Source organism: Lathamus discolor, chromosome 2 (assembly GCF_037157495.1).
Source record: "Lathamus discolor isolate bLatDis1 chromosome 2, bLatDis1.hap1, whole genome shotgun sequence".
Taxonomy (NCBI): Eukaryota; Metazoa; Chordata; class Aves; order Psittaciformes; family Psittacidae; genus Lathamus; species Lathamus discolor.
The window spans coordinates 88,030,291-88,102,379 of record NC_088885.1 but is presented as its reverse complement, the minus strand read 5'-3'; positions in this window follow the sequence as shown (position 1 = coordinate 88,102,379).

Here is a 72,089-nt window from a genome sequence, read left to right as displayed (position 1 = left end):
GGCAAGATATTTTTCTCCATCACCCCAGCCACTGTTCTCTCCATGCCTGTCATACTTTGTTTCCTACGTCCACCACAGGGACAGACGAGAAAGCATAAAGGAGAGATGTCGGCCAGCACATGGGCATCAGTGTCTCTACATGGGCATGGGTTTGAGGGTCTATCATCTCTCCCATGACCTGTTACATGTGCTGTAACGTAGACTGTTATTTCTGCTCAGTTAGATTATTCCAGTACCTTAATTTATTTACTGCTGCAAACCTTGGCAGTCATGAAAGTATGAAGGTATTGCAGAAAATAGAAAATAGGCCATGTTAGCATAACGCCTGTACAAAAGAGGATGAGCCTAGTGGTGCTACTGCTAAAGAGGACTAACACCTTCTTTGGCTTCATCAGTACTTTTTTTTATCACCTTCACAATCTGGTATTCCGTATCCTTTACCATTTTGTGAGGAGCTTTTTGAAGATGGAGTAGATTTCAGAGCCTCAAACTGCACCATATCAGTTATGGTTTAATTTCTGAAAATAAAGTTCCAAAGTGTTTTTTTTTCTTTCTTAATAATTTCAGTTTAATTATAAATCTTGCAATTGGCAATGATGCTTGGTAGTTACACAGGCTTTTACACAGTGATAATTAAGTTCTGGCTGTATAAGGTCATTAGAAAGAAATCATACCTGGAGCTTATCTCCATCAGTCTATATCCTTAGGACATGATCGCATCAAGGCTAACATCCCAATAAAGTAAGATTTTCAAAATTTTCAAAGGTCACGAACAACAAACAGAATTACAGAGAGAACAGGAGCAACTTAAAACAGATGGAGCCCACTTAATACTTATTCAAACACAGGTACAGTGCACAGCTTTCAAACCGTATCTTAAATGTTTATGCAGACATTCCTCAAGTCATTTGCAATACAGAGGAAAGAAAAACTACAAGAATGATTAGTGAAATTAACATATCTTTTCTAATGAGGGAGTGTCCATGAGCAAATAGTTGTTCCTTAGAATATTTGCTGGCACATACATAATATTTATTTTTAATTTTTAATTTCAGATTGTTGACAGTTTTATATAATGTCTGCCAATCAGAATTGCTTAGGTAGACACATAAAGTTGTGTAATATTGCTTCTAGTTCTTGACTGGAAAGTGCATTATATAGCTGATGAAACACTGAATCCTTTAAATGGAGAAAACACATAAATGGTATTAAAAATTAAAAAAAAAAAAAAATTAAAAAGACATTTCCCATTGTCGTCCTTGCTTGAGGTAGGATTCTTTGAAAAATTAGACTACTACAAAATTTATTGACTATGTTAGAAGTTTAAATTTAATTTTGTCTCATCACATTCATATAAAGCAATCCTTCATGTCTGGTCTTAACTGCAACAATGAAACTAGATGCTTGTGTGATTTATTTCATTGTCTGAATTCTGGCATAGTGAACAAGGGCTTTGGAACCCTTGTGACCCACATGGTTTATGTTGTTTAAGTATGTATGTGTTTAAAATAAAATGTCAGCTGCACACGAAAGTTTAAAATTTAACCTCTATAATCACATTTTTATTCAAAAATTATTGAAGAGCACATATAAATTTGGAGAAATTATACTTAAAGCATATGGCTCATTCTTGTGACCACTCTCAGGCAAGTTTTTATTTAAGAACTCAAAACTGATTTATTCTTTCAGGGATACCCTTTCTGACCTGCCAGGTCCCAGCATTCTCTTTCAAACTCCCTCAGGATCTGTTCTACACACTTGACCCAGCTTATTTAGGAAGTCATAATCTTTTATGCTCAGCTTCTAGAGCTCTTTAAGCCAGAAGGGACCTCTCTGGCTGTTTCATCTTTCTGCCTACATAACACAAGCAGAGAAGCCTCCACCTGTAATTTCTGCCTTAAACCCATCACTTTCATCTGAATGGTAGCTTCTCTTTTATAGAAGACACGTAATCCTGAAAGCCAGAAGAGTATGTAAAAGTGGTCATCTGTCAATGATGGTTAAAGTTCCTGGCTCCTTTAAGCCTTGAGCAAATTATTTAATCAAAGGATCCCCGCACTGCAACTGTTCTCTTGGAGCAACCTTATTTTCTGTCATTTACTGCATAACCCAGAATTTGCTGCTCCTTCTCTTACACTGCCTGAACACTACCCACTGGGCACATTTCAATTCACCCTGCAGCAAGGAATAAATGCCTTTGTATCAACTCTCATGGTGGGTTCTGCATAGTGTGGTAGGAAGTAACCTACAAGAACAAACTTCTTTTCACAATGCCTGGCACTTTCTCATAGGGCAAAAAGCTCCTCCTGGTCTTCAGATACTCCCTTAAGTGTCAGGGTGGGAAGGGCTGGATAACTAGCAGGGGTGCTCAATGTATCTATGTTGTGTATCTCCACACAGTATGCTTATGGGGCTACTTTTTGTTTTACTAGCTGACAGGAGCCTTTGTTCTGCCTTATGAACGATCTCAGAATGAGTGGGAGGAGAACTGTCACCAGGGAAAGGGGCTGGAATAGGCAGGAATGCAAGTGTTTCTGGTTCATCTATACTGTCAGTACCTGCTGCAAGAGAGAAGAGAGATTTTACTCTGTTATGTGCTGAGTGCTCTAGTTAATATCCCAGATTACTTTTAGACATGCTAAGCATCATCGTGACCTTCAAAAGGCTAATTATGGTCCTAAATCCTCACCTTCCTTTTTTTTCCCACTCATGAGGTTATTTACATGATTATGGAATTTAGTGTTTGACCCAGTTATAGGCCCAAGGTACAAGTCTTTGCGGTGTAACAGGAACAGAGAGAAAACAGAGTAGTCTAGAGAATGATTTTACACTAGCAAGAACAAAAGCACATGCAGGCCTGGACATGTGAATCTTACTTAACCCACAATATGGGTTTATCTATTAGCTTTTCTACAGTATACCTCAGCCACACCTGTGACTCCGTACACCATCCCTACAGACTTGACAGGTGTCGAAGATGTCAAAGACAATATTTTTTAAGACATTTCCATTTCTTCAGTTTGCATTTCTCATTCACGGAATGCACAATTATCCTTCTAGAAAGGATAATTGCTGTCTATAACCTGCATTATAAATATCACCTATTATGTCATCCACTAATGTCATCTGTAGTTCATAAATCTGTACAAGATTCAACCAGAAAGCAAAGCCTACCTGTATTAAGATCCTTAAAAATTACGTAACAAGCCCAGATCTCCAAATAGGTCATGGATAGAAGGGATTATAAATCTAAAGACAGCATGAATAAGAGCAGCTGCGAAATAAGAAAACATCAGGTAAAACAGGGATGTGTACTTGTAATCTGTTCCCAAGTAGATGTGACATCAGACATTAATTACTGGATTTCAAAATACTTCCAGGTTTTTGGGTGAAATAAGCCTTATCTGTAAAGAGCATGCTCATTGTTAACTGCTGAAAATCTGTAAGCAACAAAAAATAGTGCCATCTACAAGAGAATAAATTTTAACATTAATTAAAGGAAAGGTAGGTAAACCTGTAAGAGTAGAACAGCTGTCTACTTTATACCTTAGAAACATTATTTGATGAGTGATATATCTGGAAAAAAACATATCTTAGTGTTCAGACTGCTTGTTGTAAGTACAGCATTAGTATTAGCATTCTTGCTAACAGTTATTGACATGTTTACACATTTCATTGTGATATTCTGGAAAATCTCAAAAAGCAAATTAAAAGCTTAAACACACACCAGAGTCATGGAAATTATAACAACATTTTGTGGTTGTGTTCTGGAGGCTTGAGGGTTATTTTTCTCCAGGAGAAATTATCTGCCTTTTGTCAGATATGTAATGAGCAAATTCCCAGCAAAAATAAGATAAAAATCTTTCTAATCTAACAACTGAAGGATACTCTTGATAATAACTGAACAACTGTTAATGAATTCATTAGCATAGAACAAAGGAAAATAATAGCCTCATTTAGCAACTTCACACATTATTTCTGTGCATTTTCAGCAACATTTTAAATTTATAAAAATGGAAAGAAACAAATCTTGGATTATAAGCAATGTCTGAATAAGCAGCATGACATTAAAAAGTATTAAAATACAACCTTATTCAAAGATGCATCAAGATTGTCTCTTGGTGTGTTACTGAATAATTCAATAGTGATGGAAAAGTCCCAAAGAGCCCACACTTGGTATTTAAAATATTTTTTTTAAATCCATTTTTATATTTGAAATGTTTTTATTAGGTCATGGCATGGACAGTATCTAAGAGTTTTTTAATGATGTAAGAGTGAGGCCCTCTTGCAACTGAAATATGGAATCTGATAAAGGTGGAGTAGTGTTTCTATGAAGGGAATCAGGCAGTTTTGGCCAAAAAATTCCCACAACACATGGATGCCACCTACTCATACAAGTTTGTCTAAGCAGCGAAATACAGAATCCCGTTTCACCTAATTCACTTGTCAATGAGGCGTGGGTGAAAAAAATTCTCCCTGTTCTATTATACAGCAAACTACATTTCATATCCACTTATTATGTTCATATTTCTTAAATACTAATACACTTCTACTTTATTGTTGTTGCTTATCATGTAGCACTTATGAGAGGTAGTATCCCAGTTATGTTCAGTAACTAATGAAAGTGCTTTTGATCTGATGTATCTTGAGATATGCCATTTTGTTGATGTTATTATGGAAGTTCCAGTTTGTTACTCATGATCTTACAAAAACAGCATCCAATCAGTAGATACAATTACTTGGGATCTTTCCAAAGCATCAATGTCTAGACTTTCTTAAATGCAATAGACAGCCATTATGATCAATAAAGATCAAATAAACTGTTTGTGAATTGCATAACTGAGCAATCCATGCCAAGGATTAGAAGGCAAATAGAAGATAAAGTATCATGATCCTGCCAAAGAATAATATTAAAAAAAAAAAAAATTAACTACCATTTACTCTAATTCATGGGCTATGAAAGGTCAGCAGCCTCTTTGCACATGGGAAGCCCTTCTGGCTTGCAAGTATCTATTAAACATTTCAGGGTCTTAACGTGTCTTTTTCCTAGCAGTAAGCTGGCATTTTTCTTCAATAAAAATTAATGACAAAATATCTGAAATTTCAGATTAAATTATCATTTAAACTCTAGAGAAAAATAGTCTTCTTTCAAGTGTTTTCTAATTAAGGATGACATTTTCAATAGAATTTTCAAATATATTTGCGTATGCACACATGTATACATGTAAATATACACATGCACTCCACACACAATTTTGCACAAATCAAATTATGTTAGAATACAATTATAGGTATATATAGATGTACATGACTATCATTTCCTTTGCCAAAGAATATAAAAGACATAAGGTCGTAAGAAAGAAAGGGTGTGCCTAGTCATCTGGTGGCCAGCATACATCCCTCATTCCAGTGGTTCAAAGAGAAAAAAAAACCCAAACTTCTCCTTCCTTCCAGAAAAAGCAATACAATTGGCTTGCCCTGAATGAAGAAACCTGGCAACACAGGGCAGCTGTAGGGGATGAATTCACTCTTCTGGAGGGCTACAAAGGTCAGAGAGGTAGTAATTTCATCCGAATCAGTCAGTACCTGGGAAATGTGACCTTCGATTTGCCTTAAGGGAAGCAAGCTTTAGTTTTAAAACCCCCTCTCCTCCACTGAGGTGTGGGCATGTGCATAACAAGCAAGGCATAGAATTATGTGGTAAACTTTTTTTTTTCTAATAATGGAGCTTTGTCCCTTTTATGAATCTCTGGTTTTTACCATGTTGGACTTTCACAAAGAAAGCTGACTGAGGAAAAATATTAGTCTTTTGTAACCTTTTATAATCTTAAAATGTGTTTTAGAAAAGATTACTCTGAAAGGTAAGTTTCTATTACCATGCTGAGAAACCTAAGCTTTTACCCCATTTGACCTCAAAATAAGGAACATGAAAGGTGGGAATAAGAAAAACTTACCATGGAATACTGCTCCCACAGAAATGCACAATGGTTTTACTTCCAACAGCACAATTGGAAAGCCAGACTACTTCTGCTGCCTTTGGAAAACCTCACCCAAAATGCAGAATCCTGTAAAACAAAGCAGCAGCCAAATAAGTGAGAAGATACTGATCTTCTTGTACCACTGAATGACTTCAATGCAATGTTGTAGCAAAGCACTACTGGTGAATCAGGCAGATTAATTACGTGTATATGCACACTGAGTTTAATGGCCGGAGAAAAAGAACTAACAAATTACTTGAAATGCATTTTTTTGATTTGTATCTGTGTGAAATTCTAGTCTCCACAAAAGTAAAATTTTGGGTGTAAATTGCTAGAATTCTTCACATAAATTATTCACAGCTGATAATTTCACTGGCTGTGATACCAAGAACAAATGACACACTTTAAATACCCTGTAGTATTATACAAGCCAAAAGAATGATGCTTCCAGCAACAAAATCACTGATGGTCTCGTAAAGACTGTTTGGCTAGCTGCTTAATGCTGTACCCTCCAATGCATCCTCTGAGAGGGGATGCCAGCTTTGACTGGACAGGTCACCTGATTGGTGACAATCACGGCACCTCAGCCCAACTTGAAAAATTTTTTCAACTCTGTATTAAGCAGCCCTGTTCAGAAGGCCAGTACTGTAATTCAACACGTGCAATGAAGCAAATGATAAAAGGATGGTATGATCAGACTGCACTGATGGACGGTATTTGTACAGACACTGGAAGCTTGTCCCTACTCCCCCCACTAAATCAGAAGATATGGTCAGAGAAGCAAGATCTGATTCTCAACGTGAAGATCCTAGAAACAGTAATAAGGTCGGTCTTTTCCTCCACTAGCTACTTTTTTTCTGTTTCCTACAGTCCTTTGGACTTCAGAAGTACCAAACATTTTCCTTGACATTTGTACTTCCTAAAGTTCAGTTTGCTACATTTCTATAAGCAATGATTCTGACTTGATTTCAGCTCTTACTATCATTAACAAGGACAGAAGTGTTTCAGCTAAGAAAAAGACTGCCAGTGCCATATCTTAGCAGAAGCCAAAACAGAGGAGATTTAGGTTAGACATAAGGAAGAAATTATTTACTGTGAGAGTGGTGAGGCATGGGAACAGTCTGCTGTGCACTGCAACAAGAAAATCATAAGGAGCATTTTAGGTTTGTACAGGAAACAGGTTTTCTTTTGACTCAAAGCTGGGTTTACCTTAAGGCAGGGCTATCTGGAGGTAAAGTGTAGTCATTCTGATAAGGCTTCAGTAATACAATGGCTTTTGCACTGCTGAAGAACCTCCTGTGTTTCTGTGTTTAACTTTGAACTGTCAGACTGCAGTTGCAGCGCACCATTGCTGCATTTCATGGATGAAAAGAGAGCATACAGAACTAAACCTGGCAATGCTATAGAGGTGGCATCTTGCTTCCCACTGATCTTACTAGTAAAATTAGCAGATCTCCATCAAATCATCCTGTGCCCTCAGTTGAAGTTAATTGCAAACCCATGTCCAAGAATGCAAATTATACCCCAATGCTATCGTAATGGACTTGTACTGGCATCTAAAATTAATGATAATTTATCATGTTCAGTCCCAGAAAAATTTAATATTGCTATGGTAACAGAAGCCTTCTCAGAACCACTAATTGCTACACCTACTTGGTTTATTGTCCATTCTCTTGAACATTTTTTATTTTTCAGTACCTTGTATGCAGATCCTGAGATCTGAAATGCAAAAAATATTAATTTTCCATGTGAAATCATTGAGAATGTCATGCTTTTACTCCAGATAAAATCTTATCTCTGTATGAATCTGTGCCAAAATTAATGTTAAGTTCATTGCGACTTTGAATTTCAGTGGTGGTCTAATTACGCGAAGAATGCTGGCCTTCCTGAAGTATGGCATAAATTACGGAGCAGAAAGTGGTGACAGATAAGACTTTGTATGGAAAAAAAAAAAATATCAGAAAGCAACCACCATGCTTTGGAAGTTTATTTATTTGTTTTGTCACTATTGCTGAGAATTTATTTCATCATTTTTACTTTCATATTGGTTGTTACGCTAAAAGAATGAAAACTTCTGTCTGCTTCTCAAATAAAGAGGGAATATTCCAGCATTTATTTTCAGCCAATTCGGTTTTGGTCTTTTGGAGGTATAAAAATTATCCAGGACTGTAATATATGCTTGCACTGAAGTGACATTCCTGTTAATGAGAATTAGCTCAATCTGACTGGAGAAAATAAAAATGTGCAGAGTTTGGTACTATGAATCTCAGAAATGGCAAAGTAACACTGAAAACATTTCTTAAGAAAAGCTAGGCTAGATCTCATCAGCAAAGGATAGTGTAAGCACTATATAGTCTGTATTACTAGATGTGAGAACAAACTCAGCTGAAAAAATTACTCTGTAAAATGCTGCCATACAGTTCAGATGTATGAGTGTATTAGAAATTTAAGATCTCTTGGCTTCTAGCCATCTCTTATTTCCAGTAAATTGGATAGAAACAGAAGGCAGTTTCACCTTTCACTAACTTTCTACATTACTTGTCCTCTCTTGCAGCTCCAGACAGCTAGCCTTCTCTGGCTAGGGCAAATCATCCAACTTTCTGCATTCATTTTCAGAACAACTCTTAAAGATCATACCTTTCATCAGCCATTGCATCATCACACATGCTACTTTAGTGATTAAGTACCCTTCTGAACCAGGACATGTTACTAAAAGCCACTAGAGCATTTAAAAAGTGAGTAATTTGATAGAAAGCTATAGTAAAACTGTCACTCAACAAAGGCTTTTCATTTTATCAGAAGATTTCTTTATTTTGCATGTAATTTGGATAGAGAAATAAAATTCAGTTTGAGAACAAGTTAAAATGTAAATAAAATTATAAAGTAGCAACAAAAAGCATTTCAAGTCACAATATGCAATAGCATTTTATCAGCTGGCTAGATAGACCTATGGATTTTATTGTAGGTGATATTCCCAACCATCATTTATCTTTAGAAGTGAGCTGGGCTGGTTTTGTCATTCTATACTCTAGATAAAATGGCTTGCTCTTTTCTTTTTTAATGCATTCTCAATTTTTTATTGACATATACAATGATACAATGGCTCTTGCAAATTCAAAGTTCATACTACTTTTTTTCTAGAGACTTCCAGGACAATCATATGTTGCCTTCTGTGTCCCTGAAACTTCTTAATTAGACTCACATTTAGAAAACACTTCAGGCCTGATTGATTAGGATTTTCACCTTTACAACAGTGTTGTGATTTGATAAAGATAGAATACATTGATGCAGAAATAAGAAATGGAAATTAGCCCATTATATGCTGACATCTGGCAAAGAGAAGTTACCTTTTGTACATATCAAATACTTAGCTTCTCCTCGTATTCTCATTAGATGGTCAACATTTTCTTAAGATAAAATTTTTGTAAGTAAAATGTTAAATAGTAACTTTCATGTTTTATAGCTTTGGATTTCCCACAGATTATAAAAATTATATTATTTAATTAATTAAGTTTTAATTAGAAAAATATTGCTATGAGACTGGTTCACTGGGCAGATGAGATGGAAAGTGAGAGAACATATGAAAGAACTCCATAGGAAGCATCCTTCAATGTACACATGGAATCAAAAAAAGCACGATAAATAAAGCTGCATGAGAAAACTAAACACATTCAAAGTAGTCACCTAAATCTAAGAGCAGACACTGTGTTAGACATATGACACCAAGAAGGAAGTAAACAGAATTAAAGAAACAGTTTCTGAAGGGACTATCTGATGTCTATGTGTTGCTGAGGGACTAGCACTCATCTCTGTTTGAAAATGTTCTGGAAACTACAATTTGACATTGCCCTTTCCACTCCATCTCATATCTTGCTGTCCGTCGGTTCATACACCTGCAGCAGATTTCCTTCTGTCTTTGGAAACACTAATTAATGCAAATGGTTCCAAAAAAGAGTATACAACACTAGACACTTTAATACGATCACCCCTCTACAGAAGTTATTTAATTTCTCCCCATTCACAGTCATACCCAACATCCTGGCCATTCAGCAATCTAGTCTATCTCAGTAGTGAGCACAGAGGTTATGACTCTGTATTTAATTTGACATATAAAAATCACAGAAAGTCATGTCTAAACTGGCTTACATCAGCGCCACTATAATCAGTGAGTTCTGACTATGTTCTCTCCAGTGAAAGGGTAGGTCTTCTACTCTTACCACAGATTAACAGAGTTGAAAGACTCCTATCTTTCTTTCAAATTAAATAGAAACTGCCATAGGTCCCATAGATTTTAGAAAGAGAGGGAAAGTTCATGAAACAAGTGGATGGATGAAGGGGCGTTCAGCCAGCACTACCCCAAGAGATATTACTCCTTTAGGAAATCAGGCTAAAAATACCAAAGGACACATAAAATTTCAGAGGGAGATATCTCCTCAGTGTTTTTCTGCGTGTGATTTAAGGTTGCATTCCTCACTTTGTTAAAGGAATGGGGAATGTGGAGCTGAAGAGAATCACTCCTCACACACAGTGATTGGTCAGAATAACCTTTATGCTGAGTATGGCATTTTTTTCTTTACAGCTGCAATTTCTATTCCCGTTGGGTTAATTTGTTGTTTGGAAATGTTTTTTGCATGAATGAGCATTTTGCTAGTAGAGAATGATTGGGCCCTAGAGCTCTGCCGCTCTGTATTTCATCATATTATGTAACTACTTCATGTCTATAAAAGCTATCTTTCTGTGCAGTGTATACATACCTCTCTCCCCGAGGACACAGCTTCTTTCCATTGCTGACAGCTCTTTAAAATTTGCACCATGTTTCATTCCCTCTTTTCCATTTAGGCTGGGAATAAGACGTGCCTTTTCCTTCTAGCCTGGGAATAAGACGTGCCTTTTCCTTCTAGCCTGGGAATAAGATGTACGTTTTCCTTCTAGCCTGTCATCCCTTCAGAAGGTGAACAGGTCTACTTGCAAAATGTCCTTGAATTCGTTTTGCAGTTCTGTTGCTTCTGCTGCATTACTAAGAGAGAGATTTTCTTGGCAAGGAAAGTGTTTTGAGGACAAGAGTCGAGTCAGGAAGTTAATGAGCAGAGACAGAATTAAGTCCAGCACTTATTATAAGGCATTATAAATAAAATGTCATCCTTCAAAACTTTTAGCAAACATGGGAAAAATTTTATCTTTCCATCTCTTACGTTAGAAGCCATCAAGGGGGAAAAGTGGATATAAGAAGTTAATAAAATCTACCATTCAAAAGCAAGTGGAGATGTATATTCATTAAGAAAACAGAATTGCCTGAAACATTCTATGAACTGAAGTATGATTCATTTGACAGTGCTGTCTCACAAATACGTAAAGACAGTTAATGAATGGATTTAGCTGTCTGGTTTCAGGACATTTTTGACCACTAACTATTTGCTAATAACTCAGTGCTGGAAGAGATTGCATTGCCAGTGGCATAAATCAAAGTCTATTTATGAAGAATATTTCCGATATGCTACCCTTTATGTGAAATCAAAATTATTACTCTGCTTTCCTTAGACTAGACCTTGATGTGCAGCCACAAAATAGAAATAACCTAAAATTAAATTTAATAATTTATTGGGCTGCCAGCTTCATATGTATGAGGAAACTTTGATGGACAGAATGAAGGAGAACACATGAGCAGTATGACACCACCTGGGGCTTTTGCCACAGGTTTCTTTTCAGTCAAGGGGGAAGAACATGGAAGAGAAAACAATATTCATCTGCAAGTTTAATTCAAATGTGCTAGTTTTTCCTTTACAAACACTGGTGGTGTTTGGGTGAGAAAAGTAGCTTGCTATAGAAGACTGTAAATAGATGGCTGATCCAGCCTCTTCTTTGGGATGCTGGAAGCAGCAGTGCAGTTTTAGGAGTTTCTCACTGGTGGAGTTCAAAAGAAAGCTGCTCTCAGCTCCAGGGCTCCGGGCAACCTGAGACACAAATCTGACTCCTCCAATTGAGCTCTTTCCAGGGGACAGAGCAGGGCTACAGACCAATGCTTTTCCATGCCTTTTGTAGTTTCTTATTAAGATGTAAATGTGTTTATTTCCCTCTTTCCCCTCAACAGCCATAGCTGGGTCACAGTCTGAGTGCCAGTGTGTGAAGACAACCACTTACACGAGATCTTTTTTATGTTAGGCAAAAATCTGAGCTTTATATAATCCATACAGGGGATAAAAATCAGATGCTTTATGAATAATGTTTGTGAAGAACTCAAAAATTTGCCAGATGACCTGGAAATTTTGTAACACCATGTCTCAGCAGAAAAACCTTGTCATGAGAACCATGAAGGCACAATCTATGTGAAAACACAAGTTTGGAGGGAAGGGTTGATTGAAATGAAGACAGCCATATCACAGATGTCAAACTAGATTAGGACTGTAGTTAGTCCAATAACATGCCTGCAGGAGCAATCAGTACTGGTGGTCTCCCATAACTCCCCCTACAACAACCCTCAGAAGACAACTCTTGGCAATGTGTAACAGTTAAAATTTGTCCTAGGACCTATCTGTTATTATTTTTGAAGATATTCACTTGCAAATAACCTCTCCAACAAGCTCCTCATGTCACACCAGCGCTACAGCACAAAGGATGCCAGGCCCTCTCCTCTGCTCTCCTTTGGGACCTTTCCATGCTCCAGAGACAGGACTGGGGTTTGGAGAAGGAAGGCCCAGACAACATTTGGAAAACTTCAACTCTTACAGAGTACTGGCAGACCCTGCACAGGCCAGCAGGGTGTCGGAGTGCTTCACCCTTCACAGCCGCTGCAGAGCACAGAGGTCTGTGCCACTTGCAGGATACCCACTTGCTTGGCTGAGTAGAGCATAACTGTTGCCGCCATCTCATCCAGGGTAGCTCAGGCATGGGATGAAGAGGAGACTGGAGCCCAGACCACATGAGGAGAGGTGAAGGGCACATGAGATCAGAGCTGAGGGAACTGCAGCTGTTGCTGCTCCATCCCTGGCAGTGTCCATGGCCATTATGGAAGGGGCTCTGAGCAACCTGGTCTAGTGGAAGCTGTCCCTGCCCATGTTAGTGGGCTTGGAACTGGATGACCTCTAAAGGTCCCTTCCAACCAAAGTCATCCTGTGATTTCATGATTCTTATTTTATATGATTTTTAGATCAGTCTGGCATTATTTTTTTTTTCCAACCCAGTTTATTACAGCAAGAAGTGACTTGTGCTGTAATAGTCCCATAATGCTGATCTGTGCCCTCTTGATACCCCTTCTAGATGGAGCTAAAGCAGGTCATTAGCCCCTTTCCAATGCTCGCCTTTGAAAATAAACTTTCGAGGCACTAGTTTTGGACTGATGCACAATCTAATGCGATTAATGTGCTGCGCTCTGGATGCATTAGTGAATGTGGCACGGGGAAATGCATGCTGAAATCTTGTGAACTATCAGTCAGATTTGCTCAAGTTTCTCACTTCTGTTGCACTGTCTGAAATTGTCATGCTTCACTCAGGCATGGTAAAAGCTAAGGGAGTTGCGCTGTAATGTTTTGAATAGCTGACATGACTAATGGCCTTCAATATAATGGCATTAGGTAAAGAACTCGCAGTACTCTGTGATGTTATGGTATTGCTCGGCATCTCATTTGTCTACAGCTAGCCATGATACTTACAGTGAGTATTACACTGTTGGCTCCTGACAAGAGCATCTCACAAGAACCAATTTGCATGACTATAAGCTTTTGCCACACATTAGCAGAGAATTTGTAAAGTATTGTTCAGAGGTTTGCACACAGAGAGCCTTTTTCTAGAAAGCTGCGGGATTGCATTGCTGTTTCTCTTTTTATTTTATTAAATGGAAAAACTAGAAGCTCCTTTCTATGAATTTAAATGGGCTAAACCTACATTTTTCTTGCCTTACAATAAATAAATAATATCCTAAAATAGATCCTTAAATCTTGCCATGAGATAAACAGTGTTTAGCATCTGATCATTGTACTTAAAAAGCATGATTCAAAATGCAAGAGTCTCGGTAGAAACTCAGATTTTTAATCAACTTTCAGTATAAATCTGAATCTTCTGGGTTAGAGAAAGATTTAATACTGGAGACTAATTAGAGTTCTGCAAAATTAAAATCCAGGTTTGACTATTAAAGGTAAGATGAAACTGGGACCATTATGTTAGAGTTAACAATAATACGGCCTTAGTTTTAGCTGTTACGACTCATACCTGAATTCAATGCCACAGTCCAAGTTGCTCAGCATATTGCTTGTAAACACTATGTTCCTGATATTTTTTTATTGTCTTTTCCTTTCCTTATTTATAACCCACACATTAAATTAGACTCCTCCTATTTTTGCCTATTCCTTTGTAGTTCATAGATGTGATCATAGATGCAGGTCATAGGTGATCATAGATTTCCATACAGTTTACACTTAAAGGTTTTGTTTGATTTGTTTGTCAATCCTCTTTATACATTTAATTAAACAGAATAGAACAAAGCAGAACATATTACAAATGATCTCTTGTATAAATTGTTCATGCTTGCATTACATTACTTTTATTTTTGTATTTCTAAAAGAACCTATAATATAATGAATAAACATCATTTGTGTTCTTATTCATTTCTTAAGCCTTTAAATACTGGCATTCTTTATAAGAGTCATTATATGATTTAAGATAGTGATAACCTCTTTTATCTAACAGTGTCACTGACCCATTGGTACTATGTTAGAATTCTGTAGTTTTAAACAATATATAACAAAATTAAATCAATAACCAGCAATGTTCATGAAATATGAATATAAGAGCTGCTAGAAGTTTAATATGATCAGAAGAATGTGATAAATAAACTGGAGAATACACCTCAAGACTGTTTGGGGGATGGATTCTCTGAAGTTTTATGAAATTTCTTCCTTCTTCATAATAGAACCTGATCAAACCAATACCTTAAAAAATATTTTTAACCCTTTCACTCACCACATACCTAGCTTTTCCCAAAGATTAATGTGTTTCAAAGATTAATACTCACATTCTTAAATATCTAAATTCTTAATAAGGTGTATCTATTTCAACTGTGATACTTACTCAAGATGTAAGAGGCACAGTTTTAATTCCTCCCTCTATCCAGAGCTGATACTAGAGACTCAAACTTAGTTATTCCATATGCCAAGTAAAAATACACGTCATTCTAGTGCTTTTCTTCTTAAATTTTGACCACAGATGGCACCCTAGACCTTAGGAACCTTTCTCTGTCAAATAGTTATATTCTTGTAGAGTAAGATTTATGTGCAATAATTCAGCTTTCAATGAAAAAAACGTTAACATTTCCAAATAGAGGATTTTTAGTACTGCAAGTGGTGAAGGACGGTTTGTTTGGTTGTTTCTTTTTTTTGAAGTCTCTTGATTCAATTCTGTGGTCATATGCATAGTGATCATAGATCAATAATGATCTGAGAAAAAAATATTACCTAACACATAGTTGATCTCACTTTTTGTTGTACCCTAGATCTATTTTGAAAACCTTTCATTCCTGGGAAAAATATGTACATCAGGTACAGGTTTTCAGTTTCTGAAATGCATCAGGACCATAGCTAGAGCAGTCACAGGGATTTTAAATCATTCTTTGAAGATGAAAGGATTTTCCAACTCATGAACAGAGCAGATATCTTAACAAACTTAAAACTGAAGATCACATTCCTTTGACTGGTTTACTACTATCATCAAAGCTTACATCCTGAAATGTAGTATAGCACATGCCTCATGACATGCTTATCATCTGGGTCCAAGAAATTAAAATGAATTATTAACTTTACAAACACACATACGTATCTTTAAAATTATGAAGGCAAAAGATGTTTTCTGAATCTTTATGCAGCTCATAACTGGTAAGATTTATCTGAAGGAAGATTTTTGAAGTAAGTTTTTTTGTTGTTTTGGAAATTACTGTCTCAAAGTGGAAGTTTTTACTGAACTTGCATTGCATTGTTTTCTCTGTTGGCGAGTGAAATTTCTGGTCAAATAAGAGGACAGTATTTGCTGCACCAGTATAGTGCCAGAAAATCCCTCTCAGTTCTCCAAAACCCCAGGAAGAAGTTGTAGTCAATGTGCTGTAGAACTGGCTTTGTACGATGGTCTCTGTTGGAATAAATACTCTTTATGCTAACAATTAAATATGCGTTGATAGGAGTGTCTGTCTTAAATGAAAGACTTCACTTCGTTCTCACTCAACATTCAGAAGTATCTTAATCTCTTGGCACTTAGTTATTCTGCAGTATGGAAGAGACTCTATATGTGGGGTCTGTTTGGCTTTGTATGGCTTTGTAGAGTAGAAAACAATGATAACGGAAAGCAAACAAACAAAACAAACCCCAGCTTTTCCTCCAGCAAAAAGAAAAATAAAATCTAACTTGTGTCCTTGCAAATCCCAGTCCTCCATTTCACATGTTCACATACTAAAGCTACTTTGCACATTATAAAATGCTCCCCTAACAAAAAACTTTCATGGTGTTGTGTTTAAGCTGCTGTTAATACTGTCAAAACAATGTAGACGCAGACAATTTTCTTTCCCTGCAGCTTTATTACTACAGGTCATTTGTTGATGATTTAGTTAACTGAATATTTCTGAGAAAATATAAAACCATCCCAAGAACCATGTAGTGCTTCAACATGTTTTGAGACGTGTTATTTTCAAATGCCACAAAATCTCCCTATAGTCAGTATTCAGACATCCTTGTCTCTATTAACATTCCTTGATGCGCCTTGGCATCTTGACCTTGCAACGTTTTGTCTGCTAATTTTCGACTGTTCTCTCTTTCAATCTTAATTGCCTCTGCTCTGTGAGTTTTCTTGCACACCACTTATAGCACTTGAGGCAGAACTGGCGGAGATGTCACTGCTACACAATGGGGGTTTCAGCTGCTTCTAATTTGCTCCCTCATATACAGAAGTGTTTTCCAGAGGCACTATTTCTTGTGATTATGTAAAAATATGACTTGTCTAATGCTAATAAGCAAATGACAGCATCACTTCCCAACACCAGAAGAGATAATTTTTTATAATGAATTAATGAATCCCTTTATACTATGTAACACTTTACTTCTATATTCCAGCTATAATGTTAAAAGCAATCAAGACTCAGCAGATATTTTATGTTAGAAATGTAATCTTGAAATGATATTTGATGTTCTCTAAAGCCAAGCTTTAGAATACATGGACCCTGTCTGACGACTGTTTAACTCATTGAAATGAAAGAATTGGCCTATTGAACTAAAACCAGACAAAACCTTTTCAGAACATGCAGCATCTGCTGGAAAAAAAAAAAAAATCTTGGAAACTATTAAATCAGAGCCAGGTTCAAATCTGTCCTTCCAACCGTTTGGGATATCACCATGACTTTTAAGAGTGAGTGATTTTTGGTTGCTATTAGAGGTATGCCTTTTTTGTAAATACCTGCAGCAATTTGAAAATCATCAGATGTCATTGATTTTTCCTCTTGTTTGTGTTTACAAGAAAGAAGTGGTTTTATTCCCCCCCCCCCCCGAACAATTATAAATTCTAAAAAAAGAAAACTGGGTTCCTTGTTCTAAAGACATGTATCAAGTGTAGCAATGTGTCCTTCCACAGTTATTATTTCCATGTTTAATATCTAAATTATCACAATCAAAACTACTGTTTCCATCAATAATAACATTATTCTTGACAATCCATTTGATTTAAGAACATTGCCCAAGCATCATAAATAAGTCAGACTGCCAGGAAAACTCCAAAGAGAAAATTAGAACACACCACATAAGAGCAGGTGCTAGTTTAATGTGAATCGGGTATGAAAACCAACTCTCTTCCTCTCTCCATTCATTTATAAAGAAAAAAATGCAAATATTGTCAAATTCCCATATGCTAATATCTTATTCTTTTCTATCCATTTTGTTTCTTTTTTCTGATTTTCATTATTAGCCTGCAAGTTTAGCTATAGTAGCACCTGCATCATTCTCATAAAATCTGTGGCTCTGATCAGGAAATGAGATTTCTGTGCCTTCTCAGTAGTGTTGACCAACCAAAGCTTAGACTTAGGCCAAATAGATGAGATGGGAACAGAACAGGACTCATAACCAGAATACTGGGTATTCCATCCAAAGTGTTTTGTTAGGGATGTAACGAGACCTGGACTCTAGGAAAACTGAGTGAGTCTACATGAACTACTGAAAGGAGTAGATGAAGGCAAATGTTGAGTCAAGCTAAGGATTGGAAAGCCAGAAGAACCAAGCAGAAGGGCATATTTTCAGATGAAAAATAAGCCTGAAGACAAGAACCAGTGCACAGCCCTTGGACAGGTGCAAGGAATTGTAATAAGTTTGGATCTGGCATCCAAGCCAAGACTAAAGCAAAGAAACCACACGGGATCTGACAAAATCACAGCATTTGAAATACATTCATGAAGTTGGTAGAATTCCTGAAGTTCTAGCCAAGAGGGGAAGAGAGCACTCATGGAAACAGACTGGCAAATCATTGCCAAGTTGGGCCTGACAAGGACTGACAATCATGGCTCTAAAGTCTTTCCTTTCAAAAAAACAGGGACAAGACATTGTTTTGTTTTGAAATTATAATCTGCTGCTCAACTTCTTGTAAAGGGATGCAGATATTCCTTTCCACTCAGTGAGCAAATACTCTTCTAATTACTCCCAGATACTAACACAGCTAAATATTTTTCCATGCACAGGCATTCCTTGAGATGAAAATGATCTCTTAGTTTTCGTAGCACTTAGGAGAGCTCCAAATTTCACAAACCATCAGTAAGAGGCACAAACAGGCAAGTAACGCAATGGGTGAGACATACATAGCCTCAATTAACTGCTGTGATTCTTGCCTTTTGGAAGATGGGCGAAGATATTCTTCCTTCTTATTCAGCTACAGTAAGGACATTTGTAGCCCAGGTCCTCGCAAGAAGTTCTGAAAAGCATATTACACCAACAGAAAATAGTGAGAGGCAAAATAATGGAAGTTGGGTTGCCTACTCATTTTGTTTTTTGCTTCATCTATGAGCATTACTGTGGCAATTCCACCTGTCTGAACACCTTCTAAGCCCCTCTGTATTATTAGCACCTTCCTGAAGTGGCACGTGTCTGCGTCATGTATTAACCAGCTGGGGAAGAGGTAGCATGTGCTTTGATCAGCTTGCAGATATGCATGTATACTACGTGTGCCAGTCAGCAGGCCAAGCAGACCAGACAACTTGTTTTCACCATGTTACCATTATCTCAGGTTTGCAGTGAGGCTAGTCTCTCTCCTTTATCCAAAACCAATTTTCAGTGATTTTAAGGAATTCACTGCCTTTGATCCTAGTTGAACTTGGCCAGCAGGCATAAAGGTCCCTGTAGGAGAAAAAGTAGAAGACTGAAAAGCTGGCAGATGGAGAGTACAGTTCCATATGCTATATTTCCTGAGCAAAACAGGCAAAAAAAATATTCCAAAACCACCTCTTGAATTTTAATCTTGCAAACAAAACCTGTTCTTAAGAGACTGAATATAGCTTGTTGTACTGCTGACTAAACAGAGTAAAGTTTAGGGTGCATAGGAGGACTGTATATAAACATGAAAGGAGCAAAGGACAGAAGGAACAGGCTGGAAGGTCGGGGGGGGGGGGGGAGTGTCTTCATTTTTAAAAGAAACCTGTCACCATGGAAAGTGTAGTCACCAATTTATGTAGAGAACATAAAGAAGCTATATGGGTGATAACAATGGGTAAATTGTACAGATTCTTAGGAACAAAATGTGTAGACACAGAACTCATAAGACCTTAACCTCAGCAGCATGCAAAGCTTCTGTCTTGGTTGAAGTACATGTTTTCTATTTCTCCTCTGACCCATCTTCCTTCCAGGCCTACTGCCTAATACCAATACTTTGCTCACAGTACTCCTATGGAACCTACTGTTTCATGGAACCTCAGGGTATTCAGCATTATCTTATCCCCATATATTTTAGATCTTCTGGTGGCTATTAAAACTGAAAGGTGAAATTTTTAAATTTTCGTGAGATGTTGGTATAGTCACACTCAGACACATATCAGAAACTAACACATATTTCCTTATCACTATGTTTAAATAACAATAGGGCATATAGATGTGTTCATATACAGGGTTCAGTGATGGGAAAGGTGAGAAGGAAAAGGAAAAACATCACCTATTACTCCTATACTAGGCAATATTGAAATATGCTATCAGCATCAATACACTGCCCACAATTAAAGCACAATCTTATTTTGTTCTTCTCACGCAGCTATTGTGTTCAGTGTTCTGTGCAATTCCAGCATCTTTTAATGCCTGAGCATCACATAAATATTAAAGCCTAGCTATAAGCAAGAAACACTAAAACTTACTCTGGAAAATATCACTGTTAGCAATACTTTGCTTGTTCCATTTGTTGAATGAAGGCAAGAACTTCACAGAATAGCCATTGAATCCTAACTTCTTGCTCTATTCAAATGAAATGGATACTAAGATTCTTATCCTAAAAAAAGGGATGAATGCCTGAGGTAACCTTCTATACATGGCGAAACTCTTCACAATATGAAGAGGTAGATTTTGCAGGAAATCATGCACTTCCCATTCATTTCATATATCAGTTTTTTGAAGAAACAGAAGACTTACCTAAAGAAAGTAAGGGAGGAAATCTAAGTTCTTTCATTTCTTCTCAGTTCTACCTTATCCTATCATCATCATTACAGCATAAAAGTGAAAAAAGAGACGAGACTCCACAGTATTACTGCCACCATATTCTGCTTCACATTTTAGATGGCTGAAGAGCAGGAAATACCTTTTGGACTCAGATAATTACATGAAAATTTTTAACAGTTTTAAAATTCTTCTAAAACCTTGAATTATGAAAGCTGAGAGTTTCACTGCAGTTACAGCTTGGGCTAGTATCTGTATTACATCTAACTTAACAGTAACTGCACAACAGGAAAACAGCGATCAACTGGAAGGAAATAAGGGCAGCTGTAGAATATTTGTGTACATGTTTTCAACATTTTAGGTAAAACTTGTTCCATATACAGAACCATTCGTATACTTAGCCCTCTCTTTCTAGCTTCCTGATGATCAACTCCTAGACATTCCTTTCAATGTTATATCTGTCCCATTGTTCCTACTCTCTGATTCTTAATGGGACTATGAACATCTTCTTTTAGACAGAGGTGGATATGGGTAGAAAAGTTTTTTCACACTCATGCAAAAAACCCCACTTTGTTGGTTTTTTTTTATAAAATTCAATGGCATAAAATAAAAATTATTTCTCCTATTCATAATGATAGCTTCTTATCTAAATTAAGATAAGAGTGTAAGGGGAAATATTTGAGAGTTCAGCCATCATGTTAACAAAAAGTTCACATTGCTCTGTTAATAATTCTAAGTGGTATTCCAAATGTCTATTTATCTGCAGCACTGGATTGTTTTTCTAACCATCGAAAGAGACCTGTGGTTTCATCCTAAACTGCAGAAACATCATCAGAATCAAACAGACATAATTTGCCCTGATACTGTCCACATCTGTCGTTTGCTCAAATGTTGTTGCAATTGGTGGGATATAGGTTAATCTGACAGATTTCAAGACAACATCATTGCCACAAACAATTTCAAAGATGATAATTTTCACAACTGTCCAGTGTTTTCTTTCGGAGATTGACAATATTTTGCTCATGGTGGAGAAAAAAATTAAATATATAGGCAATGATCATGCTAAAAATTCTGTTTCAAGTGAGTTTGTAAAAAAACAAATTAAAATGTCCCCCTCCTCTAAAAGAATTTTCAGACACACTCATTTGTCCAGTTGGCAGATACATTTTTCTAGAAGTCAGAATCTAAAAACCAGGTAAAGCACTTGCGTTTAGTATGGTAATCTAGAGAAATGCCTGCTGTGATACCATTCCAATATGTTGTTACAAATTGCCTATTTCTAGCCTTATGAGTGCAGTCACAATTACTCTTGTCTTGTTTATGTCTCCCATACTAGCTATGGCCAACTGAACAAGAGCATAAACATACAACATACTGGTTGCTCTCTACTGTCTGGAAGATGAGCCCACACACTCACTGTGCAAGCAGCAGATGTTCTGTGCTAGGTAGCACCAGTGCGCTCTGAAAAGCAGAACCACCGGTGTGCTATAAACTTCCCCTACTTACTTACTGAGTCATAACCTCCTTGGAAAGAAGGATGTAGTACAGGCAGTGCTTTGCAACAAGCACATGGTATAGAGGTTATGCAACGACTTTAACAGGCCATGAGGCAAGTATACCTAAAAGGGTGTAGGCAGTGGGAAGAAAGCTAAAAGAGAAAGTGGGCTACTGTCTCCTATGTGACCCTTAGTAATTCCCATATCTGCAGGTACAAGCTCATAAAACCTTTTTTTAAATATTTTATCATCAAGATTTTTACTTGACACTTGGCACTGGTATCCTAGTCAGACACTACTTTTTCTTAAACTGTGAAGGCAGCAGCAGATTTTAGCGGGTGTTGGGGTGTGTGTAGTCTATATTTTGCACATGAAGAATGGCAGACTGGTTAGAGAACTGGCTGAGATTTGGTCCATGTCAGGGAATGCTCTGTCGGCATGCAAGTAACCCTCCACTGCGGGCTGTGAATTGCCACAGAAAGACGACTTTCTAGCCTGTGACAGCAATTAATTTTCTTCTTTTGGACATAGGCCCAGTTTACTAAGGCTGGGTCTATCCAGAGGTGTATTCTCATCTATTAAACAACAAAAATGGTCAACTTAATGGCCAGTGGCATGCTGGAACTTTCAGAAAAGTTTTAATAAGGGTATTATAATCAGACATGCATTGATAATTTACCGTGAATTCTGATTGGTAAAGATACCAAACCATTGCACACTCATGGACAAAACCTGTTATTTTATCAAATAGTTCTTCATAGGCTTCATGCATTTGTTCCACCTTAGGGCAGATGATCCCATACTCTTTTCTTTTGGAAATATCAGCATCTAGAATATCTGTGATTACTGTTTGCTTAAAATAAAAAAAAAATGAAAACCAAAACCAAACCAAAACAAAAAACCCTATGGGCTAAAGTGATGTATGATAATTTTAAAGACTTCTTTATGATGATTACCTCCCTTCCAGCTTTTCAGGCAGTGACTGGACATTCATCCAAAAGCAAAGAAGCTACCCTGACTTCATCAGGAATTTGCTCTGCTGGAAAAAAATGTAGAGTTAGTCCTTCAATGTCTCTATATTTGTTATATGCCTGGATAGCATTTTACAAGTCACTTTGTTAAATTATCAGTATTACAGTCTCTTATTCAAAGTGATTAAATGTCAATAATGTAGAGACAGAGTGCTATAAGGGAGTAGACTGAAAGGGCTTTTAATAAGATGGGGAATGTCACTGTTATCATACAAATCAGTTGTTCAGTTTAAGCAGTTTTCCATCTAGCAATTGCTTTTGTAATTAGAGAGATGACTTCTGTCAGTTGATGTAAGCCTCATCAACTAAGGAGATGCATGTTTATTTCTTGTTCTGCACATTTTCTCATATCTTACCAAAATTCATCCAGGTTCCAGATAAAATTGATATAATAGGAAACTAAGAATATATATAAGCTGTCCTCCAATTTGAAAATAAACTGTCTCCTCATACTGTCAATGCTTCCACATTTGAATGTTCCCAGCTTTTTCCTCACTCAGCTGTCAAGCGCTTTGCCCACTCTTTCCCTTGCAGTTCCTTGCAGATGCTACCTGCTAACTGATTGATGTTTCATTCCTCTTCCAATAGAAAGACAGGCAAAACAGGAAGCATTAATAAAGAACTGGGCTAAATACACTGCTTTAGCTGTTAAAAAGAAAAAAAACCAACAAACAAACAAAAAACAACAAACAACACATCACAGAAAAAAATCTTCATTGAAGTTTCCTGGAGCTGAGCTGAGAGTTGTTTAAGGCAGTCCCTTAGCTTTTGGAAAACTATTCCCAAAAAAGGTTACAGAGTCACTTTCCCCAAAAACTGTACAAAGTGCTCAAAATGAAATAGACTTATTTACTAATGTCCTAACAAAGCCTTTAAGCAGCATAGAGCAGTGACTGTATTATGTACTTGGTTATCATTTAGCTCACGTATAATGTGCAAATGTAATCTCATAATGCAGATTGATGAAAAGTCTAAATCATGCTAAGAAAACAGTTTTAAGACACCCATCAGTATGTTGTTTGCTTTAATAAGCATATGTTAATGGGGAACTGGAGACACCTGGTTACTTGAAAACAGTTGTATCTATTTGCAAATATCTAAAAAGCATCCACTAAGCTTATGCTTTGGTAACTGGTAGCAATAAATGACATTAACTCATTAACTTCTCAGCTTCCTGCAGCAGTCCTGACATGTTTGCAATCACAGGACTGAGCTTTAAAAAATGCACATTTATAAAGTGCATGCACACTCTTGGACCAAATTGGCTTAGCCATGCAAATACCTCAGTAAAACCCTGGCCCTATACCAGTACAGATCAGCCCAACGATGGTAATTTGACACTTGTTGAATTTACTACTTACCAAACTTTGCAGTTTCCAGGAAATCAAGTATTTGTTGAATCAATCTCTTGACCTTCTATTAGTTCTAACGAGGGGGCTGCTAACAACTAAGCAAAATCTGGTGTTGTAGCCAGTTTTGGTGTTTCTACGACTATCATTCACTCTGAGTGTAAATCACTGATTTCATGATCCCAGAAATTACAAAAAAGAAAAAAATGTAAGAATTAACACAGCATATGCAGGTGACAAGGGCTCCAGTGTTTTAACATTTAACACTGTCATACACACTATAATAGATGACCTTAACATTTTACTTGGTCAAGTCAAAATTGGATGAGCAGTAAATAATAAAATAGGGACTAATAAAGAGCACACACAGGTGATTTCCAATACTGCTTTACAGATCTTTGATCAAGAGTGTGACCCAGAAGGTGTTCTTAAGTTGGAAATCAAGCTGCCAAATAGAAATGGCAAATAAAGGCCTACCAGTTTTATCTTCAACATTTAAAGTAAAGACATTCTATCTGGGACATCACAGCCAAAACTATCCTGCCAATCTATTACCTACCCAATCAGATTCAAGAAACTGTATGACTGTCTTCCTCTGTTCCCTGCACTGCTCATTCCATATTCTACAAAAACACTGTTGAAAAAATGGCAGTTTAATCATAACATTAAACTGGTGGCTAGAACCTGTGTTTTCAACAACCCCTAGCTGAAGAGAGGCTCCATACTTCCTAAAGTCATAGGAATAACATAGATTTTGGGACCCCATGAAAGATAGGAGTGAATATAAATGAAAACCCTTTTTGTTCAAATCCCAAAGCTAACCTTAGCTAAATCCGGAGGATTAAGAGAACAGCCCTCTGCTTCTGCAATATTGTTTTCCTTGTAAGGAGAAATAATACATACCATCTGAAGATTTGAAAATGCTAGGCTGAATAGACATAATAGAAAATCCCATAAGGATGCCAGCTGTGAATTTATGGATGGATGAAAAAAAGTACAGCATGCTAGTTGTGCAGTCATTTTCTTGGAGATATTAAGATCTGCCTCAAAAAATCAGGAAAACACAGTCACAGAGCCTACAGCTGACAAGCTCTCTTGATGAAGGGCTTGGTTTTTTGCAGAGGCTTTTTTTCTAGACATCTGAGGAAGCAGGAAGGAGGTAAGGGACTGATACGATGGGTGAGTTAGATTGGAACAAACTCATATCATGGCTTTGTTTTGAGGGGTGGTGAAAAAATACCCAGTTTTGTGATCTTAAAGAGACCATTAGTCAGGGAAACTGCCTGAGCTCTTTCTGAGTCAGCATGAGAGTAAGCACAGGCTGCACATTAGGAATCACAGGGATTTATGGGGAACTGGGAGCTATAATTGTTTTAAGGTAAAATTGTGATACATGTTTAAGGTGGCACAATGTTGTAATTTTAGTTGTGCTTTGAGCCAAGACAGAGGTAGGGAGGCAAAAATTTCCATGGGAGTGCTGAGGCCCTCCTTCCATTCACACAAGCTCCGTGGGCCAATCACATATAATATTTGCAGCTGGCTGCTGGCACAGCTATTCCCTTCATCAGTTGGGATGCAAGCTGTGCTCCCTTGTGAAAGTATAGCACCATGCTCCCCTATAAATACTGTGGCAAAAATAAAGCCTGGGAGAAATTATGGTAATCTTCACTGGTCTGTTAGATCTATGCTCTTCCTGTCAAAAAAATGTTTTCTTTGATACTTCAAAACCACAGTAGGAGAGTGATACCAGCCGAGTGTACTCCTATACGTGTAGGTGGAGGGACTGGAGGAAACCCAAAACTGGGAGGACATCACATATCCCAGAGAAGTCCCCCTTCCATTCCTCTCCTCCTCAGCACCTGTTAGAAGATTAGAGTCAATTTAGCCCTTAATAGATCAAGAAAGGTTTCAGAATATTTGTAAAACTTTCATTGATTAACCTGAAAACAAAATGTCACACTCTTTAAGACATAACTCTAGGATAGAGCTGTCTGTTACTGGTGTAATTTAAATTTTCATTTAGTGTGACAGCACTTGGTCATGGTCTTGTTTACTTTACCTTCAATTAGGCTGTTACTGTAACTGAATTCCATCAGAATGACTAGGTTATATCTCAGCTGACTATGTTGAGGGATTTGTACAGCCGTATTTTTCCAAAAGCAGAAGGAAAAAATATAATAATTCATTTCTTTGCTTAAAAAAATGTGATTAGATCACTTTGGCACAGGCACGCATCACCTCTTCTTGGGAACTACACATACATACAGGTTCACATAGAAAACATCGTTCTTTGACAAAGGGTGCTGACAGCTCAGAGAGTGCTGGCTTTATCTTGTTTGATATTTTCTCATCCACATTTGCTTCCTCCTCAGGTTTAACCACTTGTGGTAGCTTTTCAGCAGAAAGGTAAACTGAGAAGTTAATATACTACTGGCTGTGATGCCTGTTCTGCCTGAGGAACAATCTGTTGGAAAAGTGAAATATGCCTCAATTGGGTGTCACTCAGGTACAAAATTATTACTTGGTCTTTTACTGTTTCATCTTGATTATGACATTCTTTCTGTGTAAGTTTTTTTATCCGTTAATGGACTGCTAAATGAAATTCTCTTCATTAATATCTAAGAAATACTGAAATGATTATAATCAGGCAGCACTCACAGAGAGAGGTGATCTGATTATCTGGAGAGAATCTCACTGGTGTATAATCATCAGAGATTACAAAATTCTTGTTTAGTACGGATTTTTAATTACTCTCTCACACTGTTAACTACATTTAATGAATACATGTAATTTTCCTACTATGAGATAAAAAACAAGGTGTCTTTAAACCTCAGAATATGCAATTGAAGAAAAGTGAAGCCTGCTTAACAAGGTAAAACTTGTTAAAATGAGAGAAAGAGAAACAAAACTAATTTTAAAGTAAACACCAGAATTTCAGTATGCTGTTCCCTTATGCCCTAGAGAAAGATCCACACTTTAATCTCTTACATCTATCTTCCAGAAATATGAGAGACTGATTTCCAAAAGCATAACTGGAAACTGTGCCCAATTTTTTCTTCTACAACACATAGCCAGGAGAAAATGTAAGTGAATTGCAACTGCAGAATAATGTCTCTAACAAAATAATAGTTTAAACAGAATCAATGAATAACGGAATGCAAAATGTTAAAACAAATTTCTAACTCACTAAAGGATGAAGCACATAAGAACTTTTCAGAAAATCATGTGTTATCTATTGCATCTCTGAATTGATTAATTTGGAAAAAAAAGGGTAAGAAACTGCAAGGTGAGTCACATAGCAACCAGATAGTGTTAATGAATATTGCCTCCTATTAACCTGAATGGCAAGTATTCATGTCCTAGTGGAAACTTTTAGGGTTAGATTTTTATGTGAAAGAAGCAGAAGTGTACTCCCCCTTCAATCTCATTCTGTTATGTTCAATCATTTATTACATTCTGTGAATTTGTCCTGCATTTCTAAGAGGAGATTTAGCTAAACAAAGAGAGTTATGGTGATGTTGAATTTAGACGGGAGTAGAATTTTTTTTTATTTACAGAAATACAAGATGGGAAAAAAATTACTCTTAACAGTTAACTCCTTGTTAAATACAGGTGAATGGAATGGTCGGTCTAATACCATGTGGAAGCTGTTCTATTAAACAGAAAGTTTATATTACTCTTATTTATTGGGTATAAAACAAAGACACAATGTTTTTGTTAAGATAGAATATTCTGGTTGCTTGCTAGAATTACATCATTAGGGATACATCTGTAACACTAAGTTTTAACAAAATTATGGTAAATATGTGCTTGGGTAAATCTGATCTAAATATAAAAACTGATTTTATAGGAAATAAACTCCAGATACTGAAGATCTGGTTAGGAAATTCTTCATGTATGAAAATGTACAGCTGATTAAGTATAAAAGGTGTATTTAAGTTCTGCATGCTATCTGAAAATGCAAACCATTTTCAGAATCATCTAAGCGTCACAGTGCCTCAGACCTCTCTCTCTCACACACACACAAGCTTTGAAATCAGCAGGGCCCAATTTGACAGAAGAAAGAAACAATACTTGGGTCACAAGTGATTTTTTCCAAATTTGAGAGAGCTCACAGTTTTAATATGATTTATCAGAATAGAGTTTTATAAGAATATGTGACATGTAGATTTAGTACATTCATACTAGAGTTTAATGGCCACAAAAGATCACATTTACTATTGACAATCCATATTATATATTCTCATGTTCCTTCTTTGATGTAGAAGAGATAACTATTTTGTTCTACTTTGTAGTATGGGCTTTCCTCTAGAGGCTAGCTCTAAGTGATAGCAGGTCCTTTTCATTACTTATAGAAAAATGTGGATATCTGATCAGATGAAAACACTTCCCTTTCTGTATCCAAAGAATTTGTATTGGGACATACAATGTGCCAAAGATAATTTGATACCATTCATATTTGATTGCTTTGTTAGCTTGAGATTGAAAGGAAAACAACATCTGCCTGTTGCCAAAGTCCATTTCCCTTTGAACCATGCTTGGATAAAACTCACAGCTGAAACAATTTACAGCATGAAAAAAATAAAATATCATAATTGTTTTGCTTATAGAACAGATCTTTTTGTACCTTTCATAGTTTGTTCTGTGCTTAAAATAGTGGGGCAGATATTAAATTTCTGTCTGAATATCAAGCTCTTCCTGGTTTAAAACTTTGTAATTGTAAATTAATATTCAATATCTTTCTATTTCCTTAGCAAGTCTCAACAGAAAAAAATATCATGGGGAGGCAACACTGGTGTCTGAAATATTGTCACAGTTATTTATGCTCCTGTGCAGGCAAGGAAGGACACCAATGAGAGAATGTGCACCTACTCTTCTAGTCATATCCCACACTGTCTATTGGTCTTGTCCTAACTTAGCACAGACACCTTTTCTATAATACTGCTTCTCAAATATTTATCGAACCTGGAGATAAAGGGAAAGACTTAACCTACCGTTGGAAAAGTGCTAATGGTGCCATTTTACCCCCAAAACATATACATGCTGTTCTCATTCGTAAACTGAAAGCACAAAGGCATTCCTATGAGAGATGGAAAAGAAAAAGAAATATCTGTGTTTTCAACTTATTACCTTGGGATCTTTGTCCTTATATGACTTTGGACACAGGGACTGAAGCACAATGTTCTAGATCCTGACACTGGAGTTGCTTTCTCAGATATGGACAAGATAGATGAATTTTATCACCTCCTGCTTTGTATGGAGAAGTGAGGGAACTTCTGATAGTTACTGTTGAGCCTTTGGTGACATGGTGTAGTGTGAAGCTTCCCTGCCCATGGGGAGGGGGGATGGAACTAGATGATCTTAAGGTCTTTTACAACCCAAGCCATTCTTTGATTCCACGATTCTATGATAAATGGTAAAAGCACATTTTGTTTTTATGGGAGGCATTTCCCTATTATTACAGGTCAGGTCTCTTACCCTCTGCTCCTGATGTGGCGTGGGCTTTAAAGTCCCCACACATAAAAAGTCACTTCCTTGAATATTTCATTGCTTTTCCTCCAAAAACACAGAAAGCAGGAGACATTCACTTAAAAGAACAGACAGAAGACTCAGGTGTGTCAGCTGCCTTCTTGCAAGCAAATTAAGAAAGTAAGAGGGGCCTTAACTAGTTGGTAAGTTTATACCTCAAAAAAGTTCTGGCTAATATAAACAAATAAATTTTCCTAGACCTTGCTTGCATTTGGGTGACTCTGCTTGCATTTGGGTTATTTTCCTCATATATAGAGAAGCCATTATCGGTTATCTGTGGTCATATTTTATGTGTTCAGTCAGGAACACTTCATTCCCTGAAGCACTGATAGCACTTACTCATATTAAACTTGATATTGTTTTCATATTGTTTCATCAAATAATGCTTTCAGAGTATGCAATTTTACCTCTTCTCTAATCTCATGTTTTCTTCCATTTTGTTGCCAATAAAGATGGCGACAGACAGCAGCAAAATTATACTGAAGAGAGCAATAGTAAAATATAGAGCTTCTTACCTTTAAATAATGCAGGTACTGGTGGCTGTGACCAAATTTCATTGCCATCTGTCAGTAAGTGGACATGCCAATCCCTTCCTACTAGACAGCCGTCCGCATAAACCACAGCACCCTACATTGAAAAATCTCAGCAGAAGGACCAGTAAGTGAATGAACATAGTTTTATCCTTATCCAGAACCAGTCAAGAGTACATGTATTTCAATTTTTACATATGTATGTATACTAAACAAAAATATTTGCTCATATTTTAAGACCATATGCTTCATGGTGAATATAGTTAAATAAATATGAAATAGTTTTTCTTATACTAATATCCCAAACTACAGATTTTACACATAACTAGATAAATATGAATTTCAAACCCCTACATCCTCCCAAAATTACCAGATCTTCTTCATTTTCTATTTGAAATGGGGCTTGGGGGACCTTCCCAAACCCATCTGCTGGAATTTCAGACACTACAGTACCACATTCAGTTCATGCTCTCTTTTGGTAGTTTAACTTAGCATAAGTAAGGATAACTGTTTTTCTTCAGGAGGATGAATTTGTTAGTCACATGGAGCTGATCAAAACTGTTGGAACCTACATAAGTCTGACTGAATGGAGACAATACAAATATTGACTAAAATTAAAACTTACTGATCCTGCAAATCTTTCAAGATACTCTTCAAATTTATACTGAGTTTGTTATCACTCCTGTGCCTTGAAATCTCAGATCTGCAGAAGCAAAGCAATCCATACAGAGAGCAAAAAAATCTCTTGTTACTGGTAGTTAAGGAGAAGAGAGATTCTTATGTCACTACTGTAAACCACCATGATCACCCAAGCAAGCTCTTCTCTTTAACAATATTAACTTCATTTTTGTAGTAAGAGGTTTGGTAACTACCTATACTTGGTAAAAAAAACAACAAACCAACCAACCAACCAAAGAAACCAAACAAAAAACACAAAACAAAAAAGCTCTTCCTCTAAGAGCTAAAACCCCTGAAGTTCATAAATACATGATCATAATTAAGCTATGCTTCATGCTTGCCCTGCTGAATTTCTGGGTCTCTGCTTTGAAACTAGGGTTAGCCAGAAGGACCACGCATCACCACTGCCAGTTAAAAATATTCTCGTTGACCTCCCTACAAATCATTTCAGCTGCATTCACTGAAGTCTGGAGTTTTCAACATTTGCATGTATTATATATAAGCTTTCTCCTACTAGTAATTTTTCTATACTAGTCATGATTTTTTTTCATGCAGTAACAAAACTTTTTTTCAATTTCCAGCATAGCAATACGCATTCACTGCAGCCAGAAACTATGAGGTGAAAGTTTAAAAATCTTTTGCTCAAACATTAATCAAGATAGTCAGCTAGTTTATATCAAGACTATGCCTACCTTCTAACTTGGCAGCTGCTGCTTCTCTTTTATGAAGTTAATGATATTTTTATTTATATATATATATATTATCCATCATTCTCTGCATGATAAGCAATGTGCAGATCAAAAGAATCAGGTCTCCCATTTGGCTTTACCACTGCTACTGCTCAGGTACATACTCATCCCTACTCTGCTTATTCTTCATAGAATCATAGAATAGTTAGGGTTGGAAAGGACCTCAAGACCATCTAGTTCCAACCCCCCTGCCATGGGCAGGGACACCTCACACTAAACCATCCCACACAAGGCTTCATCCAACCTGGCCTTGAACACCACCAGGGATGGAGCACTCACAACCTCCCTGGGCAACCCATTCCAGTGTCTCACCACCCTAACAGGAAAGAATTTCCTCCTTATATCCAATCTAAATTTCCCCTGATTAAGTTTTAACCCGGTACCCCTTGTCCTGTCACTACAGTCCCTGACGAAGAGTCCCTCCCCAGCATCCCTATAGGCCCCCTTCAGATACTGGAAGGCTGCTATGAGGTCCCCACGCAGCCTTCTCTTCTCCAGGCTGAACAGCCCCAACTTCCTCAGCCTGTCTTCATACAGGAGGTGCTCCAGTCCCCTGATCATCCTCGTGGCCCTCCTCTGCACTTGTTCCAGCAGTTCCATGTCCTTTTTATGTTGAGGACACCAGAACTGCACACAATACTCCAGGTGAGGTCTCACAAGAGCAGAGTAGAGGGGCAGGATCACCTCCTTGGACCTGTTGGTCACGCTCCTTTTGATGCAGCCCAGGGTACGCTTGGCTTTCTGGGCTGCGAGCGCACACTGCCGGCTCATGTTCATTTTCTCATCGACCAGCACCCCCAAGTCCTTCTCTGCAGGGTTGCTCTGAATCTCTTCTCTGCCCAATCTGTAGCTGTGCCTGGGATTGCTCTGACCCAAGTGTAGAACCTTGCACTTGTCATAGTTAAACTTCATAAGGTGGGCATCAGCCCACCTCGCAAGCATGTCAAGGTCCCTCTGGATGGCATCCCTTCCCTCCAGCGTATCAACTGGACCACACAGCTTGGTGTCATCGGCAAACTTGCTGAGGGCGCACTCAATCCCACTGTCCACTTTTATTCCCAAGAGTAAAGTTGAAGTTGCTGTACTCCTTACTTATATAAAACAGGTGGAGAAAATGGCTAGAGAGAAAAATCAATAGTTCAGGTGTAACAAATTATTAGGTCACTGTACAGAACATTTAGACTCAGGAAATGTCCATCTCAGAAAGTGACTTATATCTATAGAAGCCAGAGGCTTATGATGACTTCACTTTAGATTCCTCCGATGTTTAGATCGTAGCTTATTGCAAATCATTCTTAATTAATATGCTTTAATAAATCATTTTTCAACATGTTATTAGAAAATCAGTAGATTTTAAAGATTTAAATACTTAATTAAGGACTATGATTTTAATAATAATTCTGATAATCAGGCAAGGCAGGGAAGATAGAAGCAAAAAGCAAAGTGCACCTTAAAATTTAAAGTTTTGCAACAAAAAACAATGAAATTGGTCTTTCCAAGAAAATGCCATTTTTATTTTGTGCTTATTGGTTTTACTACCAAATTTCAAATTCTTCAAGAAAAGATCTTAACTATTTTCAATATAGAGACATAGCACAAAATATCCAATATGAATTTGGAGTTGGTTTTTGTAACTTGAGATTACTTATTCAAGGCTCTATAATATCCTCCAACTGAAATAGATTACATAGAATTGTGAATCTATTGTTTTTATAACTACTGTCATAATACAGGCCTTGTCAGCTTTATGGTTTATACATGCTATAATTCAGAAATTATAGCTCAGCAATTCTCACGTATATTGATTCTTATTTCAGCGTTTTACTCATCAGAGAATTGAGCTCATTGGCTAACTTTGAAAGTTTAAATAAGAGCCTCTGCTTAGAGAATGCTGGTAAATTAAAATTAATTCTGAACATAAGTCAGCTGGCATATGGATTGCTACTTTTCTCTACACTTTTCACAAAAGCAGGCACAGTCATGGTGTAAATGAAAACATTTTAATTTTATTTTATAAACATATACAACTAATGCAGGTTTAAAATAATAGTACGGAAACAATTTCTGTCGTGGAAATATTGTTCTGTCTGTGTGTGGTAAAATAAAGCATCCTTTACTTCAATGAAATATCAATGACTGAATAAGAGAAAATCATAATCCTAATTTATAAGCCAGTTAGATAATACTCTTTTAAATGTAAATGATCATGTGAATAATCATTTTAATCGCTGCACTGCTATATAGTAGGTTTTTTTTTCCAGTATTACTGGGGGGAAAAAATGTATTCTTTGAACCTATGGAAGCTTAAAATCTTCAAAGAAATCATTGCCCTCAAATCTTACTATTATGCAGGAATGAGATCTTCCATCATGACCAGATCTATAAAGCAAAAGTAGTTATATCCTTGAAATGCATGTTTTAACACAACTTAAGTAACTACATGGTCTATAGAAGTCTTGAAATCTGCTCTTTAGCTGACCCCCAATTCTAGAGACAATGCCTTCGCCTCCTTGCTCTTACTTCTCACTTGTAAATTCTCATAGTGCCCACATTTGGCTTTGGTGTGTATTCAGGACTGCAACAAATACCATCTCTCACCTGCTGGGCAACACACTTTTTTCAGTATCCAGCAACTACATCTGTTATCACCAAAACTCCTGAGGCTTTTGGTCCATGGGGTGCAGTTCGCATATTCTTCATGAAAACCATAGGACTGGCTTTTAAATATAAAATTAGAACTGAATGCGGCTGCCTTTTAGATTATTCACAATACACTTTTCTGGAAAGCAGAGCAAATGTGAAAAAGAAGGGCTCCCATGAAGAGGAAGAAATCTTGGAAAGATGATGGTGCACACCCTGCCTGCAGGAAAGACCCCACAAGAGGAGGAAGATACTGAAGATCAGGCTATTAGGTGGAAATGCATGCCAATGAGCATCCAGGAACATTGACCACTAACACTCGGGACTGATGACTGTAAGCAGTGGCACAGCAGCAACTTGGCATGACTTTCTGCCTGACCTTCCTGGAGTGACCTCCATGCAGGGAAGGAAACTCAAGACCTGGTAATATAGTCCAGGGGTTGTGTGTGATGATCAAGCAGGGTAAACATTCTAATCCCACTGGTTCTTAAATAAACACCAACATCAAGTTCTACTGCTGGTTGTAATTTACTGTTTCATCTGCTAAAGAAGAAAAATAGTTTGTAGAATATAGCTCTGGAAAAGGTTTTATGTTATCCCAATATGGCTTTTTTTTTGTTGTTGTTGTTTTGTTAGGTGTGTTTTGTTTTCATGGGTTTGTTGTGGGGTTTTGTTTGTTTGTTTGTTTGTTTAGGGATCAGAAAAGCAATTGTAAACATAACTTTTTAGAAAATGTGATGCTTCATGAATGACCCTCTACTTCTCTCTTAAAACATAAATTAGTTAAATTAACAGGAAAACACCTAGGAATAGATGTGCAGGAGGTCTAAAAAGAAACTTGCAATGAACTACTTTTTTTCATTGTTACGCACCTTTTTACTTAATTGGAAATTGGTGTAGCTGGCTGTGCTTCAGATGATTGGGGAATAAGACTGATTGCTTAGCAGAAAGAAAACCCAAGTATTGTACCACAGAGTCACTTGGTCGGTAGCAACTAAGATTTGCACTACTTTTAGAGCAACCCCACATGCCCCCATGACCCAGAACATGTCTCTGAGCAGGATAGCTCACTTGCACATAGCCATCTAATTTACAGATCTGAATCATCATTAAGAGATACCTGTTCTCTCCATTTAGTGTATAGATAATTAATTACACCCTAATATAACCAGATGCATAGCTTGGAAATCTCTGTGCTTCCTTCTTGCCCCTTAGAAACAGTAAAACACAGCTTAGGTTTCCTCAGACTTATCCTTACTCTTGTACACCATAACTGAAGTCTCAACCCCAGGTGGTCCAGCTCCAAGGAAAGGGAGCATCTTTTCTCCAGTCTGACTCCCGTTCACAGATGCTGGTTCAAGAAATAACCCCATCCACAGAAAGAGTACATTAAAGGATTTGTTTAGCTATCTCTGCCCATCTGTGCTGATTTTTGAGCTTGCGACACCAGCAGCATGCCTCATATAACATTTTGATTATAGAAATACAGAGTGGATACACTTCGTAACTTCCTCCCAACACACGCAGGGTATAAAGTTATGATCTGTAACCATAACTGCTATATGACCAAAACCAGCAAAATGAAATTAGGAAAGAAATCACATTTTTGTTTCAGCATTTATCCTTCAGAAGGAGATAACATGCTCTGAATTACTTTGTGAAGATACACCATCTTGACAATCAAGCTTTACTGGGGATAATTCCTTATGCTGTTGAAGTAATGGGAGTCCTTTCACAGATAAGTAGGGAAAGAAAATGGTTCTTTTGTTAAATTATTTTAATCAACCTTTTCATTCAATTAATTCCCCATGCTCTGCAAACTTAAGAAGGCAATTGTTACACGTAAGAGTCATAGCTTCAGGAGTAAAAATTGCTGTGTCATTCTGCCAGCTATCAGAGTTGTCTGGGGCAGTCTTACATGTATGAAAAAACAGCTATAGCTGTACTCACCTGCCCATACATTGTAATACCAGGCAGTAGACTTTAGGAGACAAGAAAGGTGATTATGGTTCAAAACACTGAACTTAGAGCATAGTGAACAGAGGAGGTCCAGCTCTCCATGGACATTTCACTAGGATGAGAGTATCACATAAGAAAATACTGGGTGACCTTTAGCATCTCACTGATCTCCTCTCAACACACTACTTTGGGCAATTCAGGGCTGGAGACCTGGCTGTTTGCGGGTAGTGGTTCTGAACCCCTTCCAGCAGAAACAGCATGAGCAAGGAAAACGAGCCAGTGCTCACACAGAGCACTGGCAATCTCTGAAGTGATTACATGGGATAAAAAGGGGCTGGAATAGTGTTTCTCCAATCTTGTTCAAGCATCATAGAACTAAAACATTTTTTTAAAAAAGGGAAAAACAAAAAAGATAAAAATGTACTTATATTTAGCATGCATTCATATCTGAGACCAACTCTTCCTTGCTGTAATGCTTCAATATTCCTATTCAAGCAGTGTGGTTTGTTTTGATTTAACACAGCCAATGCATACCACTTCCACATAAGTCTGCTTGATCTTTTTTCTAAATTAGTAAGGATAAGCTCATAGGACATTAACAGAAAATCAGTGTGTTCAACCTTCAGCTTAAGACAGAAAATATTTTTCACCAATGGCAATATTCCAGCTAAGCTCCCACAGTTTTGCTTAGTTTTTCTTTAGAAGCAAAAGAAACTGTCAAAATATTTATTTAGAAAATCCTCCAAAACATCATTCTAGTGTTTTTAATAAATATTCACTTTTTCTTGAAATAAAGTGACTCTTCCTGTCACCCTTTTATCTTAAGCTCTTTCAGCTCTTAGTATGTATAGCTAGCCATAGACTAGGGAACATAAATTTCAGTGTGTACACAAACTCTCTGTATAAAATGCAGATAAAGTAATACATTATTGTCGCAACTGTATGCCTACGCCTGCTTAAAGAAATCTCCAACTGCTTTAGCATTCACCAAATAGCTCACATATTAATGTAAGCATATATGATTGTGCATATACTTTAAAAAAAGATTATTTGTAATATTGGTACTGACAGAGATAGAAAATCTATATTAGACTGAGGAGACACTAAATTGAGAGTCTTAAATGTGTTTTTCATTTAGCATTAGAGATGGAAAAATTAATTCTAAAAGTTATTGCAGACATATTTTATAATAAGTATGAATGAATTATATCTGTAGGATTGCCTACAAAAAAATTAGTAGTTTTATACAAGACCAAAAACCTCCCCTACATTTTGATTAACATAAGCAGCAAGAAAAGCATTTATGTAGCTGCCTACTTGAACAAACAGAGCTTGTCTGATCTAGGGCTTTAATAAATTTTAATTCCAAAATAGAATGGTTAACTTTTGGTAAAAAATATGGAATGACATCACTTACCCAAAACTGGATGAGTAAGTCTTGCCCACCTTTGCACTGGCCTTTGGAGAAGTGGTCAGCTGGAAAATAACAGAGGTGAGACCTAAATCACACTTTTTTTAGGCTTTCTGAAGCAATTCAGGAAAGTTTCAGGTCGCTGGAAATTGTTGTTGGCTTAAGTTGTAAATAGGAAAATAAATCAGTGGTGATTGAAAACGTCCCTACAGGACAAGAACAAAGAAGACACTCACAAAGCAGAGCATTTAGGAGTTTCAAAGAGATCATGAAGAATGGGCATCAGAGTGAAAGGACCTCAGGCCTTTCTCCTCTAGAGCAACACTGACAATGTTTCCTCATCATGCTATGTTATAAATGAGCAATACATGACTCTCCTACTCCTGACACTGGACTTATGTAGCCAGGCACACCTACCAATTACTTTTGGAAATGAGTTGTGATGTATATATTCTTCATTTTTATATGTCTATCAGAGGTAACTTGCTAAAAGAAAATTATAGAAACATAAAAAACAATGCTCCTTTGCACTGGAATGCAATAATGGTAAGGTGTGCAGCTCTGAGTCAAATCAGGGTGCAGGTCAAGCAATCCAATATACAGCAAAAATCCCCATCCTCAGCACTAGGTATTTCTACTGGGAAAAAAAATATAAATCAATACTTGACTATAGCCCAAGGTTCTACTGTGTGACATGTGATTGGTACTGTAATGTGAGACATTATTATTAAGAAAATGTGGCTATTGCTTTCACAGGTCAAAGATCCCCTGAGAGGAGAAGTGAGATAGAGGCCAAAAAGGGCAGAGAGTTAGAAAAATGAAAAAAGGAGACATCATGCCTTTAGAATTTCATGACTGTGAATGGTAGGTGTCTGAATGGCGTGAATTTACAAAACCCTGCTGGTGATACTGCTCCTGACATAAGCTGAGGCTTTAAGTTTTCAAAAGGAGAGATTTTTTTCCTTATTATGGCCTGCTGAAATAGTATTCCCACTGTGTCTATTGCTCTTGTGACATTGTAATGTACATGTCCTGATGCTGCGGCATAAAAATTGAACGGCTTTTTAACTATAAAGTTAATACGACTTTCATCTCACATAGTACATCCTCATTAATACTAAATAGGATAATTATGATAAAAATATGACCATAAATAATATAGGGATTAATAATTTAACACCTACAAAAGTATAGCAATTTTTCATATAATTTTATGTATAATGCTCACCTAATCATCATTTGGATTGCCCAGAAAATTCTATGCACAGTAGCCCGTGGTTTGCACTGTAAAAGCTCCTGTTATGCTAATTTAGGCCCTATGACTGTGACCACATCTGCCTGGCACAGCCCTGGACCTGGTTATCACAGAAGCATTGGATAGTTCCCAGTCTAGTTTCCTTGCCTTCAAGTAAAATGCCACATCTCCAAGTTAGAATACAGGATTCAATCCTGAATCCTGATTCAATTCAATCTTGAATCCAGACAATCCAAGACTGTCAGAGTTTCTTGAAGCACAAGAAAAGACTTTTTTATATGAATGTCAGTAAAATAATACTGTCAGGCCTTTTGGCCTGCTTCTTGGGCAAGGTCTGAGAGAAATGGTGTCAGCTGTTTGGTTTGGATGCCTGGGTGAAATTGTCCATTATTCCTCATTTTGTCACTGCCCATGAAAAACTAATGGTGATGAATCCTTCTTCCAGTCATCATCTATGTTCTCTATTTAGAATATAAACTGAAAGCCAAGAAGTTAAGGGAAAGGATTGAGGCATGTACTCTTCTCACACTCTTCCTTAAGTACCCTGTTATCTGCTACCACAGGGTAAAGGGTTCTGAGTATGTTTGGACTATGCAGCATAGAGCTGCATGGCTGAAAAAGGTAAAATAAATTTTGTCTTTACATGCAAAGAAAGAACTGAAAAACAAAAAGGATTTTGAAAATGAAGATCTGGGACCTTGTGCTGGCTGAAATAAAATGAAAACTAACCCAAAGGAAATCAGAATCAAATTTTCTTCCTAATTGTACCTATGACATAGAGCTATTACTCATAACAACTGTTTTCCAGAAGTACATTCACACAAAAAACAACAGTACTGGAGCTTGAGATAACACACGCACAAAATCCATTAGTAATTTGTAAGAGCTGAACCATGCTGACAGACTAATTCCTTTCAAAAGCAATTCTGAGCTGAGGTGTACAGCATTCGCCACAGCATTTCACGGAGTGGCAGTGGCAAGCTTGGCACAAACTGTAACGATTACCTCCGGAAATGTCAGCATATAACACTCTTTTTCCTACTGCTGATGACAGAAGTGCCGTGAGCTCAGGTAGGAATAGGTCTTATGCATACTAGATAGGGGTATGTTGACTTTAGGAAGGCATACCCATGCCAAAGGGCGAGGGACATGACAACTAATGCCTGCCTATAACCCAGCAACTACCTCTCTTTTTGCTTTCCTCTGGAGGGATTAACACTATTCATCTGGTGGCTCTACCCACTCTGCAGGGAAGAAGTAAGGCTGGAGTCAGGTGTCCTCCTCATCCCATAGCCTGGGCAGCAGTGCTGCCTTCCCTGCTCTACAGTGTGCTGGAGCAGTTGAAAAAAGCTAGGCTGTGGGGTCAGTTAGTCAAGAAAATAATTATTTTTATGCTTTTCAGAGAAAGTCAACACAAATAACATGCACTCTAGCCAGGTGAAATATACCAGTAATATCAGTAGGCATACATTACAGAAATAGAATAACTCTCCTTTAGGCTTCTGACAAGCAGTTTTGTTGAACTGCACCCGTTCCTGGTAATGAATGTGAATGAAGACACTCAGATCTCAAACACAAGGGAAATTCTGACTTAGTGGTCCTTAGTTTCAAAATAAGGACTTTGCGTGCCTCGCTATCAGGCAATCAAGCTGTGATTGATAAAAGATTTTGACTTTACTATGTGCTGAGTATGTCTGAAAATCAATCTCCTTCATGGTACTTCAAGATGGGTGGTAAGAATCGGAGGACCCTAAAGTCAACCTAACCAGAATTAATGTCGATATTTCACCTTTTTAACATAGCTCTTACCTAATTTATAAAATCGCCATCAGCAGTACATGCACTGAAAAGCAAGAAAATGGTATTTAAAATACAAGAGTATAGTCTTCCTGCTTTATTTTACTAGCCTCATAAAGTAATACTATTTTTTTACTGTTCTCATATAAAAATACAAAGTCTTTCTGTTACAAAGGGAACTGGCTTTTCAAATTATGGCTTATACTCCAAATAATATGAAATTATTATGTTGTGATAAAATATGTGATATGTAATATTATATAAAATAAAAGGGGATTATTTAAAGGATAATAACAATAATACAGGCAATATGTCACAGTATTTTTCATTATTCTAAAGCTGTTGGTTTAGCCATTCAGTGGTTTAAGTAAATCCCCAGAGAGAAGAAAACAGAATGTGACTGCAGTTACCCTGTTCTCATTTGTGCAGACACATGAATTCATTATTGCAGAGCTGTTGGTGACCAATAATTTTGTAGTGTTACCTATTTGCTTTCAATAAAGGAACATTTTGTTTTGGATATTTTTGGACATTCTGGAACATTGTGGAAAATTTTGTTTGTGTCCTATATACACAAATACTTACTCAAACGCTATGACAAGACAGCAGGTATAAAATCTAAGAAAGGAAAGTAAGATTTTAAAGGTAAAGAACTTCCAAACTTTGTCTGTAACCTTGATATCACTATAACACAAAATCTCCAATGAAAGATACAGCTACAGCGTAAGACAAATAGTAAGATAAAAATCTCACTTTTGAGTGCACAACAGAAAAAAATAAAAGAAAAAAAGAAAAAGAGTGCTCACCTACATATCAAAAGCATATCCAAGTCCTTAATAGTATTTCTATCAAGTATCTGAGCATTTTTTTCAAAATCTCAAATGTAGCTATGTTTTGTGCACCTGGGGTCCAAAGCTGGAACAAAAGCTGGAGTTTGGGAGCAGATAAGTAAGATGTTCACTCTATCACATACAACATAGAATTTAGAAGCAAATGTTTCTAACAACACAAATAGAAACAGAACTTTCTGGTTTATATTAGCAGAAAAAGATAGGTTACATTATGCTTCTTATTTTTGAAATTTGTTCAGAAAAAGAGTTGTGATTGTCAAATTACGTGTTTTGAATATTAATAAAATGAACGTGGAGGGTCATAAAGATCTTTCATTCAATGTTTTTTGTTCTTTTACTTTGTTAGAGACCTATACGGAAATTAAATCTTAAAAAAGGTCCCGAATAATTTTTAAACTTAATTGTACATTCACCGTATTCTTTTTTTATTTTTTTATTTCAGCATTGATTTAAATTCTGGTTTGCTTGCTTTCTTTTTTTTTCAGGTTTTTCGGCTTCTCTTTCCCTGTGTCCTGAGTAATATTTTACTTTTATATCTCAAATATTCATCCAGGATAGGAAAAGAGCTTCTCAAGTTTAGTCTATTTGTTATTGAAAATATTTGTCTCACCTTTTATTTCAGAGTTCACAAGCAAAAGTGGGAAATAAGCCCGTATTAGAATGACATTTCTCCCCATTATTTTCTCACTAAATCCTAAAAGAATGTAGTGTAAAAAGAGTACCTGTGCTTAAAAGAGAAATTTTTTAGCCATTTTTTCATTATTTGATAACTTAAACAGCTTTGAGGAAAATTCTGCTGCATATGTGGCAGAGGAGATGAGCTGCAATTCCTCTCTAACAATTCAAGCACATCTTGTTCCACTATCAAGAATGTACATAATATTTTGAAGCCCTAAGAATTCAGAGGGTAACAGTAGATCTGCAAGGAGCAGGCAGGAGTCCACTGCACAGGCTTTGCAGCACAGGGTTAACAAAAACAGATCATGACCATAAACATACATGAGGTTTACCTTCTGAAGTACATGTAGAATGGGGATTTTCTGCAACGGACTGTACTGGGTTTGTGTGACAAGGTTTTGGTGTCAGTAGGGCTACAGGGGTGGCTTCTATGAGAAAATGCCAGAAGCTTCCCTTGTGTCTGATGGAGCCAATGCCAGCCTGCTACAAGACAGACCCACCACTGTATGACAGACACACCCACTGGCCAAGTCCAAGCTCATCAGTGATAGTGGTAGCACCTCTGGGATGTCCAAAAGAGGCTGCGACCCCATGGGAAGCCCATAATGGAGCAGATTTGCTGGCACTTGTGATGAACTAGTGTAGGTGTGAACTTGTGACCCTGTGGGGAACCCACTCTGGAGCAGTTCATGAAGTGCTACAGACCATGGGTGTTGAGGACTCACAATGGAGAAGTTGATGGAGGACTGTCTCCCATGGGAGGGACCCTGTGCTGGAGCCAGGGAAAAATGTGAGACTTTTTATAAGAGCAAGCAGTGATAGAAAAAGAGAAAATGGCTCTAAACTGAAAGAGGGCAGATTTAGGGTAGACATTAGGAACAAATTCTTTACTGTGAGGGTGGTGAGGCACTGGCACAGGTTGCCCAGAGAAGCTGTGGCTGCCCCATCCCTGGAAGTGTTCAAGGCCAGGCTGGATGGGGCTTTGAGCAATCTGGTCTAGTGGAAGGTGTCTCTGCTCATGGCAGGGGGTTGGAACTGGATGATCTGTAAGGTCCCTTCCAACCCAAACCATTCTGTGATTCTACGAGTCTCTCCCTGAGGAGGAAGAAGAGGCAGAGACATATGATGATCTGACCACAATGCCCATTCCCTGTCCCGCTACACCTCTGGTGGGGGAGGAGATAGAGAATTTGAGAGTAAAGTTAAGCCTAGGAAGAAGGGAGGGATGGTGATTTCGTTTTATTTCTCATTATCCTACTCAGGTTTGACTGTTGACAAATTTAACTGATTTCCCCAAGTGGAATCTGTTTTACCCATGATGGTAACTGGTGAATGATGTCTCCCTATCCTTTCTTGACCCATGAGCCTTTAGTTACATTTTTTTCTTCTGTCCAGCTGAGGACAAGAGTGATAAAGCAGCTTTGGTGGGCACCTGGCATCCAGATGGAGTCAACCCAATACATGGACACTGAGACAGTAAGGGCTTGGTCAGCTCAGGAAAACAGGAATGTTCTGGGCTACAAAGCCAGGATGAAGAATGAAGTCATACTGGAAACCTGTGGAAGATTTATTTTCACAGCTTCATTTAGCCTCTCTGTTTCAAGAATTATTTTGTTTCAGTAACATGTTTATGTCCTAATAAACTAACCTTTAATAATTAGCAGCATTTTTTTTGCATTTAGGTTTGGTTAGTTCACTTTAAAAAAAAGAAAAAAGAAAAGAAAAGCTGTAGAGTTACCTCAGGACCAGAGCTGACTCCTGGTCCCTTTAATCAAAGAGACAACAACAGACAACAGTCCACCTCCAGAGACAAAGATATATACTAAAGAGGGACTCACGGGTTTTTTAGAACAAAAGTAGAAATGAATAGAATATGTTACCTAGGCAACAAAACATCTGCAGCGGTGGTAACTGATACAGAAAGCTGGCCAGCAGGGAGTGAGTCTGGTGACAATGTCAGAGAAAGAAACAAGTCTTTCCATGTTGTAGAAAGAGAATGAACCAGAATATTCCAGAATTTAACAAACATTTTAGAAACTAAGTCCAGGCAGTTTTATCTAGAGGTTAAAAGGTATGAAACTGAACTGCACTGCACTGTTGTACAGCTTGGTATATAGTAATATGAGGTTACTTTCAAAGGACATCCTTCCCTGTGTTTGTTTTAATCATTTAGCAGGCCTTTCAGGATACTCATCGGCATTAGGCACAGCTTCCAATACCAGGGGAGGGGTGTGCAGACATAGTATAACTTATATAATTCTTTTTAAACTGTGTTCCCATTAAAATCAACACCAAAGTTCTCATTAAGTTTACTAAGATGAAGATATCAGTACTGTAAGACTAAAATCAAAGTCACTAAGCTCTGGGGAAGGCTTACATTTTGGAAAGCTATGTTGGCTTAGGCCATGGATGAGAATACATTCCTTTCTGTAATACTTTTTTATAATGTCAGGAGGGGTTAATTTAACACTGCTTTCAACTTCTGAATATTTTCTAACTTGGTACATTTCAAATGCATTCAGAAAAGCAGTTTTAAAACAACAACAACAAAACATGTCATTATGGGAAAAAAAAAAAAAGAAAAGAGTTTCTATGACTAAGAAATGAAAAGATTTCATACTTCATGTCACTTACACACATAATGAGACCGGGGAAAATAAAAAGGCAAAATTTATTTTATCTTGTCACTGAAGGTAAAGAACTGTTTGAATAGAGGTGCTATGACACATTCAGTGTCACATCTGTTTATCTGTATATGGTAATGTAAGGGGCCATGTGTCAAGACTGCGTAGGTGCGGGGGGTCGATGTGTGCATATATACAATAAAAATGATAAGTGGAACAAAAGAAGATAATAGAAGGGTTTCAGATCTGTAATATGGATAATGTGATTGACAGAAAAGTAAGATAAACAAAGGACATAGAAATCAAATTGACATCATTTTTCTATTTACCACATTCAAAAATAACCCATTTTCATGTGAGAATGAGATTGTAGAAATGGAGACAGATAAAAAACAACCTGTCAGTTGGTGACATAGCCAGGTAAGTTAAGACCTTATGAATTTTAATAAGTGTTTTGGCCCTGTACAAATTCTTTTTAAGATAGTGACAAACCTTCTGAAAGGAAATAAGAAAACATTTTTCATACTGATTATATTGCTTAGAATTAGGTATACACTAACCCTCCCTTTCTCCCCCACAGTACTCCACTCAAAACAAACTGAAATCTGACATTACCCTGCATATAAAGAATAGTCATTATTCACAGGTACACAGAGCTTACAGATGACTCTTTTGTCTTTACTGTCCACTTATTGCACTTGCCGTTAGTCTACAGAGACAATTTTGAGGTGGTGCAAAATGAGGCAACTGAAAGGCTGTTAGTCACTGAGCTTTTCAGTTGAATTTTGTGCTATAGCAGTATGGAAGCAAAATTGGTGCTGTGTCAGCTTATTGAATGTAAATCGTACTGAAAGAAGGAAAATGTTGTTATAATGCAACCCTTGGGAATAGAGAAGATAAGGTCAGAGATGAGGCAAGAAAAAATTTCTAACAAGTATGTGATGAGACAACTTTCAAGCCTAGTGCAATCTAAATCTACCCTCCCAGATAAGTAGCTTCTTCTGTACTGTGTCATCCTTGACAAAATCCATCTAACCTGACTCTGCAATCAGCAATAACATTTAGCTACTGAGGACCTTCTTCTTTCCTGTGTCCCACTTTTCTAAGAGAAGGCTTGAATGAAGAGAACAAAATCACAAATTTCTGCCTTTCTTTTTTAATTTATTTAGTGGGGTAGGTGGTGTCTCTGAGAAAGAATTTAGCCATTACTTTTCAACCCATTGACAGAAGATTAAATAGATTCTTTAGCTGTACACCTGCACTATTTAGCTAAGCAACCACATGCCAAATTATGGATGTTAAACTCAGCTCAAAGCTTGTTGAACTCAGCGTATGACTTTCTACCGAAACAGAGCTCTCTGTATCTGCCCCAACATAACATAACTAAACAACTATTTACAACTATATTCAAGAATTAGTCACACAGTTGTCTGAATATTTGTTTATGAATGCTTAATTGTTTATGAATGCTATAGGTCTTCCGTAAGGTTCTGACCTTATTGGAAACCTGTTTTCATGGAGAAGTGTGTACAGGACAAAGGACATTGAAAGAAGTTATTGCATTATTCATTCCTAGTCATTACTGATGACCTTATGTATAACTTGTGAGTAACAGAGCATAGCACAGCTATGAATGATTTTTATGAGGTCATCAGTCATTGGCAGAAATTAATTCTGCATCTACATGCACCTCATTGCAAATTTTATTTAGTATAATCATGTTGTGTCAAAAACTATGATTTTTGTATTTCAATATTTTTCTAAATTCAAGAAATTTACTGCATTGGGCAATGTTGGGTGGGAAATATATCCAACAGGTTTTTATCTAGACTTTTTATCTAGAATCCTGAGATATTGGAGCATTCTTGGTCTTCATATTCTGGGAATGGACAGATTATTCCTACATGAAGCTATATTTATGGTAATAGCAGCTGTGTCATTGAATTTTCAATGAGGACATGCCTCGGAATTTAAGAGTAATCCATATATTTGGAAATAGCAGTTAAAAACAAGTTTTTACTTAGACATATGACTAAGCATGTATTGTTCAGATGTATCTTCAGCAGTTGTTCTTTTAATACCCTAATGAAACATATACTTTTAGAGAAGCAGTTAAACAGAAGCTACATATTTAAATGGCTCAAAACATCCTGCACAAAATTTATGTTAGAAAATCCTTTATCAGGCAAAAATCAGATCCTCTGAAGCTTTATTAGAAAACTTGCAATTAAGTACAGCTTGCCAAAAGACCTTTCAGATGAATTTAAGCTCCATAATGAAGAGATGTGAAAGCATGTGAGTTTCAGACTGTTAGCTGTGCAAAGCAGGACTCATCTGAAATGTGCGCTTGTTTGGAGAAAAACATTCCAAATAGCATAGTTAGGGAAAATACTCACCCAAGCTGTGGTGGAAAGAAACTGCTACATACTAAGCATCTTGATCTAGCAGCTGTGGGCCCAGTCTACTGCATTTCAGTGCCAGTAGCAAACTACTCTTTTGTTTCTACAGGAGCAAAATAGGATACATAATGACTAATGACTGGGATTATTAGCAACACATAAAAGTTTGGCATTACATTTAGGCTTTTTTATTGAAAATAAAAGCACATCAAGAGATAAATAGGCAAATAAAACCCCAGAAAACTCATCACAGTATTCCACTAGTTAAAGGTCAGCTAGAAAGACAAAAGCTCTCTCTTCCTTCACATGGAGTCACAAGAAGAAAAGGGTCAAATGGGTACAAGCTGCTCAAGGAGAGGTTTCATCCTGATATAAGAAATAATTTTTTCACAGTGAGAGCTATCATCCAGTGGAACAATGTCCCCAGGGATGTGGTAGAGTCCTCATCAATAGAGGTTTTCAAGTTGTGGTTGGACAGGGTGCTAGATAATCTCATTGAGGGTCACTTTCCCATGAAGGTTTGAATCAATCTTTCAAGGTCCCATCCAATCTGGGCTGTTTTATTATTCTATGATTCTGTCAGTATCTCAGCACATCAGACAGAACTTTTTCAAGCTATTTTCAATAACATTTAAAAACCCTCCATAATTGCCCTATTTTTTTAGCTTTAGAGGAAACTATCTAATAAATAGCGAATTCTAACTGGAATTGGTTTTGTTTGTCGTTATATGTGGTGTTTAGAGAAAATGAAGTTGAAACTAGTATTCTGTACAAAACAGTTAATTGATAAAACTGCCAAACTGTTTCTGTTCAAGTGGGGTGGTGGTTTTTTGGCTATTGGTTTTTGGTTTGTTGGTTTTAGGATTTTTCTCTGGTGATTCTGGGTTTTTTACGTAGTCCCCTCTACATTTATTTATATCTCTGATCAAATTTGACAAGGATGACCAGAGGCATCTCATGCTCTCATTAGTCCTTAACACACTATTTCCAAAACTTGAGAATAGAAGACTGACAATAACAAGGTCTCAAAGACAGAAATTGCTCCATCCTTGTTCTTTGTTCAAAAAGTTACATACAGACCAAACAAACGAGTAAGTACAAGAAATTCTCTCTTGCCACACTACCTAGGCATATATAACTAAATGTTTGGACACTCCAAGAGGGTCCCACAAAGTAGCAAGTTACCCCATAGTAACAACATGCAAAGTCTGTCCTTTGATCACAGGCTTGGTCTGTGGCGCTTATAGAAAATACAAGGTATATTGAGGTAATTTTGCCTTCTAGTGAAAGTTGTACACATTTCCTTTTGTGATTTACAGGATGCTTCTAGGCAAGAATGTACTCTTGGGTAGGTTTCACAGAGCAGGTGAGGCCAAGTAATTTGCAACACCACAATAATCTGCATATGCATCAAAACACAAAATTCTCTGAAAGAGATTTAAATGACTTCTGAAAAAAATCAACATCCATTTAAATAAAATCTCTTCATTTCTGATTCTGTCAAAGAGTTTGGGTGTGACCTTAGGCCAGTGACTTACCTTGTGGGCCCTGAGGCATAGGGAATTCATGAGAGAATAGATCTATAGGTAGTCTTCTTTTTACAGATTTACAGACAGATTATACACAGACCCTGATTTAAATACCTCTTTACTGAACTTTATACCTTTAATACCTTTATTCTTTAAATTCATTTACCGTGATGGTAAAAATGCCAAATAAGTTTTCTATCAGTAAATTTCAAAAAACATAAGAAATTCAACAACAGATTATGAGATCTCATGGAAGACATGGTTAGGCAGAACAGCAGTCATTCCAAAGCCCAGTCTTTCCTAATGAGGAAACTAAAAGAAATTAAAATGCATAAAAAAGAGTAGAAAAATACTTGGATCGGACTATGCAGAAGGTATGAAATAATTAAAACAGCAGCATTTAAAGCTAATTCTCTTGCCACAGAAGATTATGTTAGGTCACAGCTGAGATTTAAATTTTAAAAATCAGGTTTTTATAAATTTGTAATTTTTTAATCTGATTCCTGCATAATTTCTCACTAACATCAGTGGTCTTGCCTTCTCTGTCATGATGCAAGTAACCAGAATGATTTAAGTAGCTCAGTTCACCAATTAGGATTATGATTAGGCTTACAGTGACAAGACATATTTGGAAAAGTTGCAGTAGCACATGATTAATTTCCTTCATACAGTTTTCCAGGGGGAAAAACAAACAAACAAACAAACAAACAAACAAAAAAAAAAGCATTACCTAAAAGTTGTAATTCAATGTGGGGAAAAAAACCCACTAAAATCGCAGCACTCCCCATTATATCTCTATACCTCTTGCAGTTAATTTGAAAAAATCATTTGTTTCTCTTTGTTTCTCTCCATTCAAATTGAAAGCTTGGAACAACTTATTAACACCTAGCAAATGCACATTGTATTACATCTCTCAATAGAGAGACTTTTCAATGCCAATTCAAAGTGCAGTTTGTGGCCTTTCCTTACTGAAACCCTAGTGGGAAAAATCTTTTATTTATATGTAATTGTACCAGTTGCGGCAACAGTGGTGAAGATATGCATTCATCCAAACTCCACCTCCAAAACTCTGAGATTACAATTGTTCAGAAGCTTCACAAAATGTTCTTGTGTTTGGATTAATCTGTGGAGACCATCCCTGTGGATAAAAAGCAATCTCATCTTGAAATCCAGTGGGTACCACAACAACAAAGGGTAAAGCCAAACAAACAAATTGAAAACAGAATAAAGAGATATAAAAAAGTTATGAAAAAGATATAAACTTGTGGAGATAAATCTGGCATTATACAGAAGGAGGTGCATAGCAGAGTTTCAACATGAAACAATGAAATGGAGATTACTTCTTTTAGCTACTTCTTCCCCTGTTCAGGTTGAAAATGCTTCCTGGGAAAAAACTTCTTCCTACTCTTTTGCTGCACCAAAGAACTCTACATTGTCCAAGTAATATTAAATCAAAAGCAGGCCAGGCCTATACACTGCAAACTATCTTTCTATATATTATTCACATATACCCAAAATACGCATATACAGTTTTCTTGTAGTCTTGGCAAATATAACTATGGGGTAACAACGAAATATATATAGCCTGATACTCAAATTTTATAGCAAATATATCTCCACTAAAGCCAACGTGAGACAAGCTGGTGAACTGGTCTGCTTTCTCAGAGAGAGTTCAATAAGAACAGAAGCTAGGAGTAGTGAGGGGATTCACTACAGCAGTTACTATAACTAACCCTTGATTATAGACATTGCACACAATATCACATAGTTCATAATATTTTCTCTTTTTAAAAAGAAAACACAACACAACAAAACCAACCCAAACTCAAACACAGCGCCCTCAAATCCAACAATACCAATAGATCCAGGAACATGTTTTTTGTTCCAAGCCAGTATAGAAGCATCTGAAGTTTCATGAATTACTGAAGTCCTTCTCTCTATATCACTGTCTGGTATCCTTTTTGGGGGAAGATGTCACACTATCTCCTTTTGATTCAAATGACTTGTGAACAAGAGTTTTTTCTTCTTCTGCAGTGGAAAACTTAAGCAGCATCAGAAAGAACAATTAACCTGGGGTACTCACGTACACTCTTTCTCAGACCTGTAAAGGTATTTCCAGATATAAAATGCGGGGGTAAAAACCTTCTTTGATTTGTTCAGAAGAGTGAGAAAATTGCTCAGAGTGTGAGTTTGACTTGGAAGTCAGTTCTCTGTGGGAGAATAGAGCAGCTATGACTTTATACAGCTACTGAATAAGCCAATGTACACAACTGATGCTATAAAGGTTAGGACTAACACATTTTACCTGTCATTCTTCTGCCTAATATGAATATACTAGAATATTATCCTTTTTTAAACCATACTTCAAATAATACTTTAAGAATGGTCCTTGACATATCATGGTAACTTTGATCTTGTGACGTGCCTCAAATGCTTCAGAAATGCCATCTGTCACTAAAATGCAGCTCCATCTAGTCATATTTATGCAGAAAGTAGATAATATTTCATTAAAAGTCCTATTATTTATATTAAGTGTTAGTGTTATTAGAAATTACATGCATCAAATTTAAAAAAAATTACCACTAGCTTTGTGAATGTTTGTACATTTCTTAATGATCTGGATACGACTCATATTCCACAAAGGCTATGTGAGGTCACTTCCTTTGCATATTAAAACATGAGAAAGATAGTATATCACATAATAAATCAACATTAATTTAGTAGTGAAATAGCATTCCAGCAATTCAATTCCAGTTCTCCAAAATATAAGCACTAAATTTACTATTCTTCATAGCCATTTTTTTTGAGTAACCAAAAAGACTTGAAAATAAGCCCCTTAAGAGATTATGGAATTTCTTTCCATAAGGTTTCTCCAGGTTTTCCAAAAAAGCAATTTTTTTTTTTTTTTTTTTTTTTTTTTTTGCTTCAACACAAATAACAGAAATATCCTGACTTTGTAAAATCATTATGGACAATCATGCAATTCCTTTACTCCTTGCTATTTGCTTTAGGTCACCAGTTAAAATTGCGCATACAGAATCAATCTCTCTTCAAAAGCAAGCAAAATATTGATAGTGAAAAAAATCTCCAAGTTAGCTACAAAAACATTCATTGTTCCTGCGTCCTTTTTGTGATCACTTCTCTTTAAATTTTCTTCTGTACTGTCATATATTTTATATGTCACCTACATATTGGTTTAACTATATTTCTCTAGAAGGAGGTGCTACAGAGTGCAGGTACGTTTAAATTAAAACCTGTCTAGTGATACAGCAGACAGGTTGAAAAAGTTTGAACAGGCAAAGATACCCTTTATATTTCACATTTACATGTGATATATTTTTTCATTTATGGCAACAAATATCATATTAAATAGTAATTACAGTAAAAACTAATAATTTAATTCTTTAAGATACAGTAGGGTAGGTACTGGCAGATAATCCCCATGAAAACTTTAAGTCAATGAGGTTACCTACAAAAGCAATGCTAGGATCAAGCCTAATATATCTGTATTTAAGCATATAAACAAATTGCAGCTTAAAGGATTTCTGGCTAACAATATATTCTGTTGCTTAAATTAATATATTTGCATTGTGAATACTATGCTTACAAATTTAAACTACGCATTTTCCCAGAATGAAGATGACAGTGCTTCTTTTCCTGTCTTATATTTTCATGGGTTAAAATATAGTAAATACTTGATCTCTAACTTCCAATCACATAATATTTTTCATGTTTTCATGCATAAATTTTCAATTTGCACTTCAACATGAATTAGAGTGCTGTCAATACTTAGCAAAATGGCAAGTATTAAGGCATCTCAATGCCCTTCTGAGCTAGATATTTACTCACCTGATAGAAGCAAAGTAGAAAAACAAACACCACATTTGCAAAAAATGGTAGAGCAATTACACGTCAAGAGCCGTGATTAGAAATCAGGTATTCTGTTGCTCAGTATTTTGCTGGAAGCCAACAATCAGAGTCCCTCATTTCACTCTCTATGATTCACTGAATTTTTAGTATAATGTAATCGTCCCAAACTACTCATACAATTAGAGACTTTTAACTTTTTTATTACTGATAGAATTTGGACTAATTAATAATTCCCAAAAGAACACTTAGCATAATCTACATTTTGACAATAGAGCCTGAAAATTAAAAGAACAAATGAATGCACATTTCCAGCTGTATTTGAATTATGACTGTGACATTCATAATTTGTTATATTCGTTGCTCAGCATTTATATAAATTGCTCATAGAGCACAATAAACATAATTAAAATTAATGAAACCTAAAGAATACACAGGGGAACAGATGTTAATGTCAATTGTATTCGCTACTTAAAAAGAAACCTGAAGTCGGAGGTTTGCATTTGATATTTGATTTACATGATGGTTGACTGGTGTATGATTAATTGATACAAGTTATCTTTCTTATTTTCCTGCTTCTTAAATGCTAGTAAGAGCTTACCAAAATGAAGCAATTATTTATGAAAGAATCCTGTGTTAACTTCTACATGGTAATCCATAATAGTTCCTGTAATGATGGAATGTGTAAAACTTTAATTTCTTAAAATAAAATTCTTCTGACTATTCTGAAAATATTGTGGCTTCAGTTTTAGATAAAGGCAAGTAAGTTGGCCTATATCTAATACATATTTACTTTAGCTGTATGTTTACTATGTGGTCTATATACTATGTATCTAAAATCAAGTTTAAGTCCCTAGCTCAGATATTTCAAAGGCCTTTTTCTGAATTACATTCTGTAACTTCAGTAAATTCTTTGGATACAGGCTTGAATTCCAAGCTTAGAATAATAAGACTTGGCTCTAAACTTGTGCATTGCCCATATAAGACTGTTTTCCAAGAGTCTGAGCACAACAGTATTTCCCTAGGCTATGAAAAATGTATCATAGGGTTTTGATTTTAGCTGAATTAAGCCTTTCCAAAGACAGGCTCATGAGGTGCTATGAAAGCCTCATACTATTTACAGGTAAGGATTAAACTTATAGAAAATGTTAGTTACAAATAATGCATCAAAAGGTTTAAAAAGAATTATGCAGTAGAGCTATGTCAAATCACTCCAGCTAAGGGTAAAGCCTAAATTCATCATTGGAGGCAAGGAATCAAGGTTGTCGGTGTTTCACTACCAGGCTTAAACTTGCATTTTAGACTCCCCTTAGCCTGCAGTTTAAAGAAATCACACTGAGCCTAACTCATGCCTGGTGTGAGCTAGGCCAACCCTGCATGATGCCAAGCCAACATGTCTTTTCCTATTTCCACCACAATGCTACATAGTAGAAACTGAAAACAAAACTTAGGCTATTTCCACTAAGTACTTTGACAGTCTAGCTGATCTGCATGTGAATGATCTGGAAACAGTTTCAAAAGCTTAAAGCACACAAAGCTATTTGATATTAGTTTGGATTTGATTCTTATACAACTTGAGAAGAATTCAGAATCACCTCAGTGCTGTTTTGAAAGATAAACATACATATATAGATACATAAAACAACTAACCACTGATAAGCAATGCTTTGGAAGATAAAAAACAAGGAAGCTAACAAGGAATTATATCTCTACCTCAGAGCCTTGCTTTTTATTTCCTGTTTTTCAAAGTTCTCATCTGGGATGTGTTTTTCAGACTGTTTTTTCTCTCTGCATATGTGTATGGCAAAATTTTACATAGCTGTTGCAAAAAAAAAAAAAAAAAAAAATTATGAAGTCAGAAAAAATGGCTCCAAAAATAATCCACAAGTGGCTCCAAAAAAAGATCGCCTTCCCATTTAGGAAATGAATACATCTAAGAAGACTCATTTAAATTGGCCTATTATTAACTTCAACCTTCCTGTGAAGGGTTTGATTACTCTCATTGGCAACTTTTGAAATTACAATCCTGTGCACAAAAATGAGTTTGCAGAGGACTTGCTCTTTTATATTTTTTATTTTTGAATACTTCCTTCCCCAAAGCTGAGTGCAAATCAAACATGTTTTTCACCCAATCTGCAATTCTTTTATGAATGAGCAACAGCAATGGTGCATGCAGATAAACCTAGAAGCTGCACACTTAGCTTTCTAAAATTTGGCTCATAAGTGCAGGCAAGTAACATATATTGATCTACATCAACACTCTGTTTCTCTCAGCTGTTAGCTACTATTGCTTTCTTGAATTGCGACAGATTTATCGCATCACACCGCACTGAAAAAGAGACATATTAAATGATGTTTCAAAACCAGCTGACATGGTGTCCTATGAGACCTCTGACATTCATGGAAAATATCATTCTTAACATGAATGTAAATGTAAGTATAGAGCTCATAACTTCATTTGACTGTTCACCAAGATGTCGTCCAGATTCAATAAAGAGGTCACCATAGTTCAGATTTCTGAATAAATGGATTCATTCCTCTGATTCCACAGTTCTGTGCAATCCAGTTATTGCTTGCAATTTTACATGGCCTTGACTTAAATTGTCAATTATTGTTTTGCTCAATTGCCCAATTTAAAGGACTCTTCCTTTTGCCACCAAAGCATTCATAAATAATGATAAGCTTGTCTTCCTAAAGAATGGTAAAGCCATGCAATTCTAGATTTCAGTGAAATTGTCTTCTGGAAGCTGTTTTGTCCCATTTTCTCAAGCCAGTGGAGACTAATCACTCTATCTTGTAAACTGTATACCTCCATAGATGATTTTGCAAGACATCACATTGACAAGCTTGCTTTTCAAGCTGGTTTCCCTGCAGTATTAACCATCCTGAACATCGTCTGCTTAACCCCTACCTGAAACCCTGTCATTCTAAGAACAGCTCCTGATAGACTGAGTTCCTGATGGAAAAACAAAGCAAACCAAAAATCTTAACTAAAAGGCAGCACTGAAAGTCTTCTAGATTCATACATATTTAAAAATATGAAGAAAAAAAAATCAAATCCTAGCATTTTTTCCAAAAAGTTTTTTAAATAAAAAGAAATACGGGTTGGGGGGGGGTGTGGGGTGTGTGGAGAGACAGGGGAGGCAAAGAGAGGCAGAATTCTGCAGATCAAACCTGGGACAATGTCCTCCTTGAGCTGAGGTTCTGTGACCCTCTATTTGGTTTCAAATTCTTTCTCAGAACCAGTACTACTGTGCTTGCTGCAGCTGCTTTTCATTCATTAGTGATTCAGATATTGTGTCAAAATGTCAGGATACACATAGGCAGCAGCGTACAGACAGTACTTCTCTTGACAAAGCGGTCACAGACAGATGCTTTTCCTGATGTTTTACTGTCAATCAATATAATGAATGAGCTAACCATCGATGGCTTCTGAAGCATGCTTGAATACATATAAAGCCACTTATACAAGTACAGAGAGGACTCTTAGTTCTGAATTAGGTCATTTGTCTTGGTTTGAAAAGAATTGCAGAGTAAAAAAAAAAGGTAATTTCATTGCCTGGGGATGCAGAGATGCTTGAAACAGAAACAGAATACCTGTTGTTAGTTATGCATGTATAAATTAGAAGGAATCTGCTCTGAAAATGTTACTTATTGAGCTACTAAGAAAATGCCTAACTGCTGCCAGAGGCAATGCATTATCCATAACAAAGCTGCATATGGGATTTGGTGCTGTGCTAAGCTAATTCCCGGTAATGCTTCATCCTGTGTAAACTACCCCTCAGAATTTACACCACAAAATGTGTGATTTATTTGCATATCTTAAACTCTACGCAGCAGGAGAGTGACCACCAATGTTTGTGTTGCTCAGCGTAGAAAAAGACTTTAAAGTATACTATTTTAACCACAACACGGAACATTTCCATGGTGCTTTTGTCAAATGAGCACTAGTTATTAAGTTTCATGAAACCCTTATGAGATACATGAAAGATTTGAATGCTAAGAAACTTGGACACTTTTGTTTGAAACAAGTAGTACCAGTGTATAAGAGAAAAAAAAAATATGTTCAGTGATGAAAGATACCACACACTATTGAAACTACGTTTAGTTTACATGGTTGAGAATTTTTTATTTGAAATATATTAACTGAGAATAAATTTTAACAACACTGTTTTTTCCAGTAATCATTCTCTCAGATTATGGAGGATTTTTCTAAAGAATCATAGATAAACTCAGGTTGAAGGGACTTTACGAGGTCATTAGTCTAACCTCCTGCTCAGAATCACCTATGAGATCAGAACTGATTGCTCAGATCCTCTAATTTCAATTTAGGCCCACTTTATCTTATCCAAACGGTGCGTACCTCTGCGTAAAGAGCTTGGCTTCATCCTCTTAATCAAGTAATGGGTATTGGAAAGCTGGGTATTGTTTAAACCTCACCAAAGTAATCGCTTCCTCAGCAAGCCCGAAACATTTGGCTTCTCACAGACCATGTGGTCCATCTCCCAACCATCCTGGGAGTTCTTCCCTGAACTCACTCATTTCCTAATGCCTTTTTTGTACTGAGAGAGGGCACAAAAACTGGATGCAGATTACGGTCTACAGAATACTGAGTAAAGGGGTATGGTCCCTTCCTGCAGCCTCCCGGCTACCCTGCTGTTTGTGCAGCCTGCGGTGCTGCTGGGCACCTCTGCCCACAGGGCACACTGTTGGCTCACATGCAGCTTGCTGCCTGCCATGACACTCAGGGTATTTTCCACAGAGCTGCTCTCAAGTAACTTCGTTGCCTGGATACATGATTGCAGAGGTTCTTCTTTCACCCGTGTGGGGCTGAGCATTTGTCCCACAGTGTTGAATCGTGTGGTGTTCCTGTTTGGCCTGTTCCTCTATCTTCTCTGGGTCCCACTTAATGTTCAGTCCACAAGCATACTAGCTGGTCCCTCCAACTTGGTGCTATCTGGAAACCTCAACAGAGTGCACTCTGTTGCTTCCTCCATTTAGTTAAAAAATATGTGAAACAGGACTGGTCCAAGGATGCATCTTGGAGATCCTTGTGATACTCTGGTTTTTACTGTCTGCCAGCCAATGTATGATCCATTAACCATGGCCCTTTGAGAGCAACCATCCAACCATTTCTTTTACCTGTTTACTTGGTCACCCATTCAGATGATAATATCCTAATTTAAATATGGAAATATTAGGGTAGACAATGTCTAAAGCCTTACTTCATTTGAGGTAGATTACATTCTCTCTGCTTGCTGACAAATCCATATAGATTGTCATAAAAGGCAATCAGGCAGCTCAAAAACAATTTACTCTCAGCAAATACATGTGGACTGCACCCAGTAACCTTCTCTTTAATGTTCTCAGAACAGTGCATTAACAGGACTTGCTGCATGGTTTACCAAGTAGCTGAGATGAGCCTGTCTAGTCTTTGGCTCCCCAGATCATCCTTCTGACTCTGTGAAATGGATGGGACATTTGTTTTTCTCCAATAATTTCTTACTTTCTTCAATCTCTCTGACTTTGCAGGGGTGATAAAGAGTAGCCTTACAATGGCATCAGACCGCTCTCTTGCCACCCTTACATACAGCCCACTGGGTTTTACAAACTTGTTTGAGTAGAGTTCTCTCAGGTAATCCCTTCCTCAGTCCCTATTCAGCTAATAACTGATCTCATCATAAAGTTTCAAGAGATATATAGTGGAGTTCTGTGAATTCTTTGTGTTCTGTCTGAAGATTTTATTTCTTTTGAACACACTGTGGTTCATCGTTGTAATTCTAGTTCCACAATGCACCATGGAATCTGTAAGCTGGCTGAAAAATATAAGGCTGAATTGGGTTTGCTGTCAGTACCAGAGGGACTACAGGAGCGGTTTCTATGAGAAGATACCAGAAGCTTCCCCAATGACCAATAGGGCCAATGCCAACTGCCTCCAGGGCAGACCCACCACTGGCCAAGGCTGAGCCCATCAGTGACAATGGTAGCATCTCTGGGATAACATATTTAAGAACGGGAAAAAAGTTGCTGAGCAACAGTAGCTGGAAGGAAGAAGAGAGAATATATGGGAGAAACATCCATGGAGCTCCATAGTGGAGCAGCCATTCACCTGCAGTCTGTGGAGGACCCTATACTGGAGCAGAGGGATGACTGAAGGAGGCTCTGACCCCATGGGAAGCCTGCACTGGAACAGGCTCCTGGCAGGATTTGTGACCCTGTGTTCCTGAAGGGCTGCACCCATTGAAGGGACCCGTGCTGGAGCAGTTCATGAAGAACTGCTGGCCATGGCAAAGACTCACATTGGAGAAGTTCATGGAGGACTGTCTGATGTGGGAGGGACTCCATGCTGAGCTGGGGAAGAGTATAAGAAGTTCTGCTTTGAAGAGGAAGGAGCAGCAGGGACAACGTGTGATGAACTGACCACAATGCCATTCCCAGTGCCCCTAAGCTGCTGGAGCAGGAAAGGTAAAGAAAATAGTGACAAAAGTTGAGCCTGGGAAGATCGGAAGGATGTGGGGAAGGTGGTTTAAGATTTGTTACTATTTCTCATTATCCAACTCTGATTTGATTAGTTATAGATTAATATTAACTCATAATAAATAATTTCCCCAAGTCGAGGCTGTTTTACTTGTGGGGTACGTGTGCGTACATGATGTGTCCCTGTCCTTATCTTGACCCACTAACTTTTTGTCGTATTTTTCTCTGACTGTTCAGCTGAGGGGGGTGCAGGGTGTGATAGAGGCACAATTTTCTGTGACAATCCAATACTTTCAAAATTTAAAATAACTGTTTAATTTAAGAGTCAAAATCTGACTGGACACAGTTCTGAGCAATCTGCTCTAGCTGACCCTGTCTGAACAGAGAAGGGGAGCTAGACTAGATGATCTCCAGTGGTCTTTTCCAGCCTCAATGATTCTGTGAGTCTATCAATCTACTTTGCACTTTGAAACAACTTCAGCAGGAGCAACCTAATAAACTCTACTTGCACCAGTCTATCACTGCCAGACAAAAAAGTATGTCATTAGATATTTTTCTGGGCTTCTAGATTCCATATTCTATAAAAATAAACCAGCAACACTGGTTGCAGAGAATAGCACCGATGATGCTTAAATGTAAAACTATAACAGCAAGAAAAAAAGTGTACATATCAGAGGAGTTGGAGCCTTGGTGGGTCTATATGTAAAGTTCAAGATTTAGTTTACCACCTCAAACTAACTCCTGAAGTGCTCTGAAAAGTTTAAAGGAATTTTTCTCATAAATTGCCTGGGAAGGAATCAAGAAGACATTTCCAAAACATACACAATATTCTTTCAAAGAGTATTATGTTGTCTCATAAGTGAGATACTCTCATTTGGGAAAGACATTATTGCAACTGTTGTTAGCAAAGTAAGAGGACTGGACTTTCCTACACCTTTTCAATCCATCCAGTGTGAAGCAAGCCTTTATAATCCTGCAAGTTTAGCAGTACCAGGTGAGCTAGCTGTGAAGGATATGATGCAAGATCAGGAATCTATATGAAAAACTTTGCCTTAGTCAGGCTGTCAACAGAATTTAAAGATTTTCACACAAAATCTTTTTTTGCCACCTTTATAAACAATAAAGGATTTAAAATACTTTGATCTTTTTTAATCTGCATCATGTGATATCAGTGATAAAATTTGTCACTTCTTAGAAGATGTATGCTCCACCTGTAAATCCAGAATGTGACTAAGCATTAATCACTTAGCAGTGGAATATACAATGTTCTTTAACTAATTTTTTTTTTCACAATTTTATGGTATACTTATTGCATTATGCAGCATCGTTACAGTAGTGAAACTTTAAAGACAAGACGAATGAATATAAATTAATTAGTATATATCAATATCATCAAGAACTCAAAAGCTGGTTTATATTTAATTAATCCACGTGTTTATATATTTAAGAGTCACAGGACATGCCATATATTATAAAATACAATAATTTAAAGTGTAATTTATAAAGTCATAGTTATAGTAACAATTCCCATTTTGTGGAAATAAGGAAGTCAGCAAAAATAATATAATCATGCAAAAGGGTTAAAACTGCTCGATGAAGTTGGTCTTTTTTAAATCTGAAGATATTCACAGGAGCAGCTTAATTTTATTAAAGAGTGAGTGAATCTGTGTGGATGTGTATGTGCGTACATGAGAGAGGAATATTGACTAATATAATCACTACCTTGGGAAAGGCATTTGATTAATTAACTAACAAGCAATTAACATAAATAGTCTAAACTATTTCGTTTTTCTGACTTAAGAACTACTGTTTGATTAGACTGCCATGGAAGCTGTCAAATGTAATCTGATTAGTACTTAACAATGACTTGCTTTAAGAATACATAGTCTCTATACAATAACAAAATCATAGCCCCAGAGGACAGAATTAGAGATTATTATCTCATTTCATGATGAGAGTGAATTGAATTATTAGGCATTAAGTTTTCCTGAAAAAAAAGTCATGACTACTTCATTTTAGATTCATACAGCTAACGTTATTATTACTGGCATCCAGTCTTATACTGATTACGCTAATAGAATGACGTACTGCCAAAGTTAATTTCTAGAGGTTCTGCTGAGAGCCTTGAAGTTTGGATTATTTTGTTTTGCCAACTACACAAAAGTTAAACATTTGACCTTTTGCCTTCCCGTCACACACCTATTACAGGTATAATGCTCTCTCAAAACTGGATTATCTACTATGCATACTACTATCTCTGGGGTTAGTGAGTGATACAAAGGGCATTAAAAGTGTAAATAGATACTGAAGGAAGAGCAGATTGCCTGTAGCCAGGGTCAGCCTGAAAGGTCTTCCAAATCCTTGCAAAACACTTGGATCTCAGTCCTGCTACTATTCTTTTGCTGGCAGAAGACTAAATGGGGCAGCAGACTGAGGACATTGTAAGTTTGTATTCAGAAACAGCACCTGAGCATTGAGTGGCTGGGAACAGCAGGTCTCAGATGACCCTGGCGCTCCTCTACAGTTAGACACAGCTCAATTAAGAGAAGAGCTCTCACTTTCCAGCAGCTGCAGAATTAGCAACTCTTGTTCCTATTGCACAGTACTGACAGCAGCATCTCAGCAGTGTCAGAAAAAGGGCTCCAGACCCTAAGGAACGACTAGGCAGCTAGTCGTCCATTGCTGAACCCTTCGCTACGCTGGCAGCACCAGTAACCTCAGCAGGGGTCACTTAAAGCCTTATCTGCCTTATCTGCAAGCCGGACAGACTCTAGTCTGGCCTAACCAAGAAAAACTATACAGTGCAGAAGGAAAGCAACCTAAACTCAGTAGATAAGAGCATGGTCTCCTTAAGGGCACAGCTATGCTTCTGTAAGGATAATTGCTCAGTGCCATAGCCACCTACTGGCTATGGAAATGGAGAAAAGGAGTCCTAGAGGGTGATAGGCTTACAAGAATAGGATTAATTCCTTCAAACTAGCGTATGTTTATTGACAGATTTCAAGCACTAAGGAAGACTTTTGTGCCACATTCAATAAAAGTGGGTGCTATCACCAGGAAAAAGAATAAAGCGAGAGAGTGAATGAGCACCAAGTGCAAGCAATGGGGACTAATGTTCCAAGCATGGGGGGGTGTTCAGCAGCAAAACCAGGAAACAGAACAGGACTCTCTAGATTTGACTATTTTCTAGGAAACCCATTTCTCCAGTGGATGTTATTGGCTTACAATCTACTCTATCTCAAAGAAGAGATGCCTGAAAAACCCAGAATTGGGTAACTTCTGACACTGGCCTGTTGGATAAGAATGAACAAGTCATTTCTTTTATGTTCTTCCTTAGCTTCACAGCCCAGAGTATAGTCAAAATGACTCCTGCCCTCTGTTTTGAGCATATTGAGTCCAATAGAGAGCTACATTATTCATGTTTCCAGTACTTGAAGGACTTCTTGTACTGATAGATGTCCTTAGTTCTATTTTTATAGAGTTCCATTTTTAATGTATACATTTCTCTCTCTTCTTCATTGCCTGGGTGATCCTGATTTATAAGCACTGTAGGTCAACTATAAAAATTTTTGATTTCCTGAGATCTCTCTTTGAAAATGAAATGGCTGTTTTGGGGAGTAAAAATTGGCATAAAATGCAGAAAAAAAGTGGAACATATATAAATAAATACATACTTGTAGCCATAGAAGGATGATGATGAAGGTTATGAAAACTAGATACAATCTTTATTCTCTCTGCTTCTGGCAATTTCTGGAAACCAGAAAGCTTTGCTGCAGTTACAGATGAAAACCCAAAGGCATAGATGTAGCTATTACAGTGTTTACATACTGAGATGATCCAAAGCTAGGGAAGTTTTTATTTAAGAATTCAAACTAAGAAGAAAATAATTCCTGCAGACTGAAGAAGATCTTAAAGCAGCATAACAGGTATTGACTAATAATAAATTAAAATTGAAGCAGTTGGGGCAGATCTCATCCTTATCTGCATGTGTAGGTGGCACAATAAACCAACAAATCTGATTGTGAGGTGTCTCAAGATATATGATTATGATGTTACTTTTGGTTAGAGCAGAGTGCATGCAATGATCATTTCAATATCATGCTGAGCCAGTAGGAGATTGTCTGATCCTTTTTGACCTTCTTGATATTTCACAATTCCTCCAGCAATTTCCTCCAAATTTTTTACTAGCTTTACTTTCCCTTTCAAATAGGTCATTCTAGACAAAAATAAAATTAAAACACAGTCTGAGCACCATCTAGCATATTTTGAATATTACTTCAGTGAAAAAAATTAAAGCTAGAATATGGCATACATTGATGAGCCTGTGTTTTCCACATCACTACAAAAATGAATAGTATGTTATCTTAGATGATCTGGAAATGATCTCTACCAGCACTTCTTATTTTAAAAGACTGTATTCCTTGTTATGAATTATTGATGTATGAATTGTGGAATTTCAACTTTAATGTCGAACTGCAGGCATATTCTGGGGCATAAACTTTATTAATGTAACTGGGAGTGCTCAGATTCATTTACTTGTTTTGCTGCTGTATTAGGTCAGTTAGCTTTTCAACAGTGATTTTATGTTTGAATTTCTTACATAGAACAGAAAAAGCTGTGAGTAGGTAAGGAAGTGCTCCACTCCCACTTTTCTTTAAATTCCACAGGAAGATTAGGACTAGCAAGGGCAAAGGAAGAGGAAAAGACAGTTTCAGCACTCTGTGTATTTCAGTTGGGAAAGTCCCTTTCATTCCCTCTTTCTCCTCTAAGAACACCAATAAATGCAGTATGTAAAACAAAATCTTGTGACCTGCAATATTGTGACTGAGTTATTGTCTTCTGAGAGGAGAAATGGAAAATCACCTAGAATTAATTTTACTATATTCAGCTAGAATTTCATAAACTAGATACAGAGAAACTAATGAATATTTTAAAATGAATTATTGAAAAAACTACCTCAGCCTAACCCAGTTACTTTTATGAATCAAATACCTTTATGACTCCAGAAAGCATGCTAAAAGGTTAGGTGCTGTTGCAATCTTTCAGTATATTACACCAGTTGATGATAAACTCTTGTCATTAGCTCAAAAACTTTTGATGGTTAAATTTTATAAAAGCTGTTTCTACAAAATATCGGTGTCAACACTTGGCACCAAATCATTTCACACCATATCAGGTATTTTTCATCTTCTTTCAAGGATTTGAAACAAAATAAAATTATATAGGTAGAATGCTACATTTAACTAAAAATTAAAGTAAAAATTAATATACATAAAATATATGTCTATCTGGACCAAACTAGTACAGCTGCCTGGTTAGCATAGATTTAGTGTTAACAATCCTGGCACTACAACATCAGGAAAAATACTGGTAAGTGTTAAAAGAAAGTATAAGCAAGTCAGTGTAAGAGGTGAGGGATCTACGATATTCATTATACTGTCTGAGTGAGCCACTTGTTGAATGCAATGTTTGTTTTCCTGTTTACACAAAACAGAAAGTGTTTGGAGGAAATCAAATGCAAACACACTATGTTGCAAAATAGAAAACAATGCAGCAAGAAATTAAACAGAGGCAAGAAGAAAGATAAGCTTAAATTGTATGAGCTGCAGCAACAAAACAGTGCAGACATGAACCATAGAAAGTAGACACCTTTCATAATGCAATGTAAGCTAAAACAAGCTAAGTCTCACAAATAACAAACAACACAAAATTAACAGCTAACTGTTGAAGACCTAGATTAAACGACATCCAAACAGCTCTACTCTGAATCCAACTGACCCTACTTTTACAGATATAGGTTTAGAAAAATACACAACTCTCGTCCTTCAGGAAAATTTTGCATACATATGTATCATCCCTGCATCAAATGAGAAAGCTCACCACTGGTTTGCTGGCTTTCTCCCCGTACTCTTTCACCAATGTTATTTGCACTTTTCTCCAACTCCATAGCTCATTGTCGTGAACATGTTCTCTCTTTGAAGTTGATAGGCTTTTGTGAAGAGGCATGATTTACTTATACAAATTAAATTAGTTATGCAAATTATACACATTGTAGTGTGAAAATTTAACAAAAATCTGTAGAAAACTTTAAGGAAAATGAAAAGGCAGAGCTATAATGATGTCTTGCTTTGTGTGTAGACATTAATGTACTGTCATTTTGGTAGCATCTGAGCTCTACCTATTTTTCACATCAGTCATATTTCTCTCTTTGAGAAAAAGATGCTCACATTTCAGTACAAAAGAGTGCAGCAAATTATAACTGGGAAAATATTCATATCTCTTTATAGTGGTTCAGCTACATAAAAAAACAGTATAGCATGGTGTTCACATTCTACCATGCTCCATATAAATTGCCCAAAATTAATTATGAGCTTCTCTTCATGAGCTGGAGAGAATGTGGAGGCATATGACAATTTATGCATATTTGGAAGCAACATCTTTCAAAGAAACCACTCTGGAAACTGATCAGGAAAACTGTATATTAAATTATATTAAAAAAAAAAAAAAAAAAAAAAAAGGAGCTTTTACCTTCAGCTAGGGTCCAGTATTCACAGAGTCTTTAGCAATCTGGCCCTTGGTGTACACTGGAGAACTGATGAGTTAACCTACTTCTCTTCCAGCAGTGAGAATCTCTCTTGCTCCTTCTTGCAAATGAAAAAACACACAAACATGTGGGCTATACCAAAGATGAAAAACATCCAGCCTTGAAAGGAAACAGAAGTAATTGTCTATTAAAAATAATTATGCATTTTAATTATCCTGCTGTAACTAGCATCTGTCTTTCAAGTTTGAGGGAGGCTTTTGCAATCTCAAGGGAGCCTACCAATTTTTCATTCCCAAACACAAGTGTAAGAGCCTAGGAATTTGTGGCATTTGGTTTTGCACTCTGTAGAACTCACCCTTTTAATCTGGCCAGTTTAATGAGAACAGAATTATTTTTTTTTTTTTTTGTTTCACAGAGAAGTATATGTACTTCCCTGCACAGTCTCCAGTTCAGCTGAATGAAAGGAAGGTTCATTGACAGTGGGGAAGACTCAGGGAATACACCCAAATTAGCACAGCCTACACAACCTTACTATACAGTTCTTCCTGTTGAAGACCGTTTTCTAAGGATGATAAATCAGACAGAAACCTAATATAAGAACCCAAATCTTTGTACCACAAATACAGTCAACATCAACTTACACTGAACCCAGCTCACTGGGCTTTGTGGTGGCACAGCCACTGAAGAAGTTGTTTCTTTTCAGTCTCATGAAAGTCAGCTCTGTAAAGAACAAATAAAAATGGAGATTTTTTTTTTTTCCATTTATATACTAAGGTTAAAAAAAAAAAAAAAAAGAAAATACAGTTATAGTTGCTTTAGGATCTGATGTTTTCCCCTGAAACAAGCAACTTTAGGATCTGATGTTTTCCCCTGAAACTTGCTTCAAACAGAGCAACATCTAGACCTAATTTTCACTACTGTATCAAACAGATCTTCACCTGTTCGTTGGAAGTGGATTCTTCCAACATCAGCAGCTCCTGCTTTTCATGGAGACTTATTAACATGACCAAGGAAACAATCTAGCATATACACTGATCCTCATTAAAATCTTCGAAACACAATCAGAATTGAACTGCCACACAAGAGATGAAGACACTACTTGTGAAAATGTTTATTGAAATTCTTCTAGCCCAGTTTGGGTTCTTCTGGGTTAACATTTGGTTCTGCAAAACAAAGTTTCTCCCTTTCCTCCACTCTGTACTCACAGTTCTGCACTCGGTTCTGCCACATGACATAAAATCATTGTATGGTATGCGTCTTCTTTGAGTGGGTTACTGAAACTGGACTCTCCCAGCTGTAGATGGAGACGGGTCCACAAAGGTAGCTCAGGTGTAAAGGGGACTAAACGCTCTTCAGCAGGATCCACTCTCTCCCCATTGACTAGAGAGAGGTCCTACAGTGACCACACACTTAAGGCGCTTCAGCTGTGAGGCTTGACGCAGGCTGCCTTTCTACATGCTGAAAAGGCCCATTTCCCTGCTTTTAAAAAATGTATATCAGACTTACTTTTTTTGTGAATATATTTAAAGTTGGAATGATAACTTGAGATACATATTTTGGGGTGCTAAATTTGAGTGAGAAAAGAAGCAAGACTATGGAAAAAACTACCAGAGGAGGCCTCATTAGCTTCTTGTTTCTCCACATCTGCGATGAAAGTATTCATCTTTTGTGCACTCTATCACTGTTCTTATCAATACCTCAATATTTAAGCAACTGATATTGAATGCAGTTTTATTTGCCCTCATGCAACTTCTACTGAGTTCAATCTAACACAAACAAAATTGACTTTGCCTTTTTATGCAGGTAAAGCTGAGCCTCTGCACCTTCAACTGCCCCTTTACCTGTAGCTTGGTTTCACAAGACATGAAAACTGCAGTAAAATGCAATTTCCTCTGAATAGCAGCCTATGAAAGAAGAAAAGGATTTGATTAGGGGAGACAAAGAGATAAGGTGTCAGTTCCCATTTTGAAATGAGTTGTCAGGAGACGCCGCTTGTGGAGAGATATTGAATGAGCATATTTCAGTTCTAACAGGTTTACTCCCTGCAATGCCACTAAAGAAAATTATAATGTATTGCAAGTGATCCAGGGAGAGCCTGTATAAATAAAAAAACCCCACACTTTAAAAGGGGCACTTCCTTCAGTGACTGTAAGTTGTGTTAATAAAGATCTAGAAAGAAATACATTGTTTTCTCATTACCTTCCTAACTGGTTTGCTATATAGACCAGAAACCTAAAAATTAAACACTGCACGAACAGCATTAGATCATGCCAGGTCTACTTTACAAATTCCCCTCTTGCTTTGCTTAGTTTTATCATTAGAAAGGAATATTATGCATTGTCTTTTCTTGCAACTTCACTGTACAGCTTTTATAATGACAGATGTGCCACTTTTGCAAGCTGCAAATATTGCTCAGCACTTTCTTCGCCAAGACCAATTTCAAGGAGTTTGTAACATAGCTTGGGATTAAAAACTTTGTTATATAAAGGAGTCAGTCTCAAACATGGAAGGAAATGAAACAAAACCTAAGAAACACAATGGCTAAAGAAGAAAAATACAAAATTTTTCTTCAAGTTTTCAGAGCTACATGGTATGGAATTGAGTGGATGATAGTTTTCTCTGAAATATTTCAAACATTTCTTTGTTTCCTCTACTTTCATGAAATTAAAGCCTTCTGAACAGGAGAAAAACACCCCACCAGCGATTTTCTCTTAAACTCATGTGCTGGACTTGTGTACTTGTTATAGGCTAAACATTCACTTGTATAAAAATGTGACCCTTGACCACTAGCAAGTAACCCGACAAGTTAGACAGTCAGGTTTCTTCCTCCTTTCTCCCTTCTATTGAAAACAGTACCACTGCCATCCATAATTCGTGGGGGACCACAATAACCCATTTAACATGGTTGGAATTATCATTTATTAAATATGCACAGATTTTTTAGTGAAAAAGAGCTGAAAATTTATTCAGTGTAGTATTACAAGACAGGAGACTTTTGTGCCCATTCATGTGTGCAGTTTTGATTCATATGTCTCATTTTGTCCTTTTGACCAGTCACATGCATTTCAAATACCAGCCACTTTACTGTGGTACCTTGTCTCTTATGCACAGGCAAAGCAATCCAAGTGATGTCTTTACTTACGTTTAAAAGACCCTTATGTGATAAAACAACTAGCAAATATGGGCTACCACCCCATCAGTAACTAATATTTTAGCTAAAGCCTTTCTGAACAATTGCAACATTATGAATGATTATACCGCATATTCAAATTTGGAAGCCAAAAATTATATGAAGATTGCCTGGAAAATACAACTAATAAAATAGTACTGAAATCTATTAAAATACTCATGTCAGTGAGGGAAGAGAGACCAAAACCCTGAGCATCTTGATCTGATATCACAGCTGACCCTGCTTTGAGCAACTTGAACTACATACCCTCTGAAGCCCCTTCCAACCTGAGTTATTCTGTGGTTCTGTAGAGAAATGTTCCATCAGTTAAAATGCCAGCTAGATCTTTCACTTACTTAGACAACCCAGAAGGTATGACATAAAAAATAGAAACCGAATATCCCAGAGAGAGAGTGAACAAGTTATTCAAGCAGAATCACATTTGGGCTTCAGAGAATTAAAAATCACACCATAAAAACACTTATGCCAGTTAAAAATCACAGAGGGAGAAACCTCTGTGGCTACACAGTTGATCTGCACTGAAATCTTGGCACAACTGATATCAAAAACAGTTGCAAGAGTAATAATACTGAAGCTGATGGGCAAACCTAAGAAGAGACAGTGCACTGGAAAAAGTCCAGTGTAATATAGCCTTTAGCAAGAGCAAAAGAGAAATGTCAGAGAAAGATATATTTGCAAACTAATGTTCAGTCTTGTAGAAATATTTTGGCAATGATAATAATTTTTGATAGTTCAATTTCTTATTTAAAATCAAACACAAAAAATTCTTACAGAAACAACAGTTACTTCTACTGGGATTTTTAAAAATATTTTATATTCCTTTTCTTTCTATTCTCTTTCTGTAAGGCTTCACTTTTTTACTTGCAAGGATGATTCCTGATATCACAACACTCACACAAGCTGGCAACAATAATGGATCTAGATATGAGAAGCACAAATAACCACGGTGCAACCACATATTCTTAGAACAACCTGTTTTTAGATTAACCAGTAAGGATGTGTCCCTCCTCCCAAGCATACACTTTCCGAGAAGGCAACACTTCTGTCCACTTTTCCAAAGTCCAAACAGGACTTTTCAGAGGACGACAACTTCATGAAATGGCTGCAGATTTAAACACTCACAGCTTGATTTCTGTTTATTTCTATTACAATTTATCTTCATTTTCTTCTTGAAGTTCTAGGATGTTTCCAGTTTCTTACACTGACTTGCTGACTTGTCTTCAGCAAGTCACTATCACATCAACTCACAGTCAGGTCCCACACTAAATTTTTGTACAACTGCATCATGACATAAACAATGTTATTTCAGCATTACAAAAGGAACCAGTATTTTATTATTTGAAGCATGGACATTGGTGTTTTGGAAGAACTTTCTAAAAATTATACGTAATTGAAAAGATAAAGAACTGAAGAACATCATGGCTTCTGAGGCTTGCTTGCTTTCTTTAGACTCCAGACTGGAAAAAAAGTCTTCATAATGATATATTCTTCTATATAACACAAAAAATGCTTAGCATAATTTTTTCCACTTTCCTCTTGTGTTTCATTTTTCTTCAAGAGTCTCATCAAATACATTGAATGGCTTTATTTTGAGAACTGGAACAAAAGTGATACAACTATAAAAAATTCATGCATTTATTTGCACTTTATAGGATGGAATTTTATATCTCAAGATGAATCTGTTTAGCATTTGTGAGATCATCGTCATCCCTTTCTTATTCAGTTGTTTGTTTAGATCCATTCCACTTAATATTGAAAACAAACTGTTTAACTAAAAAGAATGGTGCCAGTCTGGTATTCAGCAATTTTGCTGCTCTTTTTAAAACAGGACATCATCTCCAGCATTGGCACATTCCAGTCTTACATCACTTATGGGAAAGTTATTGCCAAATCAACAGCTATGTATTGAAGAGGCAGCTAAGAACAGGGGCATAAGGATATTTCTGAATATGCACCTCTGTGCTCCTGAGAAGAGTTTAAAAAACAGCAATTTGATGGTCATTGCCAGTGAATTTGAAGTCTTTGTCTTCTGCCCTTGTCTGTGACAACATTTGACTATAGTTTGAGCTAACCATATCTACTGACACCACAGTATATTTAGAACAAGTTCTACTGATGAATGATGCTGTATTTCTCACAGCAAAACAATACTATATCTACATTCTTGCATGCCCCTAAATTTCCCTTTATGTGGACATGTTGAGACCAGTAGGCAAATCCAAAAAAAACAGACTAATTTCCTGGCAATGATAAGAAATTTACACTCGTTCACATGTGTGGCTCTGGGTCAATTGAATGAAACAATAAATCTTAACTAAAGCTTTTGAAACTTCCTCAGAGTGGATTTCTGAAAAGTAAGTTTGCTGATGAAACTTCTAGAATATGGGAATAAAACTTCACAAAACATCTGAAGATATGTTACAAATGGTTTACTGTTAAAGATGACAGCTGTAAAGTGGGACTCTGGCGGGGTCTGCACTTCATCAGTGATCTGGATGGTTGAATGTAGCCTACATAAAGCCTAGGTACATTAAACATCACGAAAATGAGAGCAATCACAAGCACACTGGAATTTATAGAGACCAAGCAACCATAGATAACTTGGATTACTATGTATGGATAACAACCTGCACATACCGAATGAGCAACGAATGGTTAAGGCAGCAAGTCTTTAAAGAATAATTTGGAAACTGCAAGCTGAGCCCATATCAGAAATGTAAAGCAAGCCAGACAAATGGGCTTAGGCATGGAGGGACCTTTCTGCTTTACTCAGCATTTGCATGGCTCCAAGCGAGGAAGCTTTGTTTCAGGCCAGGTACGAAGTGCTATGTTCACATAACTCAAATAGACCTTAAAAAATAATCAGGAAAAAAGAAAGCATTCTAT